The sequence below is a fragment of the Euleptes europaea genome, chromosome 20, assembly GCF_029931775.1.
Source record: "Euleptes europaea isolate rEulEur1 chromosome 20, rEulEur1.hap1, whole genome shotgun sequence".
Lineage (NCBI taxonomy): Eukaryota > Metazoa > Chordata > Lepidosauria > Squamata > Sphaerodactylidae > Euleptes > Euleptes europaea.
The window spans coordinates 11,894,416-11,966,504 of record NC_079331.1 but is presented as its reverse complement, the minus strand read 5'-3'; the positions used below and the strand labels follow the sequence as shown (position 1 = coordinate 11,966,504).

Here is a 72,089-nt window from a genome sequence, read left to right as displayed (position 1 = left end):
GGACTGTGATGCCCTGGGCCTCAGACTGGTTTCAACTGAGAGTTGCCTGATAAGCTGTTTGTAAGAGGGGAAGGGCCGTGGCACAGTTGGTAGAGCATCTGCTCGGCACGAAGAAGGGTCCGAGGTTCAATCCCCGGCATGGCAAGTTAGAATTAGATTAGAAAGTTGGTGGCGTGAAATATGGTGACACCCTAGAGAGTCGCTGCCATGCAGAGGAGACAATATTGACCTTGATGGATGAAGTGTCTGCCTCAGTGTAGGGGAAGCGTCAGAATAGCGGAAGATGAAGAAGAAGAAGAAGAGTTGGTTTTTATACCCCGTTTTTTTTCTATCTTTAAGGAGTCTCAAGCTGGTTTAAAATTGCCTTCCCTTCCTCTCCCCACAACAGACACCTTGTGAGGTAGGTGGGGCTGAGAGAGTTCTGAGAGAACTGTGACCCGGCCCAAGGTCACCCAGCAGGTTTCATGTGGAGGAGTGGGGAATCACACCCGGTTCAGCAGATTAGAGTCCACCACTCTTAACCACTACACCATGCTGGCTCTCAGACAGATGTGGTGGTAGAATGTCCCATCAAGTCATGGCTGGTTTATGGCAACCCCTTAGGGTTTTCAAGGCAAGAGACGTTCAGAGGTGGTTTGCCGTTGCCTGCCTTTGTCACGACTCAGATAGCCCAAGTCAAAAACATAGTCTTAGGGCCCTCTTCCTGCACTTTCCCTATCTCATTTTATTGCGATCTGCTTTAGTGCACCTCGCAGATATTGCATTTTCAACCAAGTCTATCGGCGCCATGTTTCCAGCAGCATGTGCTCACTTCGTGTCTCTGTGTCACATTTTGGTAATTCTCTCAATATTTCAAACTTTTTCATTATTATTACAGTGCATTTTCTGTAGACATAATGCTATTGCACACTTAATATACTACAGTTTAGTGTTAACATACTTTTATATGCACTGGGAAACTAACAAAATTCGTATGACTGTTTTTATTGAGGTGGTCTGGAACCAAACCCGCAATATCTCTAAGGTATGCTTGAAGTATGTAGCATTTAATGATGAGAAATTCATCAAGACCTTAGGCAGATCATGAAAGGGTGGGCACAGTGGCCATCTTCTGGGCATGGGGGTGTGGGGAGGGTAGTTGTAAATTTCCTGTATTGTGCAGGGGGTTGGACTAGATGACCCTGGTGGTCCCTTCCAATTCTATGATTCTAATACCTATGAGCATCCATTCACATAGGGTTGCCTGGTCCCCTCTTCGCCACCGGCAGGAGGTTTTTTGGGGCAGAGCCTGAGGAGGGCAGAGATTGGGGAGGGACTTCAATGCCATAGAGTCCTATTGCCAAAGCAATCCTACATTCACAAGACAAGTGATTATTTGAGACCATTAGCCACTTTTTGATGTATATGCTGGGAGATCTGATCGCAGGTCCCCCGTACAATGAGTAACTTTGCTCTCATTCTGCCTGTGTTTTGAGAATACACATACAAATATGTTTATATGATGTATTTATTTATTTATTTATTTATTAGTAGTACATTTATTGCGGCATTGCGCCAGTAAAGATTAAGAACATAACAGCAATGTTACCATATTTATTTATTAGACTTATAACCCACCCTCCCCAGCAAGCTGGCTCAGGGCGGGTAACATCATTTTAAAAATACAACAATATACAATATAAATATACAGTAAAATCCATAATAAAACCATCAATAAAATTCTAGAAACCTAACATGATGGTGCACAAGTCTAAAAGCTGTAGGGACCGTACAGGTGGCAACCCTTTGTTTTTTGTTGTTCCCACTAAGGGGAAAAAAAGGGGGGGAGGCCAGTAGATGGTATAGATAATATGAGCAAATATATGTCTATGAGGATCCAGTGTACCTTGATGCAAAATTTAGGTTATCTTTGCACAATATTTTGATTTAAATGGTGCCTAGACAAACGGCTACATGTATAATCTAGTTGCATGCCTTTACTGCTATATTGGAGCTATCCTTAGGAGAAGTTGGATTTGACACCCGGAGGACGTCATAAGGCACAGGGTAAGGGAGGAGACAGTTAACTACCGTGCTGTTCAGTATCCATGCTTATCACTTGCTTTGCAGGGGGAAGCTGGCTGGCCGGCACCCACCCGTGCTCCTTCAGCCCAGCCTCACCACCTGCAAAGGGAACTCTCTCCGTTCCTGCTTTGCGGCTGACATAATTTATAGTGGAGGCAGGCTGAGTCAGGGCATGTTTGCGATTGTAGCTGGCATTTCTGCCAGGCCTCTCACGCTGACTGCACCGCCTGAGCTTCTCCCTCCATCCCAGGTGTCTGAACGCATTAGAGATGTTGCTGGAAGGAGGGGCCGCCGCAGAAGTTGGCACGACGGGAGTGGGGGGGGGGGAAGCCAGGGGGCAGACAACTGCCTGAACAGCAGGGCATGGCTCAGTAGTAAAGGGAGCTCGTCTGGGCTGAGGAAAGGAAAGGGGCAGCTGACTGGGGGTGGGGGTGGGGGTGGAGAGCTTGCTGTAAACCAGAGGGAAGAAACACAGGGCAAACATCCAGCTTGAATTAGATCAGAGGCAATCTAACGCGCTGCGGTGACTAACAGGGATTCACTGCCCACAAAACTGTGAGATGTGAATCCATTCAGGCGTTTCATAGCAATTGGCAGATCCCCCTATTTTAAAAAAAGCAGAAATGGAAATTCATGCAGCAGTTTGGATGTGGTGCTGTGTGTGTGTGTGTGTAAAGTGCTGTCAAGCTGCAGCCTGTATGGCAACCCAGTAGGGTTTTCAAGGCAAGACACTAACAGAGGTGGTTTGCCATTGCCTGCCTCTGCATAAGGTAAAGGTAGTCCCCTGTGCAAGCACCACGTCACTCCTGACTCATGGGGTGACGTCACATCCCGACGTTTACTAGGCAGACTGTTTTTACGGGGTGGTTTGCCAGTGCCTTCCCCAGTCATCTACGCTTTACCCCCCAGCAAGCTGGGTACTCGTTTTACCGACCTCGGAAGGACGGAAGGTGGAGTCACTGGGAGGTTGGCAACCCTAACTCAGCTGGAAATTCACGCCATTACAAACCTTTATTAGATTTATGCCAATTTAACAATTATGGGTTTTCCCACAAATGTTCCTGTGAATTGCAGTCTGGTGAGGCTGCTGAAAATTCCCTGTTAGATCCCCCCACCCCCCGGAACTACAGTTCCAGTGGTTCCCTGAGGAGAGTGAATACTTACTAAATCAATTAGGTCCATGCTGCAGATATGCTTTAAGTTTACTTCTTCTGTGTTAACCTTTGTGGCAGAATCGTTTTGCAGAACACTTTGCTTTCCAGCTCTCTTTCTTGCATCGCCTCTGGTACAGCAGGGGCAAATTCCTTCATACCATTGTTTTCAAAAGTTGCTCCCCTCCCAGATTTCCAAAGGCCTCCAAAAACCTGGCCTCAAAGGGCCTGGGATTTGATCACAAACGATCCATGTAAGGGGTACATTAATTCCAGTGCACGGTAGGGCATATTAAATATATATTTATTTTGAACATGATTTTTTTAACAGTTCTGTATGCATCATTTAAATTAACCTCCCTCTCCTCTTTTGAGTCTCTCGAACAAAAAGCCCTCTTGCTAAAATCAACCGTGGTGTCTGCTCTTGTGTGACAGATTCCAGAACATCTGTATCTAGAGGCAAGCTGGGTCATCGTTTTTTGCCTCTGTGACCCTTCCTAACCTGTACCAGCCAGCGGGCTAGCACTAATGTCAGTCTTGTTTACTTGGACAAGACTGATAGCATCCAGGTGGAATTTCCAGACCTTTCTCTTGCCTCCTTTTTGCCTGTAGAGTTGTGGAATTCATGGACCTAACCCAAAAGCCGGAACACAAACCTCCTGAAGTAAAATATATGGCATTTTATACTGTTGTTCTTCGAGGTTTCCAACCCCTGTGCCTAGGCCTCTTCGGGATGGTACCTATGCATCCTGACTCTAGGACATGCACATGTAAATGCATACACAGGAACACTAAGGTGCACAAAGTCTGCTGTTTTCACCAATTGCAGTAGATGAGGTTTGTTTTGAGCAACAGATAACTTATTCTGGGAAAGGTTGCCAACCTCCAGCTGAGGGCTGGTGATGTTTTCTATGAGATAGAATCAAGGAATAGAATCATAGAGTTGGAAGGGACTACCAGGGTCATCCAATCCAACCCCCTGCACAATGCAGGAAATTCACAACTATCCCCCCGACACACACACACTCCCAATGTCCCATACTCCATGCCCAGAAGATGGCCAAGGCGCCCCCTCTCTCATGACCTGCCTAAGGTCATAGAATCAGCATTGCTGACCTAGCCTCTGCTTAAAAACCTCCAGGGAAGGAGACCTTATCACCTCCCGAGGAAGCCTGTTGCACCGAGGAACCGCTCTTACTGTTAGAAAATAGATATTGTAGGGTTGGTTTGGAACAAAACCCTTCCCTCCCCTCATTTCATTTGATAGGAGGATTCCGACATACACACTATGTGACATTCCGAGCACATAAAATCATAGTTGGAAGGGACCTCCAGGGTCATCTAGTCCAACCCCCTGCAAAGTGCAGGAAATTCACAACTCCCCCCCCCCCGACCCCTGGTAACCCCTACTCCATGCCCAGAAGATGGCAAAAAAAAAAAAATCCCTCCCTAGCCACTCTGGCGTGGAGGGAAATTGCTTCCTGACCCCAAAGTGGCGATCAGCATTACCCTGGGCGTGTAAGAAAGGGCCCTGTGAATATGCCATGTGAATAGATGGGGCTATTTGGGGAGGGGCTGTGGCTCAGTGGTAGAGCCTCTGCTTGGCATGCAGAAGGTCCCAGGTTCAATCCCCGGCATCTCCAGTTAAAGGGACTAGGCAAGTAGGTGATGTGAAAGACCTCTGCCTGAGACCCTGGAGAGCTGCTGCCGGTCTGAGTAGACAATACCGACTTTGATGGACCGAGGGTCTGTTTCAGTATAAGGCAGCTTCATGTGTAGATTTCCTCTTAGAACACAAATATGGCTCTGCCTTCAGTGGGGGCTGATCTCCATACTTCTATAGTTTATTACACACGCAGTAGGACAAAGCACTTGTCTGAACATAAGTGGCTGGTACAGATCGTTCACAGCCATAGCAGCAAGGTACAAACAGTACACCCAAGGAGAGAAAGCACAGCTTCACCAAGTTTGATTTTACAAACCTGGCAGCCACATCTGGAGACTGGTGCCTGTCCTGGCCTCCTAGTTTCACCACTTTATGTGTGAACTAAGCACAACTTTTTTAGCAGTGCTGTTTAGCTTGCAAAGATCAGGACTATTATTAATGGCAAGGACTACGCAATAATAAATAATAATGATAAGTAATGAGCGTCTGCATAGCACTTTGCAGCCAAATCCTATGCACAGTGATTCAGAAGCCAGTTCCACTGTGTTCAGTGCAGCCTATATCTGAGTAAATCAACGTAAGCTTTAATGTACACATGAAGCTGCCTTATACTGAATCAGACCCTTGGTCCATCAGTCAGTATTGTCTACTCAGATCGGCAGCGGCTCTCCAGGGTCTCAGGCAGGGGTCTTTCACATCACCTACTTGCCTAGTCCCTTTAACTAGACATGCCAGGAATTGAACCTGGGACCTTTTGCATGCCAAGCAGATGCTCTACCTCTGAGCCACGGCTTTACAGTAGCTATCTTCAGTGCAATCCTATGCAGGTTTACTTTGTTCAGTGGTACTCAGTCCCAGGTAAATTTGCAAAGGATTATAGTTGAAGAAAGTTCAAAGTGCTCCATATACACTACGTGATTAATCCTTATAAATACCTGTCAGCTTGATATTGTTCCTTGTAATTTGCATACTTGGGGGGGGGGGATGCTGAGAAATAAAGCCCACCCGGTGAGCTTTTTGTTTTTGGCAGAATTGAGATCTGCGCCAGAGGTTTCCTGTTCGGAATGAATTTACCTTTTCAGAATTATTCAGCATTGCTTTCCGTCTCTGGTAATGGTTCTGAATAAGTTTGCTGAGGGATGCCTTTCTAAGGGATGTTCTGCGCTCCCTGGCTTGAACGGTTTTGCATTGCTAACTCAGCACCTCCTGTTCTCTCTGTACCTGCTGATGGCCATGAAAGGTGGACCCTGCTTTGTTCCTCAGGCTCCCTCTCGCATGCCCAGACAAGACTAGCCACAGTCTGGGACTAAATTATTGAGTGCAATGCATTGGCGGAGTCCTGCCAGTCATTAAAAGTACCCGGCACTAGTAGCAAAGTATCTCTTAGCAATTTAAGAGAAAATCTGGGTGTTTTGCAATATATTGGTTAAACCCACCGTCTCTTAACTTTATGTTATTTTTGATGGCAAAGAGGGATGAAATTTGCCACACGAATTCCAGCGAGCCTCAAGTTCTTCGGTATTTTTAATCGTTATTATAGTATATCAACTTAATTAAAGCATAGGTTTCTTTAAATCAGGGAATTTATTGCTGGAATTCAACAATTTCAAGGATGGAGAAAGCATTCTAATGTGCAAATTGTAGAGAGAGAGTGATATAAAAATAATGTGGATTTTAGTTAAATTGACAAATAGAGTATTATTTGATTAAAGCTACGGGTATTTTAGTTATATTAGCGCTGTTTTTGTTTGTTTTTTCAAAAATTATATATATCACCAGTATTTGATTTTTTATGTAATGTTATATCTAGGGGTTCCCCCCTTTTTTTCTTTTATTGCAAGATTAAATGTTTCTAATAGATTTAAATTAAAAAAAAAGAAATTTGCCACATGAAACTGCCTTGTACTGAATCAGACCACTGGACCGATTCTCCCTCTCCCAAAACACTAGAGTTCAAGGGTATGCAATGTATTTATTGTTATTATTTAATTATATTTCTACCCCGCTCTCCCCAACCCAAAGGTCAGGCTCAGAACGGCTTACACAATCTAAAACACAATAAAAACAATTAACACATTTAAAAACGTAATTTAAAATACAATTTAAAATAGCCCAATAATGCTCCTCAATGGCGCTAAAACCCCAAAAACAGCAATCTGAGGGGGCAGGTGAATCTAACTACCCTCCAAGGTGGTATAGAAGGATGGTGTTCAGCAGCAGGGAAGGGGAAGACAGGGGAGGCCAGTAATTATAACAAGAACCATCACTGGCCTCAACCATAAGCCCGGCGGTATAGCTCCATCCTGGCCCTGGTCGAGGCCAGCCGGATACTTCGAGTCAGTCTCAGGGGCAGCCCTACACAGAGCGAGTTGCAGTAGTCTAGCCTGAATGTAGTTGATGAGCAGCAGAATTCAGGATGAACAAAAGGAAATGCTTCTTTACAGAATGGGCTATTATAACGTGGAATTTGCTGCCAGAGGATATAGTGGCTACTAGCCATAGCTAAGAGCAGCGGGTTCAATTTCCCACTCGTCCCCATGAAGCCTGCTGGGTGACCTTGGGCCAGTCACAGTTCTCTCAAAGCTCTCTCAGCCCATGCAGAGGCAGGCAGTGGCAAACCACCTCTGAACATCTTTTACCTTGAAAACCTTACATCAGCTGTGACTTCAGGGTGCGCGCGCACACACACAAACATGGTATCTAAAAGGAAACTCTGCATTCAGAGGAAGTAAACCACTGGATATGTTATGCTAGAATATTTTCTAGCATATCAGAAGGAGATTGAGACTGGGAAGGGCAGCCATGAAGGAGCTAGAAAATATTTTGAAGTGTAAGGATGTGTCACTGGCCACCAAGACTAGATTAATTCATGCCATCGTATTCCCTATTACTATGTATGGGTGTGAAAGCTGGACAGTGAAGAAGCTGATAGGAAGAAAATAGATTCCTTTGAAATGTGGTGTTGGAGGAGAGGGTTACGGATACCGTGGACCACCAAAAAAAAAAAAAATCAGTGGGTTATAGATCAAATCAAGCCTGAACTGACCCTAGAAGCTAAAATGACTAAACTGAGGCTATCGTATTTTGGTCACGTCATGAGACGACAAGAGTCCCTGGAAAAGACAGTCATGCTAGAAAAAGTTGAGGGCAGCAGGAAAAGAGGAAGACCCAACAAGAGATGGATGGACTCAATAAAGGAAGCCACAGCCTTCAATTTGCAAGATCTGAGCAAGGCTGTCAAAGATAGGACATTCTGGAGGACTTTCATTCATAGGGTCGCCATGAGTCGGAAGCAACTTGACAGCATTCAACACACACAGAATATTTTAGAGACTTGATGTGGATTGGGTATTTTTACCTTTTTTCTTTCTTTTTTTTATTCCAAAATCTTCACATCTACAACATTACAAGTCAAACATATACAAAAAAAAGAATGTATATCCCAACCAGCAAATTCAAATGAACACTTTCTGGTACAGGAATATAAACATGTCACTACGCTGCACATATAGGAGCCCCGTGGTGCAGAGTGTTAAGCTGCAGTACTGCAGTCAAAAGCTCTGCTCACGACCTGAGTTCAATCCCGATGGATGTCGGTTTCAGGTAGCCGGCTCAAGGTTGACTCGTCCTTCCATCCTTCCGAGGTCGGTGAAATGAGTACCCAGTTTGCTGGGGGGTAAAGGGAAGATGACTGGGGAAGGCACTGGCAAACCACGCCGCAAACAAAGTCTGCCTTGGAAACGTTGGGATGTGACGTCACCCCATGGGTCAGGAATGACCCGGTGCTTGAACAGGGGACCTTTACCTTTACGCTGCACATATCAAGTATAGGTCAACAGCAGTTGTTGTGGTTATTTTTAATACTTCATAATAATTAGGAGATATAGGTTAATCCTGAGGGATTGATATATGGTATGAATTTGGTGGCTGGACTTCTTCCTTCCAGAAAAGAGTTCCTTGCAGAAGAGAGCCAGCGCGGTGTAGTGGTTAAGAGCGGTGGTTTGGAGTGGTGGAGTCTGATCTGGAGAAATGGGTTTGATTCCCCACTGCTCCATATGAGCGGCGGAGACTCATCTGGTGAACTGGATTTGTTTCCCCACTCCTACACACAAAGCCAGCTGGGTGACCTTGGGCTAGTCACACTCTCTCAGTCCCACCTACCTCACAGGGTGTCTGTTGTTGGGAAGGGAAGGAGATTGTGAGCGGGTTTGATTCTGCCTTAAGTGATAGAGAAAGTCGGTATATAAAAACCAACTCTTCTTCGTCTTCTTCTTAGTGCTTGCCCAATCACTCAGTTGGCTTCACAGTGGGAGAGGAGATTTTAAACCCAGGTTACCTTGGATAACAGTTACAGCGCCATATTGGTTTACAGTATGGCCTAGAGTACACCATATGATTTCACCAAAATTGGCAACTCTCTGTTGAATTCTCCTTATTTCTCTCCATGGAATGTAGGGTTTGTGATTGAAGCATAGGATTGTCAACCTCCAGGTACTAGCTGGAGATCTCCTGCTATTACAACTGATCTCCAGCCGATAGAGATGAGTTCCCCTGGGTAAAATGGCCGTTTGGGCAATTGGACTCTATGGCATTGAGGCCTCTTCAAACCCTACCCTCATCAGGCACCGCGCCAAACACCTCCCGCCGGTGGCGAAGAGGGACCTGGCAACCCTATTACAGCACCATCCCTTGTGCGTTTCCCATCAAATCCTATTGAGAAGCTATGTTTTCCAGCCCTTCTGGGATAAGTAGGGTGTTAACATGAGCGTCTGGAAGCCCAGAAGGACTTTCTAGCTGATCTTAATGATTGCTGGCGGCTTCTGGAGAGTGGCTTTCTCTAGGCAAGAAGGCCCAGGACTGCCAAGAGCACTAAAAGCATGTTGCCGAATTCTCTTCAAGCGAGCAAAAGTTACATTGCACATAGGTACGAGAGTGCAGGTGTTTACCTGCTTGCGGTATCTGACAGCTCTAAGGAAGGCAGCTGCTTTGCAGCACCTGGCCTTTTCCTTCTAGGGGCTGAACAGGGAGTCTAAATATGTCTTGTGCAGATGAGCGTGGCTCAGAAGACTGCCTTTCTCAAGGTCTGCACGACAAAGCTATCTTGCCTTGTGTGAAGATAATGTGGTTATCCTGCTGTTTACTCCCACTCCCGGCCTTTGTTTCCTCTGCTGCGCTGCTCCCCGTGCCTGGGACAGACTATCACTCTCGTTCAAGCGAATTCCCTGCCCCCCATTTTGGAATACCTGCTTTTTTTGCATCCTCGCTCTCATTCAGATTGCTGCTACTAAATCTACATTGTAAGGTGCGAAGAGATTGGTGGTGGTGGTAGTGGTGAGGATTTAGCAATGATAGGCTGAGTATTCTTAATGCGGCAGAAAGATGCTGCAGATGTCACTGGCTGAACCGTAGGGGTCTAAGAGATAGGCTTGCCAGGTCCCTCTTCACCACTGGCAGGAGAGTTTTTTGGGGAGGAGCCTGAGGAGGGCTGGGTTTGGGGAGGGGAGGGACTTCAATGCCATAAAGTCCAATTGCCAAAGCAGCCATTTCTCCAGGTGAACCGATGTCTATCGACTGGAGGTCAGTTGTAATAGCGGGAGATCTCCAGCCGCCACCTGGACTCTGCCCCAAAAACCTCCCACCGGTGGCGAAGAGGGAACTGGCAACCCTAGAGACCCAGGTTCAAGTCTCCTCTCTGCCATGGAAGCTTGCTGGGAGACCTTGGGCCAGCTGTACGCTCTCAGCCTAACCTACCTCACAAGGTTGTCGTGAGGATGCAATGGAAGAGAGGAGAACAATATTAAGGTGCTTTTTGTCCCCACCGGGGAGAAAGGCAGGGTATTTAAAAAATAAATAATAAATAAGTTGAATTTTGCACAGCAATTCAACCTGGTCAAAAATAAGCAGCCAAAAAAACTACCTGCAACAATGCAATAATTAATATCCAGATGTTCAGCAACATCCTCTTGCAAATGATACACAGCCCTCTTAAAGGCGGGGAGGGATTCAGCCTGCCTCAGCGCTTCTTGCAGCAATGGGAGGAGGGGGATGATGGTAGAAAAGGCTCTTGAATGCTCAAGGCAAGCCAGCTGTAATTACGGTGCTGCCAAAAGGCACCGTTGATCCGAATGGAGTTGGTGCGGCAATTCATGTAGGTCTTGGTCATAAGGTCGTTAAGTCTTTGTAGCCGCTGGTAATAATGATATGTAATTGCAACTAAAATGCTTCTGAGAGTCACATGGAAGTGTTCTCAGGGCTGAAAGTTTGCCAACTTCTTCCTCATCTGACCCTGCCCTACACCCGTTCCTACAGTGTCCTCATATCCCCTCTTGAAGAAGGAAGTAAAATACGTTGAAAAATTATGACAATGAAAATGCAAAGAGCTATCTAAAGGTAAAGGTCCCCTATGCAAGCACCGGGTCATTCCTGACCCATGGGGGTGGCGTCACATCCCGACGTTTCCTAGGCAGACTTTTGTTTACAGGGTGGTTGGCCAGTGCCTTCCCCAGTCGTCTTCCCTTTACCCCCAGCAAGCCGGGTCCTCATTTTACCGACCTCGGAAGGATCGAAGGCTGAGTCGACCTTGAGCCGGTACCTGAAACCAACTTCCGTCGGGATCGAACTCAGGTCGTGAGCAGAGCTATCTCCACACCATATTATAATGCAAAGAACATTAAGAGGCCGTTTTCCCTCCACTGCCTTCCCACAATGTCTTGAGTTCACTGGAATGCCCTTGTCTTGCTCTGTTGTTTCAGCGTTGGCTGTCTAGTTCACACCTCTCCCCTTCTGCCTCCAACCAGTATATAGGGTTGCCAAGCTCTAGGTAGGGCCTAGAGATCTCCCAGAATTCCAGCTGATCTCCAGATGGCAGAGACCGGTACCCATGGAGTAAATGGCTGCTTCGGAGGGTGGACTCTAGGGCCTTATAGTCCACTGAGCTCCCTCCTTTCCCCAAACCCCACTCTCCCCAGGCTTCACACCCAAATCTCCAGGCATTTCCCAACCCAAAGTTGGCAACACTTAGGGTTGCCAACCTCCAGTTGATTCAACAAAATTAAGGACTAGTACTAAAGAGTTAGGTAGTGTCAAAGATAAGTACAAGGCTAACAAAATATGTTCAAAACGTGAATCCGTTTATCAAGCCAAACAAGTGCTTAAACACATATGAGTGGATGGAAGAACAAGAAAACAAAACTATGTACAAACTCTACTTTCCTTGTTCTGTTTGTATGCTTAGAGTTTGTACATAGTTTTGTTTTCTTGTTCTTCCATCCACTCATATGTGTTTAAGCACTTGTTTGGCTTGATAAACGAATTCACGTTTTGAACATATTTTATTAGCCTTGTACTTATCTTATTCCAGTTGATGGCTGGAAATCTCCCACTATTACAACTGAATTCCAGGTGGCAGAGATCAGTTCACCTGGAGCAACGGGTCTCTAGCTGATGGAGATCAGTTCACCTGGAGAAAACGGCTGCTATGGCAGTTGGACTCAATGGCATTGAAGTCCCTCCCCTCTCCAAACCCCGTCCTCCTCGGGCTCCACCCCCAAAATCTCCAGGTATTTCCCAACCCTGAGCTGGCGACCCTAGCAACACAAATGCAGGAGGACCTGTGGGGCATTAGACAGGAAGAGGAAGTGCCACATTTGCTATTGCGATGTTGAAAATGGCCACTTTTTTCTTGCAGCATCAACACTGCAAACTTAAATTATTTTTATGTCACTTTAATTCTGGCAGCTTCTCCCACAGAATCCTGAGAATTGTTGCTGGGTGTGTGTGTGTTGAGGACAGAGTTGCCAGGTCCCTCTTTGCCACTGGGGGAAGATTTTTGGGGCGGACCCTGGGGAGGGGAGGGACTTCAATGCCATAGAGTCCAATTGCCAAAGCGGCCATTTTCTCCAGGTGAACTGATCTCTATCAGCTAGAGATCCGTTGTAATAGTAGATCTCCAGCCACCATCTGGAGGCTGGCAACACTATCAGTTGGGTCATTTCAGTGAGGCATTTTATTTACTTATGCCTCACCTATGTAACCATTTGCAACCGTTTGCAACTGGTTGCCAATAAAAAGTTAAAGACAAATTAAACAATGTATTGCTAAAAAGCAGGAAAATCAGCCCTTCCAAAGCCGGCATCACTCTCAGTTTTTGTAAAGTCTTCAAACTAAACCTGGCTTAGATGTTATCTGCAGCTGCTGGAATTTGGAATTAGCTACTCTAATTCAGAAGACCCAGCAGCGAAATGTTCTTGAAGCTGTCAAGTTTAACTGCCTTAGATTTACACCTCTGGTTTATCTACCCAAAGAAACTCTGTTCCGGGTACATCGGTGCCCTGCAAAATTATACCATCTCAGACTTAGTGATGACGCCCGTTGGCGTTGCCATGAAGCTCCTGCCGGTTTGGTTCACGTGTTTTGGGAGTGCCCTGAAGCTCTACAGTTCTGGCAAGATGTGGGAAGTGGGATTAATCTTGCTTTGACTTCTTTTCTGAACCTTACTTTTAATACTTTAATTCTGAGATGTCTACCTGTTCTTTTGGGCGCTCCCTAAACATCAGGTGCTTTGAAATCATGTAGCTGCTTTGGTGGGCCAAAAGGATCATCTTGCAATACTGGAAGTCCCATGATTTCCCCTTTGGTGCACCTTTAAGCACAAAGTTGCCTGAGCCAGCTCACTGGTCCATTAAGGTCAGTACTGTCTACTCTGACTGGCAGCAGCTCTCCAGGGTCTTAGGCAGAGGTCTTTCACATCACCTACTTGCCTAGTCCCTTTAACTGGAGATGCCGGGGATTGAACCTGGGAGCCTCTGCATGCCAAGCAGAAGCTCTACCACTGAGCCACAGCCCTCCCCAAAGTATATCTCACACATGAACACATGAAGCTGCCTTCTACTGAATCAGACCCTTGGTCCATCAAAGTCAGTCTGACTGGCAGCAGCAACCCAGGGTCTCAGGCAGGGGTCTTTCACGTCATCCATTGCCTAAGACTGTGTAATCAGAGGTGCCAGGGGTTGAAACTGGGACCTTCCATGTGCAAAGCTGGTGTTCTGCCACGGAGCCCCATCCCTGCTCCTTTGACCTTGCATTAAGCAGGATTATGCAATGGGAGGGGATCACAATTAAGTGGCAGAATGTTCCAGGTACCTTATAATACGGCAACATTTTCCCTTATCTTTCCAAGCAATGACATGTGTTGCCTCAAGGATTCAGCTATTGCCGAACCCTCTCTTCCTTTCTCCTCCTCCTCATTTTCCAATCTTCTTCCATATTCAGCATTTTTATTTTGCCTTCCATTTTGCTATAACTGGCAGGTGACTTTTTTTTAATGCTGCTGCTTTGTTTTGTTTTTCTTTCCCTTTACTTGGTGGGTGAGTGGCGGCAGAGGGGTTATGGATTACCTCTATTGTTATTTGCTTTTACTAAAACGAATGAATAAAAATCTTAATTTTAAAAAAAGTCCATAATAACTTGGGGCCAAACTAGACATGATTGGAGAGGAAATGAATATTTCTTCCATTCCTATCTAAAGTAGGGGGGCTCTATTTAAAAAACAAAAATGGAGCATGGTGGAAAATGGAGCTGAAGCTCAATCCCTTCCACATAGGGTTGCCAACCTCCAGGTACTAGCTGGAGATCTGCTCTTACAACTGATCTCCAGCCTATAGAGATCAGTTCACCTGGAGAAAATGGCCGCTTTGGCAATTGGACTCTATGGCCTTGAAGTCCCTCCCTTCCCCAAACCCCGCCCTCCTTAGGCTCCATCCCAAAAACTTCCCGCCGGTGGCGAAAAGGGACCTGGCAACCCAACTTCCACACCTTCCCTCACTTCATTCTGTTGTTTTCTTTTCTCCATGATTGGAAGAGAAGCAGGCTGAAATGATAGCACCAGAAGCAACCAAATGCTTTAGAAGTGAATGCACAGACACTCGCGTAAATTCATATGGATTGGGTCCCCCCTCAGTGCACATCAGCAACCCTCAGTTAAAACAAAGATCCCATCGGTGCTTTCAAATGTCAGAAAGGTCATAGGAAGTGGTCTTGACTCCGACGCAGAGCACCGATCCACCTAGCTTAGTGCTGCCCACTCTCTGAAGTCTCAGGCAGAGAGCCAACTGCAATGGGATCCTTCTAACTGGTGGGGTTACCAACCTCCAGATGGGGCCTGGAGTTCTCATGGAATTACAGCTGATCTCCAGACTACAGTTGGCCTGGAGAAAACGGCAGCTCCAGAGGGCAGATTGCATAGTATCACAACCCTGCTGAGCTCTTTCCCCCTCCCCAGGCACCACCTCCAAACCTCCAGGAATTTCCCAAGTCAGAGTTGGCAACTCTACTAACACAAGACTGCCAAGCAGTGAATCTTCTGGGATCTTCTGCATAAACAGTATGTGTTCCATTGCTGAGTCACACAGCCCTTGTCTCAAAGTCAGCCATAAAAGCCAGCAAGCCAATAGGCATGCAACCTGCCTAAGACCTCAACTCGCCCAAGAACCTTTCGAAATTTATGGAGGGCGAACGCAGATCAGTTTTCTAAAGGCTATCAATGAACACACTGTGGTATGCAATTTCAGGGGGTAGCCGTGTTGGTCTGCAATAGAATAGCTAGATTCGAGTCCAGTAGCACTTTAGAGACCAACAAGATTTTTCGGGTACAAGTTTTTGAGAGTCAAAGCTTTTGACAGTCAAAAAATCTTGTGGGTTTCTAAGGTGCTACTCCCCCTTTTGGACGCACACCTTAACATGGTGAGGGGGTTTGTGTGTGTCAGGGAAGCAGAGAGCAATACCATAAGGGGTCTAAGACTCTATCAAGAGACTAAGCTCCTAGCGGAGTCACTCAAGATGGAATAGTCACAGCTGAGACACCAGACGAAGACGCATCCACCACTTTAAGGGATCAATGGCCACATCCACAGAAGAGAACAGGCAGTTCCAATGGGGATGGGGGCAGAGGAATCCTTGAAGGCTAGCTACTGGGCAGCAGCAGTAGTGGAAGGTGACACTGGCGGAGGATCTTTCATAGACAACGGCAGGGCAGCTACAGCTAACCCTGGTTAGTACTACGTTGAAGAAGGCACTGGCAATCCACTTCTGACCAACCTTTACCTTGAAAACCCTATGATGAGACAATCCAAAATAGACAAAGATATAGTGCTGGAAGATGGGACCCCCAGGTCGGATGGCACTCGATCAGCTACTGGGGAAGAGCAGAGGACAAGTACGAGTAGCGCTGTTCTTAATGATGCAATTGGACTAAAGCCAAAAGGACGTTCATTGGTTGACGTGAATGGAAAGTCCAAAGCTGTTTGACGAAGCCACAGCCCTCAGTTTGCAAGATCTGAGCAAGGCTGTCAGACAGGACATTTTGGAGGACTTTGATTCATAGGGTCGCCATGAGTCGGAAACGACTTGACGGCACTTAACACACACACACACACACACACACACACACACACACGGTGCTACTGGACTCAAATCTAACTGTGTTACCTAGTGTCTGCATTTTAGCAATCTACAAATACCTCTGTAAAGATACAGTGATTTCACAAGTTGTTGGCAATCGGGTAGATAATTATTTTTTTTCTTTTTTCTTTTCTTTTTTTGCCCTTTTATTACTGATGTTTGCCTGTGCCTGAGATTACAGTTATTTTAGTGCCTCGTTGAGTTTTCGAGCCCATTTCAAAGCAAGCGGAACATTTGTAGCCTGTAATAGATTGTCCAAGTGCCACTCGGTAATTTGAAAGTCCAGAATGCGATTGCCAGTAAGGGAGAGGGATGCAGATCCCCCATGCTAAACACCTGTTGCCTCCTAACAGTGAATCATAGAATCATAGAGTTGTAAGGGACCACGAGGGTCATCTAGTTCAACCCCCTGCACAATGCAGAACATTCACAACTACCGTCCCCCCACACCCCCAGTGACCCCTACTACATGCCCAGAAGATGACCAAGATGCGTTCCCTCTCATCATCTGCTTAAGGTAACAGAATCAGTATTGCTGACAGATGGCCATCTAGCTTCTGCTTAAAAACCTCCAGGGAAGGAGAGCTTACCACCTCCCAAGGAAGCCTGTTCCACTGAGGAACCGCTCTAACTGTTAGAAAATTCTTCCTAATGTCTAGACGGAAATTCTTTTGATTTAATTTCAACCCGTTGTTTCTGGTCCGACCTTCTGGGGCAACAGAAAACAACTTGGCACCCTCCTCTATGTGACAGCCCTTCAAGTACTTGAAGATGGTTATCATATTCCCTCTCAATGCTTAGTTGCTACTGATGTCATTCAAGACTCGTGTTGGCTACGCCGTTTTTTTTTCCTAATTGTGACTGGCTAGTCATGATGTAACGAGCTTAATTGGTATGTAAAGCGAGCTGCGTGTCCCACTGCAAATGGCTCCGCTGTGCCCTGTAGTTGCTAATTAGATCAAAGCCAGGCCAAATAATAACACTTTCCTCGGCAGGGCTGCACAGTTGCTTATTTACATCACAACAAAATTGAGTTGTGCAAAAAGCCTCTTTTACCGATCCTATCAGACACCGAAGGAGCAATAAACACCTGTGAACAAAATAAGCTAGTTTGCAAAAGAGAGGGGGGGGGAGAGAGGGAGAGAATTTTTATTTTTTTTACAAAATGCAATCATATGTAGACTACACAGTTTTGAAAGAGAGGGAATTTGTCAGGTTTTTTTTCCCCCAAATGTATTTCAAGAGAACCACTTGCTATCTAACAATGGAACTGTGTACAAATAAGGGTTTTTCTCCCCTTGGGGGAACGCTGTTGCAACTTAATTCCACAAAGAAGAAACGTGAATTTGCATAAAGATCTTCTGTGCAATCCAGCTTTTTTAACCAATAACTGTTGTTGAGCCCCAATACTACTTAAGTTAGGTCTGTAGAGTTTGTGAACATATGAAACTGCCTTATCATGAGTTAGGCCATTGGCCAAGTTCTGCTTGGAACTGTTACGTGCAGGGTAGAGGGGTTCCTGCCTTCCCCCCCAATGCCATTGTGAGAAGCTGAAATGGCCCTGGCAAGGAGCTATTTACATAACTTTGGAGCAACGCATGCTCAGAATACTCCCTATGTGTACAGTACTCCATGTCTAGTTTGGTCCTTACACATTGCGCAAAGAGGACAAGAAGAAGAAGAAGAAGAAGATGAAGATGATGCTGGCTTCATGTGTAGGAGTGGGGAAACAAATCCAGTTCGCCAGATTAGTGTCCACCGCTCAGTGGAGGAGCAGGGAATCAAACCCAGTTCGCCAGATCATAGTCCACCACTCCAAACCAATGCTCTTAACCACTATGCCACGCTGGAAGCAACATTTGTGTTTACAGTACATAGGAATCTTTACCATATCCATAAATTGAGATCTGGTCTATATGTGCCACAGAATAATGCTGTAGATTACCGGGCTGGTAGAATGGACTGGGTTTCGTTTTGTTTTGCCATCAAATCACAGCTGACTTATGGCCATCCCATAGGTTTTCAAGACAAGAGACCTTCGGAGGCGGTTGGCCATTGCTTGCCTCTGCGTCACGTCCCTGGTATTCCTTGGAGATCTCCCATCCAAATACTAGCCATAGTCAGGGCTGAGTGTGACCGGCCCAAGGTCACCCAGCAAGCTTCCATGCCGCAAGTGGGGATTTGAACCTGGGTTTCCCAGGTCCTAGTCCGACACCTTAAGCACAACCCCACGCTGTACCACGGACTGTACCATGAACTGTGCTATGAAAGAATGTGGTGGAGGGAAGGGGTGTTGTGTTTTTCAAAGCTCCCCTACATTAACTGTTTCTGGCAAATGGAAAATCAGCACAGCATGTAAAAACCAAAGTTGGAACCCGCTGGTTCTCTGTTTTGTTTTGATTATTTGGACAGAGTTTTTACATGGGGTCGTATTAAGAGAGCCAGCTTGGTGTAGTGGTTAAGAGCAGTGGAGTCTGATCTGGATAACTAGGTTTGAGTCCCCCCTCCTCCACATGAGCGGCGGAGGCTAATCTGGTGAACGTAATTTGTTTCCCCACTCCTACCCACAAAGCCAGCTGGGTGACCTTGGGCAAGTCACTCTCTCTCAGCCTCACCTACCTCACAGGGTGTCTGTTGTGGGGAGGGGAAGGTGATTGTAAGCCGGTTTGATTCTCCCTTAAGTGGCAGAGAAAGTCAGCATATAAAAACTAACTCTTCTTCTAATAGGAATCTGGTACATCTGCTGCATTTCTAGACTTGAAAAGAATGGCAAAGGAATCTAGCTGTGTGTGGCTTGACTGGGATGCAAGCCTGAAAATCGCACATCCCATCATACTTGGGCTTTTTTACCCTCCACACTGGCTCAGAGGGAGCCTCTGCTACTGATAGGGATTTTTAAAGAACACTCTTCTTCATAAATTGGAGATGGGGAATGCGAAGAATGCAGAATGACTAAAGCTGCCAGGTCAAAACTTTTTTTGAAAAAAAACCTGTGCTTTATCTCTTAATTTTAACTGTGTTTGGGACCAGCTGGACGCTGTCCAGAAACCAGGTTGGGACCAAGGGATCAGCAATAGTGTAGATAGTCTTCTTATAATATCGGAGCAAAAGAGAGTGGGTATAAACACAAAGTTTATATACTGCTGGATTGATTTTTTAAAAAATGTTCTCTGGTAGTATCTTGCATCTTGTGCATTGGGAGTATGAAAAAAAAGTTGGTTTCAGAATAAGGACCTATGTTGAGTAAGATTCTTTAGCCTTTAGTAGTCATAGCAGGAAATCAACCCAGTGCTTGTCTTCGTTGTGTTAAATAGGAAATGCATTTCTGGGTGTAACTTCCTCGCCCACTGGTATGAAATTCTCTGGGATTGTAACCCAATAATGAATATGGTAGGAATTTCCTGTAAGTAGACAAGGCCTTATTGTATTTTATTTATTTTTATTCATTTATATCTGGAGATATGAGCCAGCATGATGCAGTGGTTAAAAGCGGTGGTTTGGAGCAGTGGACTCTAATCTGGAGAACTGGGTTTGATTTGAACCTGGGGCTCCCAGATCCTGCTAGTTAGACACAGATTCGTGTCTCCGAATGGGTTACCTGGAAACATGAATTGGGCCAAGGTCACCCAGCAGGCTTCCATAGCAGAGAGGGGGATTTGAACCTGGGGCTCCCAGATCCTCCCAGTTAGTTACGGATTCGTGTCTCCGAACAGGTTACCTGGAAACATGGTACTCCATTCTCGATAGGAAGCCTGCTGCACCTCTGCATTGGAATTAATGGTACCAAGCAAACGTGCTTACGGTGGGGGGAGGGACAAGTTTCCCACATTTAACTATTCCAGCTCACGCCACGTATGTCATGCAGAAAGCAATTTTCGTGAGTGCATCCTCGAAGGAAAACACTTAACAGGGGTTTTATAATATGGAAAAGCTTTCAGGCAAGCAGAGTACTCCGGTTTTATATGTATCAGCTTGCCAGCCACACACATTTAGTCACCGGTGTAATGGTCTTAAACACTCCCTCGGAAACAAAGGGAAAAAGGGTCACCTCCTCACAGGGATGGGGTATTACTCATTCAGTTATTATGCCACCAGGATGAAATAAGTTCCAAACCATGGACTGGCAATAAAAGGACATGACAGTCCCGGAGAGATGCCGTGGGATACGAAAATGAATATGAAACTTTTGTTACTACTGGCAAAGCATCTGCTGTCTTAATAATACAGTTGGACTTCTGCCATTTGGCTATATGGCATTGAAACGCTGTGTTATATGAGCTTTGGGAGGGGCTGTCGCTCATTGGTAGAGTATTTGCTTGGCATGCAGAAGGTCCCAGGTTCAATTCCTGGCATGTCTAGTTAAGTATCAGGTAGTAGGCAATGTGAAGGACCTCCACCTGAAACCCTGCCAGTCTGAGCAGACAATACAGACTTTGATGGACCAATGATAATGTGATCGCAAATTGGCTAGTATCGTGATGCCAGTGGGTAGGGGGAAATGGCATGGGGAGCAACAAGCCAGCACAGAGATGTGTAGGATTTTGAAGGAGACTGGGAAGTATTAGAGCTGTGGACTCTGATCGGGAGAACCGGGTTTGATTCCCCACTCCTCCACATGAGCAGCGGAGGCTAATCTGGTGAACTGGATTTGTTTCCCCACTCCTATGCACGAAGCAAGCTGGGTGACCTTGGGCTAGTCACAGCTCTCTCAGCCCCACCTGCCTCACAGGGTGTCTGTTGTGGGGAGGGGAAGGGAAGGTGATTGTAAGCCGGTTTGAGTCTCCCTTAAGTGGTAGAGAAAGTCGGCATATAAAGACCAACTCTTCTTCTTCTATTTGGGGTAACCTAAAAATGTTCACATACCAAACGTTAAGTGAAGCCCTAATTCCCTTGTTGTTAATCTAAAACCACTTTTAAGGAAGCAGTTGGAAAATGACCAGAGATTGTATACTGAATATTCACAAGAAAGTCAGAGGTGTGTGATTGGCAGAGCTCCACTCTGAAGAGAAAATGAACCAGGGAACAATTTGCTTTCCCTAAAATACAAGGAGCGTTCACCTAATTAAATTCTAATGTGGCATACTTAAACAAGAGGGGGATCATTTTCCAGATTCTCTCTGTTAATCTGTGTCTCTTTGTCACCGGTTAAACAGCCTTGGATGAATCTGTTGATAAATACTAGCCAAACTGTTATGAGAAATTACCCTAATTTTCAGTGAGTAACTTAGTTCCAATTGGCAGGGTTTGGGAACAAATTATAAGTATGTATAGAAAGAATGACACCGGGCATGAACCAAAGTGTTGAGCTTTGGGAGAGGCTGTCGCTCATTGGTAGAGCATTTGCTTGGCATGCAGAAGGTCCCAGGTTCAATTCCTGGCATGTCCAGTTAAGTATCAGGTAGTAGGCAAAATGGAGGACCCCCACCTGAAACCCTGCCAGTCTGAGCAGACAATACAGACTTTGATGGGACCAATGGTTTGATTCAGTATAAGGCAGGTTCATGTGTTCATATAAAGCAGTTGTTCCCAAACATTTCAGGCCACCGCCCCCTTGGTCCCACAAACTCAACCCCAGGGCCTCTACCCTATCCAACAACACAGTTGAAGGGCCCCACCTCTAGTGCTGCCCTGCTGCCCTCTTGCCTCTTAGTGCCCCTTTAGGTAATCCCACCACCCCCTAGGGGATGGTACTACCCACGTTGGGAACCACTGATATAAAGTGTTGACTGGGCAAACCAGTTTTCGGGAACACTTTGTAAGAAAGATGCATGTAAAGCAGCTATTTTTAAAAAAAATTAAAAGATTCAAAAAATAAAGAGAAGGAGAGGGGCTGTGGCACAGTGGCAGAGCATCTGCTTGGCATGCAGAAGGTCCCAGGTTCAATCCCCGGCATCTCCAGTTGAAGGGACAAGGCAAGGAGGTGATGTGAAAGACCTCAGCCCGAGACCCTGGAGAGCCGCTGCCGGTCTGAGTAGACAATACTGACTTTGATGGACCGAGGGTCTGATTCAGTATAAGGCAGCTTCATGCGTTCACGTGTGCTCAAGCGTTCTTTTGTTTTATAGCCCTGTCTCCTGTGTACGTTTATTAAGTCTGCAGTAGCAAACGTCGGACAGAGGCAAGCCCTGTTGTTCTGTTAGAGAAATGCGCCAGGTCTTCAGAGACCCTTTCTCTTGAAGACACCCATCAAGACATCTTGGATTTTTGAAAATCACAAACTAAGGCCACCGCCAACCGGTCAAGGAAGTGAACTTGAAAGGACCTTGTAATCTACCATGAGGTGAGCTAGTTGCTTGGCCGTGAAACTGAGCAAATCCAAATTACTGCAATGAATGCACAGCTCAATATCCAGCAGGCAGGGGGGCTTCATCAACTCCCAGGCACAAGAAAAGGAAATTCCAGCGCTGGGTTGCCAGATTACCCATTTGGAATCTCCAGATTCTCCTCTCGCACCTTCCTGTCTTTCTGAGGAAGCAGCCGACCCAGTTATACTAGCTGCCCCAGTATCTACCAGAAAGGATTAATTTAATTTTTTCCTCACCATCTTACTTTTTTGCACACACACCTTTTCCCACTCCATTCCACCCAGTGGTCTGGCTCATTAACCATGTAGAGAAACTGAGAAGGAAAAAGGCTGCTCCTTTCCCTGTAACCTGGATGGTGGTGAAAAGATACTTTATCCTTGTCGTTGGGGCAAAAGCAGCGACAAAAGCAGAAACATCCTCTGGCACATTCTCCCAATTACCACGCTTGTTTTAGCTTTGTTTGTTGTAAAATGTTTATATCCTGCCTTATCTTTTAAAACTCACAGCAACTAACAAAGCAGCAAACAGCAAACTCTTTAGAAAGATATAACAATCCATCAACAATAGGGTTGCCCGGTCCCTCTTCGCCACCGGTGGGAGGTTTTTTGGGGTGGAGCCTGAGGAGGGCGGGGTTTGGGGAGGGGAGGGACTTCAATGCCATAGAGTCCGATTGCCAAAGCGGCGATTTTCTCCAGGGGGACTGATCTCTACTGGCTGGAGATCAGTTGTAATAGCAGGAGATCTCCAGCTAGTACGTGGAGGTTGGCAACCCTAATCAGCAAAAACAAGAACACACCAGATAAAAAACACAGCCAGATCAGCCAAAAGAATTTACCCTCCACCTAGAGTTGCCAGCACAAGGCTGGCACCCAGTAGAGACTCATTTTGGGGGGGGGGCACTTGCTGACAATGTAATGATGCTGTCAGCGACACTCTAGCATTCGGCCACAACTCTATGCTAAAGCATCATCGGTGAAGTCAGAAGCCGCAGCAACCCTGCACCACTCGAACTATCTTGTTCTGGCCTTAGAAATTCATTGTTTCCATGGATGTTGCTTTAAAGTGCAAGGTACATTGAGGGAGCTATATACATAATATACAGGGGAGGGGCTGTGGCTCAGTGGTAAAGTCTCAGAAGGTGCCAGGTTCAATCCCCAGCATCTCCAGTTAAAGGGACTAGGCAAGTAGGTGATGTGAAAGACCCCTGCCTGAGACCCTGGGGAGCAGCTCCCGGTCTGAGTAGACAATACTGACTTTTATGGACCAAAGGTCTGATTCAGTAGAAGGCAGCTGCATGGGGATAGGCCATGGCTCAGTGGTAGAGCATCTGCTTGGCATGCAGAAGGTCCCAGGTTCAATCCCCGGCATCTCCAGTTAAAGGGACTAGGCAAGGAGGTGATGTGAAAGACCCCTGCCTGAGACTCCGGAGAGCCACTGCTAGTCTGAGTAGACAATACTGACTTTGATGGACCAAGGGTCTGATTTAGTAGAAGGCAGCTTCTTGTGTTCATGTTATTCTGTAGTGGAATCTACCTATTTATAATAAATCACAATGAGCAACAATGGATTATTATGCATATAACAAGGAAAAGAGAAAGTAGCAGTCTGTAATTGAAGTTTTTTTGGTGTCGTCCTCTTCTCCAACCTTCTTTCTCTTTTTTTTGTGTGTGTGACTCCTTTTGAATCACAACTGTCTTTATTGCCCAGTCTTGCCCTTAGATGCTGATTTAAAATTCTCCGTCTGTACTTTCAGCAATATCTGGCCCCAAGATAAAATGATGATTTATAGAAGGGGGAGAGGCTGAAAATCACTGACCATCTCTTTCCCCCCTTGTTTTCTCGACATATATAAGGTTGACTTTTATTACAATTTTCTTCGCAAATATTTAGGATCAGGGTGCACAAATCTGTCTTAATACATGTTTGCAATCAGTGTAGTGCACAGTTTAGAGTACTGGTTAAACCACAGACTTTCCAGCAATTCCTAGAGCAGACTGACATCACTTCCGAGTTTCTCCCAGAAGTCACAGCATGCCGTCAACAACAGCATTCCTCCCCCCACCCCATTATTTTTCTCCCTCGGGGAAACTGGCAGCCCTGGATGTAATAGTGTTGGTTTTAAGCCATCTTTGGAGACACAGAGCCCTCCAGGTGGTTTAAATTTATTTATCAGATTATTTATGGCCTGCTTTTCAATGCAAAAAGTTCTCCTCGTGAGTTTAACACAAAGCGGTTTTTTTTTAAAAAACCTAAAAGAACCCTGCACATTGAAACTGTATCAATAAGACCGTAAGGGATGTGCAAACTACAACTCTTGAGGAGCAGCAGATGATTAAGTGCAGGCCTGTGCAAAGTTATATCAATGGGTTTAGAAGGGCGTAACTCTGTTTAGGATTGTACTGTAAAGCTTGAGGCCTATTTTATGGAAAAACTGACCCATCAGAGATTAGGTTTAGTAAGACACAAACCAGAGACATGAATGTTTGTAGATGTTGCGGATAGACCAGATCCACACTTATCACAAAGCCTTCTAGTTATCACTTCTTTTGTATTTATTGATCCCTGCCGATTTTCTAATACCCTTGTTGCTATTAGGATGTTATGATTTCTGTGTATAAAATAGGGTTGCTAACCTCCAGGTACTAGCTGGAGATCTGCTCTTACAACTGATCTCCAGCCGATAGAGATCAGTTCACCTGGAGAAAATGGCCGCTTTGGCAATTGGACTCTATGGCATTGAAGTCCCTCCCCTCCCCAGACCCCGCCCTTCCCAGGCTCCGCCCCCAAAAACCTCCCACCGGTGGCAAAGAGGGACCTGGCGACCCTAGTATAGAAACTTGTTTGTTATTGGATTTGTCTGTTTAGAAACCTGACCCAGGAGATCGTTGTTATTCTCCCCCCTAGGGTTGCCATGTCCCTCTTCGCCACCAGCGGGAAGTTTTGGGGTGGAGCCTGAGGAGGGCGGGGTTTGGGGAGGGGAGGGACTTCAATGCCATAGAGTCCAATTGCCAAGGCGGCTGTTTTCTCCAGGGGAACTGATCTCTATCGGCTGGAGATCAGTTGTAATAGTGGGAGATCTCCAGCTATTACCTGGAGGTTGGCAGCCCTACTCCCCCCCCACACACACACCTTCTTTCTACTAATTACTGTTGCTCCTTCTTTTGTTGGGCATAGTTTTTTCTTGTGTTCTGCGTTGAACTGCTGTCTTAAAAGAATGATTAAGAAATTCTGTGTAAGGGGAACAATCCCCCGTATCAATAAATAAAACAGACCCAGCTAGGGCTAGCAAGATGAAAAGATCACAGCAGGAAAAGGCAATTCATGTTGTCAGAAAGTATAATGCTGTCTGGACTCCTAGAACATGGGGCCCGGTCCAGCAATGCATAAAAGCCAGTGGGTTTGGGGAAAGTGGGAATGCTTTTGGTTTAGCTTGCCTCATGCTATTTGGCCAAATGTCTTGTTATTGTAGATGCGGAAGAGATGGTGGGAACGAGGCATTTGTAATGCGAATGAACATTTTGGCCAATGTAGGGTGTACATTTGTGTTACAAATGCACCTGTTGAGCTTTACTCCGGTTTTCAGCAGCGTGCCTTATGCCCGACTGCTTCTTGCCAGTACTACTGCCTTCAAGCAACTTTATGGCAATTTGAAGCACAGAGATGCCAGCAATATACACATTCCTTTCAGGCGGGTTGCTCGTTTTTGTTGTTCAGAGGATCCAGGAGTATACTAGGCCCAAAGCCAAACCTGGAGAAAGCTGTCGTTATGTGACTGTAAAGATTAAAAATTTGCCCCGGATCTTCCAGATAGACTTTGTCAATAAACAACACTCTTGTTAAGCACGGAGCTGGTTCACGTTTTGTTTCGGGTTCTCACTGTATAATAGCATCTCCCAGGTGCAGTCTCATTTGGCCTTCCGTGCAGTTAATAGGGGCAGATTCTCCATCCTGATGACTGGTTCCAACTTGTTTGATTTGTCCTATAGAACAACTAAGCCGGCCCGATCTGCATAGCCCTACCCCTTCATCTGCATGGGCCTGCCAGGATTTCATTTCAAGGCTGCAGCAGATTGCAGCAAAGAAAACTGACTATATTTCCTCGGGGAGATGCTTGCGGTTACAATGAGGTGTATTTACTTCCAATCCTCAACTGTCCAGAGTCAAGGAAATGTCTCTGATGGGCATGAAGAAACTCTATAACAACACTCTATTTAAACGTACGTCCTCACGATTCTTTATTATTATTATTGTTGTTCCATCTTTCTTCCAAGGAGCTCAGGACACGATATGTAGTTTTCCTTGCCTCCATTTTTATCCTCACAACAACCCTGTGAGGTAGGCTAGGCTGACAATGGCTGGCCCAAGATCACCCAGTGAGTTTCATGACAAAAAGGGATTTGAGCCTGAGTCTCCTGAGTCTCTTCGCCACCGGCGGGAGGTTTTTGGGGCGGAGCCTGCAGAGGGCGGGGCTTGGGGAGGGGAGGGACTTCAATGCCATAGAGTCCAATTGCCAAAGCATCCATTGTCTCCAGGTGAACTGATCTCTATCGGCTGGAGATCAGTTGTAATAGCAGATCTCCAGCTAGTACCTGGAGGTTGGCAACCCTACGACCAGCATACTAGGAAATACTTTTATGTCCTTATATTCATGGCCTATATCATTTCACATATTTGATCAAAATCTCCGATTTCGCCTTTTCTCTCAATTTTCTCAAAGAAGCAGGAAATGACTTTATATTGGTGCTTACCAAAAAAAATCCTTTGCCGCTGCATTTAACATCTGAAAATCTTATTACAAGTTGGGCGGGCGGCCCTCGGTTATACATATATGGTCTGAGAAGGGTCTTCTTCCCTTTTTCCTCCACTGACGATAAAACCTTTATTCGCAGATAGTGGTGTACATTCTTGGGAAGGGCAGGGGGGGGGGAATTGGTAATACAGGCCTTGGGTTAGCTGCATTGATTTAATGCCATAGTTCAGGCGGCTGGAGCGGAGGTAGAAATCTCCCTGTGCTGCATGCGAAGAGCCTCAGGTCGCCTTGGCTCCTTTTGATCAAGCCTCTGTGAAAGATGAGTGTCATGCCCTCTCCGAGTCAGCCGTGAGGGGGTCTGCCCTGTGACTGCAGGGGCATGCCGAAACACTCCCCTCTGGAAGGGCAGAGGTGGGAGCATCCCAAAGAGGTGAGCGGGGAGAGGCGGCTTCAACTTGGGACTGTAGGTTTCTGGAGGACAGCGACCCAAAGGGGAGGGATCTGGTTTCACTCCCCTGTGCTCAGTGTGAGCGCACATCAGACCCAGAGGTGCTGTGGCTTCAGACGAGGCTGAAAAAGACCGAGGCGTCTGATGAGTCTGCCTTCCTTACTTGTACGGACAGGAATGTTTCCTGCTTTCTTCTTTGTACAACTCACAGCGGAGGGGATGGGAAACTGTTTTATAGCTCTTGAAACACATGCACCATAAGAATGTCAGAGGTAAGGAAACTTCTTTGTAGTTGTGCGTCAATTTGGATTTGGTTCTTTGCCTCTGCCGGCTCTTTGCTCTGTAGAATGGTATTTTATTTTCAGTTTGTTTTTTAAAAAAACAAAACAAAAAAACTGTGATTGTTTGATGTGTCGTGTATTAGGGAACAATAACATTTCACAGGGATCTTGGTGCTGGTGTGCTTAATTTCTTATTTAAGTGGAATTATTGTATCTGGCTTAACAGCCCTCTCCTAACCATGTTTACTCAGAAAAAGAATCCAACTTGATTTCAAACTAAATTTACATTCAGATAAGCATGGTTCCTTGAAAAAGGCTGGCCTTTGAGCCGAATTGCACGCTAAAACTACATATTCCCTGCCTTTTGCCCCTAAGTTGTGGATAATAAATACGATCAGGCAGGATCATGCTTCCAGTAATTCTCTTCCCTGTCAAAGCAGCAGCAACATCTGTAAATCATAACAACTTGACAATGTTTAATTGTACGGGTCTGGGATGTACATTAATAGCTATAAAATCCATGATTTGTGACTTCGGTATGTTCGAGCGCTCTAAGCAAATACATTCTCATTATCGTGTCGTATAAAATGCACAGGAGACCAGACAATGTGATTTTTCTTTTTGCTAAGGAAGTTCTTTGGAAATTAGCTTTGGAATGGTGAATGCCCCCTGCACACGCCATTCACCGCTGGCTACTCCGGAAAAGAGGCAGAAACTCTTGGGAGATTCCTGGTAGCGTGTCGTCTAAGAGTTTTGTTGTGCGTGTTTCAAAATGATGGCTAAGCAGCACCTCAGGACTGTGAGACTTCTGTTCCTTCTGGGTTTTCTTTGCTTTGTAATTTCATCCCATGAAAGCATGATTTCAAACTGTCAGTCAACCTTTATGCAACCTTGTTGGCTTGGTTAAAAACAACAACACAACTCATTTTACTTTCGTGCTCAATTAACAGATCAAGTGCTTTCTCCCCTCGCATTCCCCCTTCCCTTCTCCCGGTTTTTAAAAAGCTACCATTGTGTTGTTTTCAAACAAAAAAATTGAGAGATGACAGAAGTCTTCTAGAAGACACGCAGGATGGCTTTTCTTGTTTAGAAATGCTACAGAGGGTGGAGAAACCCCCATGCTTTCACAAAAATATGTCTCAGACCAATTAACTTGTGATGATAGTTTTTTTTCCCCCTTTGGTGTGTGTTGATGTTATTGTTGTTAGGTGGAAAGAGAAAACTAAAAGTGTTCCTGTTTAGCTGCAGCTAAACTAAAATGTGTCCCACTCGTATACGAAATGAAACAATTATTTCAACAGGCTTTTAAAACCGCATCCACTCTTTTTCGGAAAGCGTGCATTTTCGAGGGAGCTGGTTTGGGCTCAGCCTGCTGCCGAAGTGTTTTATAAAAACCCTTTCTTTTTAAACATCTCCTTTTTTTGATCATGCTGTCTTCCTCGGCTCCTCGAACCTTGAGAGGTGATTGTTTGTCTTATCTTCTGGCGAGCAAACTCTCCCGCTCTGCGTTGCAAAACCTGGAGGCACGATGCGCTCCTTTCAGTGCGCCGGGAAGCCAGCAACTGAAGTCAGCTTCATTAGTTTCACTGATGGCACAACAGTGCTCGGCTGGTGTTGCCGCTTGCTTCCAGCCAGTCCCCGAGCATGACTGGGGCTGCCTGGGTTTGGATAAGCTTGTAAGGATATGTCAGCCAGATGTGACAAGATTGTCAAGAGGCAGGGAAAAGGAGGAGATCTGATATTAATCAGTGCATAGCTCGGAGCCAAACTTTCTCAAATACGGTGTAGTAACATGTTCTTCTCATTTACTGGCTCCTCTTTTGTGGCTAGAGATCTGCCACCGTGCGCCTTTGACGGTTCAAGGGAATGCCAGTTAATCGCCTTTAATTGTAAAGACGAGAATGGTGGGTGGGGTTGGAGAAAATGAGTGTGCACTGCTGTCCATTAACTTTTAACTTTTAACACACACACCAAAAAAAATTACAGCGCAGAATTAATGCCGTTGACACAAACCCTCAGCCAAGAGCGAAAGTTCTGAAATCTTAGTTGTGTCGAAAGAAAGGGGCTGGCGGTGCAATCCTAAACAGAGCTACACATTTCCAAGTCCATTGAAGTCAAAGGGCGTAGAAAGGTGCAACTCTGTTTAGGATTACCCTGTAGGAGTCCCTTTTCTTTTCTGTAACTTTCGAGTTACAACACAGATTGCGGGAGATGCATTAAATGTTCATTCATTACGTTACTTTCCCCCCTCAGGTGTGTGTGTGTGTGTTAAATGCCATCAAGTCGCTTTCGACTCATGGCAACCCTATGAATAAATGTCCTATTGCTAACAGCCTTGCCCAGGTCTTGCAAACTGACGGCCGTGGCTTCCTTTGTAGAGTTGATCCATCTCATGTTGGGTCTTCCCTTTTTCCTGCTGCCTTCGACTTTTCCTGGCATTTTTGTCTTTTCCAGAGATTCTTGTCTTCTCATAATTTGACCGAAGTATGACAGCCTCAGTTTAGTAATATTAGCTTCTAGGGACAGTTCAGGCTTCATTTGATCTAGAACCCACTGATTTGTCTTTTGGGCGGTCCACGGTATCTGTAAAACTCCTCCAACACCACATTTCAGAGGAATCTATTTTCTCAGAAGCATAGGTGGTCCATTTGCAGAGCAATCCTGAGTACAAGTTTCATCTAAGTCCGTTGACTTCAATGGACTTAGAAGGGAATGCACTGTTCAAAAACTGATGAAGGATGCTCTCTATAAGAATGTTGTCATTTCTAGTATGGTCTCATAGTTAGAATGCTGGGCTAGGATCTAGAAGATCCAGGTTCAATTCCCCACGGTTGCATGAAGCTTCCTAGATAACCTTGGGCCAGTTGCTGCCTTTCAGCCCAATTCACCTCACAGGATTGTGAAAAGAAAATGGGAGAGGGGCGAACAATGTATGCCATCCTGAGCTTTTTGGAGGAAGGGAGGAATATGTCCAGAATAAACGATCAGTTCTTCTTCTGTGACAAGCCTGAGCCCCGTGTTTAAGGAAGCTTCATTCCTCGAAATGGGAATTCCTCTTAAGATTTTCCTAGAGAATTTGCTGCTGCGATATTTGTCGTCACTGACATTGTACTTCACGATGAATTGGGCTAATAGATAAAACACCTGTAACTGTGGCATTTTTACTATGACATTCTCCCCCACACACACACACTGCACAGTATTAATACTCTGGGGAATCCTAAGAACCAGCTACACACAGGTGATATGGTACTTAGTTCCGTAGGACTGAAATCAGAAGAGAGGTCTACCTGTAATAGGAGGAAATGTCTATCAACGGAGGATAGGACTATGCATGTTAGCTGCTTTGAGTCCCCAGAGAAAGGCAAACTATAAATATTGTAATGTGTGTCAAGGGCCGTCAAGTCACAAATGTCTTATAGTACCCAGTAGGGTTTTCAAGGCTAACAGAGGTGGTTTGAGACTAACAGAGATTAACAGAGGTAGTTTGCAAGTGCTTTCCTCTGCCTAGCGACCCTGGCATTCCTTGGTGGTCTCCCATCCAAGTACTAGCCAGGACCGACCCTGCTTATCTTCTGAGATCTGACGAGATCAGACTAGCCTGGGCCATCCAGGCCAGGGCAGATTTTGTAAATACATGGATATCATAAATGAGAGCTCATTTGGAACCTCCAGCTTCAGGGGTAGTACACATTTCTAGATGCAGGTGATATACAATGGGAGATGACTCAACTTGTGATCTTCCAGAGGCTAGTCAATGTTGGTGTGTGTGTGTGTTAAGTGCTGTCAAGTCGCTTCGGACTCATGGCGACCCTATGAATCAGTCCTCCAAAATGTCCTATCTTTGACAGCCTTGCTCAGGTCTTGCAAATTGAGGGCTGTGGCTTCCTTTATTGAGCCAATCCATCTCTTGTTGGGTCTTCCTCTTTTCCTGCTGCCCTCAACTTTTCTTAGCATGATTGTCTTTTCCAGTCAATGTTAGAGACAATACTAATCTACAGACATTTTTGTTTGATCCTATGAGGCTACCACCATAGAGTAGGTAAGGTCAAGGTCCCCTGTGCAAGCACCGGGTCATTCCTGACCCATGGGGTGACGTCACATCCCGACGTTTACTAGGCAGACTTTGTTCACGGGGTGGTTTGCCAGTGCCTTCCCCAGTCATCTTCCCTTTACCCCCAGCAAGCTAGGTCCTCATTTTACCGACCTCCGAAGGATGGAAGGCTGAGTCAACCTTGAGCCGGCTACCTGAAACCAACTTCCATCGGGATTGTACTCAGGTCGAGAGCAGAGCTTGGACTGCAGTACTGCAGCTTACCACTCTGCGCCACGGGGCTCCTAACCACCACAGAGTACAGAGCAACAAACGACCACCACATCTCTCAGTTTTGATACGATGAAGCTTTTAAACACTACAGATGTTCATTCTGGGGTTTGAGGCAGATCCTTCGTCCACAGCAACGAAAACTTCATCCAATGTCTGCAGGATTAGGCCAGGCACGTCCAGAAAAAGTGGGCTAACTGAACTGCCTGCTTTCATTGTCAACCAGTCAGCGGATACATTATCTGACTGTTTCCTTCTGAGCAAACCCATTGACTTCGGCAGGGCTTGTGCAGAGTAAAAGGTTTTAGAACATCAGGCTGTAGGTCTCCAGCAATACAACATCAAGAATGACTTGCCCGCCATTAGTATTTCTCGTCCCATCTCGTACATTACAATGAATTCTGAAATTCGGAAGATGTTGGCATTATCCAGCAAATGTCGGAAAAGTCCTAAAACACATCTGAGGTATGCTAATGGAATTGATCTTGGTCACAAGAGTGTGATTCTCAACATTCACTTGGGGGGAAATTAATATAGTGCATCCACAAGAATAATCTGGGGTTGTCAGCATTTTCAGATGTGTCAACAGGCACCAAATCTGGGACCATTTGTTTTTAGCCAGCGTGGTATAGTGGTTAAGAGCGGTGGAGTCTGAACTGAAGAACCGGGTTTGATTCCCCCACTCCTCCACATGAGCGGTGGAGTCTAATCTGGTGAACTGGATTTGTTTCCCCACTCCTACACACAAAGCCAACTGGGTGACCTTGGGCAAGTTACACCTCTCTCAGCCCCACCCACCTCTCAGGGTGTCTGTTGTGGGGAGGGGGCAGGAAGATGATTGTAAGCCGGTTTGAGTCTCCCTTAAGTGGTAGAGAAAGTTGGCATATAAAAACCAACTCTTCTTCTTCCTCCTCTTAATGTATGTTATGTTCTGATATATAGCTGTAAAATACCACCTTGCTACTGCTCTCAGACAAGAGCCCAATATTCGGTGGTACTTCAGTCCTCACGTCTGCCAGTGTTCTCATATGTGAGGCTTAAATTAGTTTCTAGGCCTCAGTCCCTCTGTTTATGTTGACAGCTGATCATTTATAATGCAGAAAAAGGTAGAAGAAAGGGCATTTGTTATGCAAATGACCATTTCTAGCCAGTTTTACAGATTTGCATTCAGCCTAAAAACAGCTTTAATCCTTTCTACCTATGAAAACACCCTCAATGGTTTCAGTTATGTGTGTGTGCTATTGTTCAAAATCAAATTCAGAACCTTTAATGGCATATAGTGTGTTATTGTTGTTGTTTCTGAATAAGTGTGTTTCAGATTGCAGCCTGGCGCTCAAAGTTATAGTTTTCCATAAGTGTATCATTCTGCTGGCCAAAGTGAAGTCTGGATTCCTTGTCTGGCCAGGTCAGACGTTTGCCTTTCAAGGCCTGGGGAAGGGCCCACTGGTTTGTGATGCCTAGGGTTGCCAGGTCCCTCTTCGCCACCAGTGGGAGGTTTTTGGGGTGGACCCTGAGGAGGGCAGGGTTTGGGGAGGGGAGGGACTTCGATGCCATAGAGTCCAATTGCCAAAGTGGCCATTTTCTCCAGGTAAACTGATCTCTATCAGCTGGAGATCAGTTGTAATAGCAGGAGATCTCTGGCTAGACCTGGAGGTTGGCAACCGTAGTGATGCATGTTAGGATTGCCAACTCCGGGTTGTGAAACTCTTACAGATTTTGGGGGCAGAGCCTAGGGAGGGCAGGGTTTGGGGAGGGGAGGGACCTCAACAGGGTATAATGCCATAGAGTCCACCTTCCAAAGCAGCCATTTCCTCCAGGGAAAACTGATCTTTGTAGTCTGGAAATCAGCTGTAATTCTAGGAGAGCTTTAGGCTCCACCAGGAGGTTGGCATCCCTATGCCAAGCAGGGCAGGGGCAACCTAAGACATTCAGTTTGTACCTCTATATAACCTTCCAGGGTTAGATTCCTTGGGCAAAAGTCCCCACAATTCTGAAGATAGCTTTCATCTTTGTCTCCTCTGATGTAGCTCCCTATAATCGCACACTTTTATACTTTTGCAATGACTTTTAGGACTGAAACATTACTGAGAACATAGATTAATGACTGAACTGTAGCTGCATGTTTCCACCAAGTTCTCAGGGGCAGGATTGTGTGTTGTGTGTTAAGTGCTGTCAAGTCGCTTCCGACTCATGGCGACCCTATGAATGAAAGTCCTCCGAAATGTCCTATCTGACAGCCTTGCTCAGATCCTGCAAATTGAAGGCTGTGGCCTCCTTTATTGAGTCAGTCCATCTCTTGTTGGGTCTTCTTCTTTTCCTGCTGCTCTCAACGTTTCCTATCATGACTGTCTTTTCCAGTGACTCTTGTCATCTCATGACGTGACCAAAATACGATAGCCTCAGTTTAGTCATTTTAGCTTCTAGGGTCAGTTCAGGCTTGATTTGATCTATAACCCACTGATTTTTTTTTTTTTTTTTTTGGCGGTCCAGGGTATCCGTAACACTCTCCTCCAACACCACATTTCAAAGGAATCTATTTTCTTCCTATCAGCTTTCTTCACTGTCCAGATTTCACACCCATACATAGTAATAGGGAATACGATGGCATGAATTAATCTAGTCTTGGGCAGGATTAAGGCTGAATTTAATGGTGCTGAGATAGAACATAGAAACATAGAGCTGGAAGGGACGTCAAGGGTCATCTAGTCCAACCCCCTGCACAACCCAGGAAATCCACAACTACCCTCACTCCCCCAGTGACCCCTAGTCTATGTCCAGGGGGAGGCAAAAAACCTCTAGGATCCCTGGCTAGTCTGGCCTGGAGTAAAATTCCTTCCTGACCCCAAAGGCACAGCACTGACTCATCCCTTCCTGCCCCCCCTCTCATGATCTGCCTAAATTCACAGAATCAGTCTTGCTGGCTGATGGTCATCTCTGTGTGTGTGAAGTGCCTTCAAGTCGCAGCCGACTTAAGGTGACCCTGTTTGGGGTTTTCATGGCAAGAGACTAACAGAGGTAGTTTGCCATTGGATGGCCATCTAGCCTCTGTTTAAAAAAACTGGGGGAGGCGGAGAGTCAGGGGTAGTTTTGGTCCAAGCAATCCCCCCTCCCTCTGATTTTGACTGCTCCTAACTAGCTCACAGTTAGCTTGTCCAAGCCTAGAACTTTATGTATGTTTACCGTCCCCGCACTTTTAACGAGCACAAAAATAATGTTCAAGCTATTCCGCACTTTAATCTGTGTCAGGTAGGGCGGTATTCGCTTAGCACAAACGGTTCACTGCCTTGAGGGCCATAATTGGGTTGAAAGGTTATAAGCAAAATAAAATGTTTTAAATAAATAAATAAATAACATTAAAAAGCAAATAGAGAATTCATTCCAATGGGATACAAACTCTTTGTTGTTCATAGGAAGGTTAATCTTCTCTTTAAAAAATTGAAATGCATGTTTTTAAAAGCCGAATTTTAAAGGCGTTTCCTCTTCCCAAGGTAGTTAGTGCTCATTAAGGAATCCTAACTGTCCACTTGAAAAGCATGGTGACATTTCAGCATGAAAGATATATATATATATATATATTTAAAGAAAATCCTCCAGAAAATATTGTAGTCCTTTTTAAAGTTGTGTAATTGCCCTAGGTGGTATGAAATTACGAAAAAACATTGTGCAAGCTCTAACCCTGCAGATAATATCTGGTGTATATATCCCACGTGGCCGCGTTTAAAATTTACAGAGGTGTACAACAAACTGGAGATACAAACGATCTCAGGTTTCTCAGACGAGGATTTTCTGTTTTCTGTTTTTTTTAGAGGAAAATGTAGTTTAAAGCAATAATACTGATTCACTGGTTTAGCTGAAAAATATGCAAGCGAATAAAGCACTTGGCGCTTAACAGAAATACGGAGAGCTCCTGAGCTCAGAAAGGCTTCCCTGTTCACTTCAATGATGGCGCCTCCTTTCCTTCATCAGTGCAAAGCTGCCCTTCAATTGAAATGAATGGGAAAGCTCTCTGCATACAGACAAGGGCACATGAAAATTTGGATCAGAACGTCCCTTTTTTGTATTTTGTGTACGTATACCAATAATTTTGTAATCTAGTCCTTGTAAAAGCTTTGTTGTTAAAAAGAAAGAAAGAAAGAAAGTATATGGCATGAGGACATTACCATTCTGTCACATTATTTCATTTCTTACCTTTAGTTACTTAAATATAGTAATGAACCATTAAAACCCCAAGTTACTAGTCAGTTAGGTACTTTTAGTCGTTCTAATCTGTAGCCCTACATATCTGCACGATTTTGCATTTTTTGCACATTTGCATTTTAGAGCGGCTGACTTTACCTTCACTATATACCATACATGATATCAAACAACATTACAGTTCTTTATCTTTCACAAATTCAATCCAGCACCTATAGTATTAAACTTCAAAGAAACCCCACATTCTGTTGTACAACACCCTGTTGGAATTTGGTATGGAAAAACAGTTCCCATTGTCATCCCAAGGAATGTACCAGAATAGCATCTTCTATTGGTCCAACACATATTGGTAAAAGGAATATATAGGTATAATACAAGCTACAATTTAAGGAACAGTGGTGTATAGTATTTTGTTTCCCCAGTAATTATCATTGTATCTTATTTTGTAGAATTCCTTTTTCTGGATTTAAGTTCCATCGCACATTAAGTTCCATCCTAGACATTTGCAAAGGTTAGAGAAGCAAGTCTCCTAATAAAATGTCATTTTAAATTTCACACCACAGTTTTTGAAATTTTGCTGCCCAGGTTTCAGGTTATCCCCTGAAGGAGCGATCTTTGGGCTCACATGTTGAGAGGTTTTGTTTTTGTGTGTTTGTTTTTGGGGATGTCCAACTGGCAATTAACCACACCAAACCTGTTACTAGCCCAATTCGGTATGAATCTCCTGGGATGGGGTGGGGGAGAGAGGCTGGAAATCGCATTGTAACTGGGAGTGATCTTGTGAAATGAGCAGACGGTGGGAGAAGAAAAGGAATTTCAAAACCTGAACAGAACCAATGCTTTGGAATAATCTAATGAAAGATTCGAAATGACTGAAGGCACCCATAAAAACCAGATTCCCAGAGTTAAAAAAAAAATATCTTGTTCACGTCCCAGCCAGCACCGAGCTCAGCAGTGTGTTAGCACAAGCTGTAAATCACTCTCTTTCCATCATGTACACAGAGCTGAGAATTTAACATTTCGATATTCTAATGACCTAAGCTGCTCTCAGTGAAGGGTTTCTACATTCCTCCAAAAGCTGATGGTTCCTGACAGCTGTCTTGTTTTCCACTGCAGCCCCACGAATCTGGCAGCTCTCCTCCTGGTCTGCTTGATTCAGGAGCCAATCTACCTGTACTTTTTGCAAACTCTGTGGGAAAACGTAAAATTAAATGACTTAGGGAGGTCCCCTCCACCCCGCCCCAGGTTCTATTACAGAAAGAAAACGCTACGTGGTAAGCAGTTGTACTTTGGGGACGTACTTTATTACTGTGCAGGTGACAATATCCTAAAGGGACAAAGTTGAGCTACCGTTCTGTGCATGCTGCCAAAAAAAAGTGCGAGCAGGGTAGAATTTTTCCCCACTGGCAAAAATCTATAGGATTCCAAGGTATCTTTTATGCCCCGGGTTCTTTTCTGTTTACGGAAAGAAAAGTGGTAAGTGGCTGTATTCTGGGCACGCTGGTTACTTCTGTGGAGATTAGAACATAGTAAAAGGTTGAAGTTACAGAATGGTTTTATATGCACTCTGTCAAACAGGTGGAAACCCCCCCCCCCCACGGATTATTTCCAATAGGTACCGGTATGTTAAATTCCAAGCTGTCTTTGTTTAAATTGATTTCAACAAAACTTCACCTGACGTTGGCCTATGTGAAAGAAGGATCTACTATCAATAGGGTTGCCAGGTCCCTCTTCGCCACCGGTGGGAGGTTTTTGGGGCACAGCCTGAGGGGTTTGGGAAGGGGAGGGGCTTCAATGCCATAGAGTCCAATTGCCAAAGCGGCCATTTTCTCCAGGGGAACTAATCTCTATCGGCTGGATATCAGTTGTAATAGCAGGAGATCTCCAGCTAGTACCTGAAGGTTGGCAACCCTAGCTATCAAGTCATTAGATTTGTAATAGAGCTACGCCAGGAATCTCTGGTTCAAATCTCAGCTTTGCCAGAAACGTACTGGATAGCGTTATAGACAAGCTGTAGACTTTCAGCCTCCTGCCTGTAATAACAGGATAATAGTGCAGGCCTACCTTACAAGACTGTTGTAAGAGTTACTGAGCTGAAGTGACTTGAACATGCAGGTGGCGAATGAAACACATAATAAATATTAACATACACTAGCAAAATGGCTGTAGTTGTGTAGGGCATGTAAGCAAGAGAGACACTTAGGGTTGCCCACCTCTAGGTACTGCCTGGAGATCTTCTAGAATTAAAACTGATCTCCAGAATACAGAGGTCAGTTCCCCTGGAGAAAATGGGGGCTTTGGAGAGTGGACTCTATGACCTTGTACCCCACCGAATTACCTCCCCTTGTACCCCACCCTCTCCTCCCCAGGCTCTACCCCTAAATCTCCAGGAATTTCCCAGCCCGGAGTTGGCAACCCTAAATAGTTCAAGGACTTCCAGCAGGGTGTGTTTGCAATCAATCAATCAATCTATATTGGCATATTCTCAGAAATATAGCATAGACAGTACACAAGAATCGTCAATCCATACATTTCCCATATAAAAATAATTTAAATTTTGATCCTAGTCTTGACAACTTCCGTCAAAAATTCTGCTACCTTTAATGTGACTTGGGTGTGTTTGTAATGCATCCCTCTCTAGATACAGAAGCATTATCTACCTATACTTTTTATGCCACACATTTTTTAGGGTGGAACATGAGACGCTTCCTCCCCAACTTCATCCCCACAACAATCCTGTGAGGCAACAAGCCATATTGCTTACCTCTGCAGAATATTTGTTGATAAGGTCTGCCCACCCTGTATCATACATCCCCTATTTATTAGGGACAAGCCCTATCTTCTGGCACCTGATCTGCTGTCCCTGATAAAACACTGTCTTTTTTGGGGGGGGGGAGGGGGCAGATGTTAGGGATGCCTTTTGTAAAATTTGGTGATTACAACATTGCACCAGAGTTCAAGTTCCAGTTCAGTTCCAGTTTTTGTCGCTTTGCTTAGCTTCTGAGATCTGACAAGTTCAAGCTAGCCTGGGCCATCCAGGTCAGGTATTGAGGAGCTACCAAAGTTTTTTTAAAAAAAAAAAAACCCTGCACAAAATGACTGCGCTGATTATCCCACAATAGAAGACTGTACACACACACACACACACAAACAGGTCTCTAGCAGGAAACCTTGATGAAAGCTGGTGTAGGAAATTTCACTTCTCCAGGGCAGCCTCAGGCCAAGTAAAAAGCCAGACGCCTTTCAAGGTGCCCCTTTATCCTCAGTTGTCAGAGAAGAGGCCTTAAAAGTATGCAATACATTCTTGCAACGAACTAAAGATGCTCCTAGTCCAGGTGAGGTTATCTAATTTATTCATATGCTGCTTTCCTGTTGTATACAGAAAGGTTGTGACCCAGTTCGTGGCCTAGCATAATCCTCCCCGCCCCCCAGAAATGTATTTGAACAATATTCATACTGGGGTAACGTATCAGCTGGGGATAAGGCAAGAGCCTGTTGGGGGGTGAGACCTGTTCCCACATAGTGATTTTTGCCTGCGTGGAAAGCAGGAAACCCCCAAGGTAAACGGGAGCATCCGGATGACGCTGTGCCCGATCTGTGCACAACTCATCTGACTTGCATCCCCCCTCCTTTACTCCAGAGAAAATCTTAAATTATCTGCGTTAAAGAGGAAATTGTGGGGTAGCTAAGAAGAAGAGTTGGTTTTTTTATATGCCAACATTCTCTACCACTTAAGGGGGACTCTAACCAGCTTACATTCACCTTCTCTACCCCTCCCCACAACAGACACCCTGTGAGGTAGGTGGGGCTGAGAGAGTGTGACTGGCCCAAGGTCACCCAGCTGGCTTCATGTGTAGGAGAGGAGAAACAAATCCAGTTCACCAGATTAGCCTCCGCCACTCATGTGGAGGAGCAGGGAATCAAATCCGGTTCTCCAGATCAGACTCCACTGCTCCAAACCACTGCTCTTAACCACTACACCATGCTGGCTCCACGCTGGATGAAGTATCCATCAGGATGCTGCCCCTGCACATCTGTCCCCTCTGTATTTTCACAGTTGTGGAGTCAATTTATTTTTCTTCTGCACATGCCTTCAATAATGAGGATGCAGCCTAGTCCTACTTCTGTAGTATTATATGCCAGAGAGGCATCGGATGTAAAAACTGAGAAATGAATTGTTGTGCTTTCTCAGACGACATACCAAAAGAAGGGGTGGAAAAATTTCATTGGAGAAAATCAACGAGGAAAGAAAGGCAAATTCCATGAAATAAGGTCATTTATCGTAATGTCATATAGTATCTCAATGTATCTTATTTTTACCAATCATTTCCAACTTCTCTTTCCCCTCTTTGCTGAGACTCTTCAAGAGTCCCTTCCATGGACTCTTTATTTGTGGAATTATGATCTAACTCTGATCTTAAGGGCTTCAACGCAGTTCAGTCAGTTATATTTATATGCGTGCTGAAGTAATATAATTGAACTGCCTTTATATCTGACATCTCATGAAGTCAGTGAGGCCTCGGCTCAAAGCAACATACTTAAAACATACTTAAATGTATTACTTTCTTGAGTCCTATGCAAGTATGCCAACTGCTGAGCGAATGTGCTATCTACATTAAAGCAAAGTGATTCTCAGTCTTAGGGCACTTTCACACATGCAAAATAATCCACTTTCAATCCACTTTCAATGCACTTTAACGATGTTTGCAAGTGGATTTTGCCAGTTCACACAGTAAAATCCAGCTTCACATTGAAAATGGATTGAAAGTGCATTATTCAGTATGTGTGAAAGTGCCCATATACTCAGTATATTGCTGTATACTTGAAATTCACAGAGAGCTCACAGCTTTTCTCAAGAACGTAGCTTTCATTCTTGCAGGGTTTTTTTAAAATCCATAGTCTTCCTCCTTTTAAGGTCCAAGGCCCACAATTAACCCACACCTTGGTTTTTACAAAATATGCCCCCTTTTTCTGTCTGTGGGGTGCACCTGCACCAAGTGAAATTCCCTCTTCTACAGAACTATCAAAAGGTGTCTGTGTTTTCTGTCCAGCTTACCTACTCAGGAGGTGCAGTAGGGTTAGGGTTGCCAACCTCCAGGTGGTGGCTGGAGATCTGCTATTACAACTGATCTCCAGCCTCACCATTTTTCCTAGTACCTGATAAATCTACATACTTAGTCTCACCTGCGGCTTATTTTTTATCATCTTGAGTCTATTAATTATAGGAAGGCCTTTACCCTTGCCAGATGCCAAGCCCTACCATCGGCAGTTTTAGAAGGGAAATATAAGAAGATCCCTAGATCAGAGAGGTTATGTCCGTGTGGGACAGGGGACATTGAAACCATCGAACATGCACTGATATGTTGCCCATTCTACCACAAAGTTAGATCAAAGCTTATTTCCCCCCTACTTGGTAAATTCCCTGAAGAGTCAGTTGAGCTTTAAGGCAAAGAAGCTCCTATTAGGAGAAGACCCTCAGCCTATGCTCCAAACTGCCAAGTTCTGCGCTGCTGCTATTAAAATACACAGAGCTTTATTAGATAATGATTGCTAGAATATTTTACAATTTTATCAGTTTTAATGTTGCTTTTATTGACCTTACACCTTTATATGTACGGGCAGTCTGTGATTCTTCAGTGCAAAACTATTGTGTCTGGATATTTTGATGTGTTGGCACGTGATTGGTCATTGGTCAGTCGACCGTATTAATAAACTTGACTTGACTTGATCTCCAGCCAACAGAGATTAGTTCACCTAGAGAAAATGGCCACGTTGGCAATTGGACTCTATGGCATTGAAGTCCCTCCCCAAACCCCGCCCTCCTCAGGCTCCACCCTCAAAATCTCCAGGTATTTCCCAACCTGGAGCTGGCAACGCTAAGCAGTGTTCCTTACCCTCAGTAGTGATAAGGGCTTATGAAAAACTTCTGTTTCCCATTGTTGCCAGCTAGTTGTATTCAAGAGCGAACTGGGAAGGCAAAATGGCCCAGGTAACAAGCCGAGCTTAGTGGTCCCTGTCACTCAGTGTCCCTAAGAGCGTGTGGCTGTCCTCGACAAGAGCCAGGGCTTTCTTGGCCGTGGCTTCGGCCTGGTGGAATGCTCTGCCTGGTGACATCAGTTTTGCAGTTCTATTAAGTCAGATAATTTTATGTATTAACTTTTGACTGGTCAAACAGACCGTATCAATAAATACCAAATGTCGTTGCACACAATTTCTGTTCAAAAAATCCTTGTTTCTGGCATGTAGAGGAAATAAATTTTTTTTAAGATCATTCACTTCCATGAGAAGTAAGTTTCATTTTGGCTGGATTGGGGGTGTTCTACATTGCTCATATGCCTCATAAGTCTTAATTTAAAAAATTTTTCGCACATGTCTACCATGTTGCATGTACAAAACCTCCACAGAGACAGCCTCCCAACTGGGCAGGACCTCCTGGTCAATAGCAAAGGGCTCTAAGACAACAGCTCGGGGTGAGTTATAGAGAATGGAGAAATGATTATACCATTATTCTAGAGCAATGCTTGCAATTGTATAGGTATATAATCTAGTGCCACTAGAGATTAGCTCCCAGAATTTTTTTTATCATTTTTGGTGGCAATAGCCCTGGATAACTCCTCTCATTGTACTCTGTTAAATTGTATTTTTTTTTCTTTTTCAAGAAATTTTTATAAAGGCAGCGGTAACTTATGAGGTTTTGGATGTGAAACGGTGATTTCGCCAATCTGGCTCTTCTTTGCAAATATCGGAGTAGTCTCCTCTTGGCCCTACACTTTTGATTGAACCAGGTACAACCCGTGTAACCTACCAAGGGTGGCCTCTGTACAATTAACCACAGTGTTAACTGATAGACGATAGCGCCCATAGCCTCAATCGGATTTACTTCTCCTGCAATCATCTTTGCCCTTAACTGCACAAGCTCATCTTCTCCAAGACACATTTTGATATTGTTTCATGTATGTATGGTGGCGTTATTACGATCCTCTTATCACTAAATACGTTTGGTCTTTCAGGCTATCCGGTGCACTCTGGTAAACTGCAGCTGCCAGCATTTTAAACCCGGGAAAATAAACCAGCGACAATGTGACCAGTGTCGGCATGGATGGGTAGCGCACGGTAATAAAGCTCAAGCCACAAAGACGCACACTGCCACTTATTTGACCACAAACTAGACGCGCAAACCAAACAACGGTTAGATCAACATCTATGTACAGTCTGCAGTGTATTAGCAGAGCTAAATGCAACATCGCTGATGCTGTCCATAGACCCACACAAGAACAGCTTCAAAGACACCAAACACATTTCGATCCCCATCTTCTTCAACAGTATTACAAGTAGTGATTTGATTCATAATATATTTTCACATTGTAAAATACTGGCTGCCCTGACCTGGATGGCCCAGGCTAGCCTGATCTTGTCAGATCTCGGAAGCTAAGCAGGGTTGGCCCTGGTTAGTACTTGGATGGGAGACCACCAAGGAATACTAAAGTCGCTATGCAGAGGCAGGCAATGGCAAATCACCTCTGTTAGTCTCTTGCCTTGAAAACCCTACTAGGTTGCCATAAATTGGCTGTGACTTGACAGCACTTTACACACACAACACTGGCTTGGATCCAGTGGATTTCTCCAGAAAAAAGAGGGAATATTGGCTACTTTCACTTCCTGCTGCAGATCTCGGACTCCCCCTCATGCTTTTCCTGGCTCCCCCTTTCATGCTCCTGTCCCCCAGAAGCGGTATTTAGGGGTGATGCATTTGGGGCTGCAGAGGGAGGGGAAGGAAACCAATATTGCTGGTCAACTACATCACTGCAGGTAACCAAAAAGGTTGACCAAAAAAAACCAAATAACGGACTGCATAACAATAGGTTACATACAAAATATATATCCTTTTAAAACCAAACCTTTAAATGATATTTTAATGATTTAAGATGTATTAAAGCAGGGGAGTCCAATCTTTTGGATTCCCTGGGTCACATTGGAAGAAGAATTGTCTTGGGCTGCACATATAATACACTAACACTAACTTGGGCCGCACATAAAATACACTAACACTAACTCTAGCTGATTCATAATGTTTTAAGTAAGTTTACGATTTTGTGTCAGGCCGCATTCATAGCAGTCCTGGGCCGCATGCGGTCCGGGGGCCGCAGTTTGGACAAGTCTGTATTAAAGCTTTGTATATTTTTTGTATGTAACCTATTGTTATCCTGTCCATTATTAGGTTTCTTGTCAACCTTTTTGGTAACCTGTTGTTTCTGGGTTGAAGTTTTTTCTTCCCCTTTCTATTTGTGTTCAACTACAGTACTGCTACAGCCTAAACAATCTGTGTTGCACAGTTAGAACATATCTGACGTTTTCTAATACCTCAAGGATATTATCTAAAAAAAAGTTTCTCACCCAATGTAATGTAACTTGGCTCTCACGGTGGTTTATTTTTTAATCTTCTTTTCAGCTTTAAGCAAACTAAGGATCCCCAATCTATACCCAACAACCCAAGTAGAAATAGTCCAGTCCAATGTGGTTTTCGATATAAGCAGCCTCATGCTGTATGGAACCCAAGCCGTCCCTGTCCGTCTCAAAATACTCTTAGATCGGCTTTTCAGCGTCCTGAAGCAAGAAGAAGTGGTACAGATTCTCCATGCGCTTGACTGGACCTTGCAAGACTACATACGTGGATATGTCTTACAGGTAAGTCCTAAGTAATACTTTTTCAAAAGTGGGTGATCAAAGTAGTACCACCAAAAATCACAATGGCCATTTATGCATGGGAGCTTTACCTGAGGTTCGTTGCTTGCTGGACCCACACTTTCTTCTTGTGAAGCTATTCACCAGCAGCAGTCTCCAAGCTCAAAACAAGAAGCTTGTAAGCCCCTGCCTCTTGAAATGCCGCTTGGTAATTGGCTGTAGTGCCTAGAAGTCATCCCCCCAAACCCAATTGCCGCATGTGTGTGTTAAGTGCCGTGAAGTTGCTTCCAATTCATGGAGACCCTATGAATCAATGTCTTCCAAAACGTCCTATCTTTAACAGTCTTGCTCAGGTCTTGCAAACTGAGTGCTGTGACTTCCTTTATAGAGTCAATCCATCTCTTGTTGGGTCTTCCTCTTTTCCTGCTGCCTTCAACTTTTCCTAGCATGATTGTCTTTTCCAGAGACTCTTGTCTTCTTGCCGCATAAAAAAGCATTTTAAGAACAAAAACAAAAAACGGAGCTATTTGTAAGAAACGGGGGGGGGGGGGAAGAGAGAGAAACCCAAGCCTCGTTTTTAAAAGCCTTTCTTTTGCTCAGAAAGAACTCCAAGGAAGCAGGAAGCATTCAAATCCCTACCCCTTGGCACGCTGCTTTGTAATTGGATGTACTGCTTGCTGTGACAGAAACCAAGCTTCTGTGTCCCACGCTTTGCCTTGTGCATGGGGATTTCACCCAGGCGAGGAGATGGAAGAATCGGGTTAATGGAGGGATGGGAAGTCCTGGGATTTGTGAGGGCTGGCAGTGAGGTTGTCTCTAATGGACGGAAATCTCACACATAACTTCAAGGAACAACTGAGACAGACGGGGGGCAAATGTGAGTGAAAGTACCCATGCATAAATGACCAATGTTTGCATAACAGGAATATATCGCATTGATCTTTAGTGATGGAAAAGATGGGGGATATATTGAATTAGAAACCTGCAGCCCAGCAATTGGCTAGTTAATCCAAATAAGTATGGGAAAATAAATAACCTTCTCACATATTTGCAGTCTCTTGCTGCCGTATGCCTTGATTCTCCTTCACCTACTTTTCCCTTGGGTTTCTGTTTGCCAGTATAATGACTACTGTGCACCCTTTCATCAGCCATCTTCTCTCTGGGCTCCTTGCCCTCCAAAATTATTCCTATCTGTATGGCTTATGTGATGTTTTAATGCCATCCAAACTGACAACTTCCCCTTCCCTCATGCACCACAAACATTCTGACACTTCTGTTTCCCAGGGTATTGAAATGTCTGTGAATATTCTATCTCAGCACCTCAGCCAGTATCAGAGGCTTTGCTGTCTCAAGTACAATGAAATATAGATATTCATAACGTTTTTAATGGTTCGGATGATGTCATTTTGAATTCTGAGGGAATCAATGCTGTTACGCAAGGGCTCTGAAGTTACTTCTGTACGTTTGTTCAAATGCCCATCCTTGCTCTTCAGTCGGCATTCTCATTTTAATGTAAAGTAATGCTATGATTTACGTTATGACACAAATGAATATTTAATGGTGCTTGATAATTTTGCTTTTTAGTGTTAGGATTAAAAAATATGGACTCAATTACCTTGAACCTTTTTTACATGAAATATTTATGACGATACGTTCTTCATCGTCTTAGGAAACTCTTGCATGCACTGTGAAAACTCTCTGTAGGCCATCAAATACATGTTCTGTGATAAAATATTTATTGTAGTTATTGGGAAAAGTTAGGTATGGCTGGAGTTTGAAAGAACTCCAACACTCTAGTGTAATTACAGCTGTGCTCTGTGAAGACTGGCAAAGAATCGATACAGGTTCATTTGTTCTCTGATCTCAGTTGCTTGGAAGATTATAAAACTTGCAGTGAAAGAATACTTGACTTAAATGCGGAACTAAATCTCCTTCTGATTGCTCCATCTCTTTGCTTCATACTTGCATTTTGTTTCACTGGTGCACATCTTAATTTTTACGGGGCAGTTGCGAAACACAGATTCTTAGAACATGCTCATGATGTATTCGGAAGAACGACTATATTTGTGTGCTGCACAGGGTGCCCGTTCAATCTGGGCAGCCCAAAGCGGTAACTGCAAATTATGGTTGTGACTTTGCAAGCTTGTACGTCAGACATAGTCCTTTACGATTCCCACTAAGGCTGTTCACACACATTGGTTAATGTACTTGCAACACACTTTCAATGCACTTTAGCAATCGTTTGCAATTAGATTTTCCTGTGAGAATTGCAAACAATTGCTGAGGTGCATTGAAAGTGCATTATCCAACATGTGTGAAAGTGGCTAGTAAAGCAGGAGATGGGGTAACTATATCTCCATCAGCCTTTGTCCTTTCTGCTTCCCTTATCTGCTGTAACCAGGAGGGTGCTATACATAGGGTTGCCAGATCTCTCTTCGCTACCGGCGGGAGGTTTTTGGGGTGGAGCCTGAGGAGGGCGGGGTTTGGGGAGGGGAGGGACTTCAATGCCAGAGAGTCCAATTGCCAAAGCAACCATTTTCTCCAGGGCAACTGATCTCTGTCGGCTGGAGATCAGTTGTAATAGCAGCTAGTAACTGGAGGTTGCCAATAGAATTGTATATTAACCACCAAAATTATAACAAGTAGTGTACAATGTGATACATATAATCATTAAGTGCAAATTAACACATATTATACATTCTTAACTCTATATGCTATGCTATACATAAGTGATCCTATACTAATTAAATTAAATACACAAATACTTTGTTCGGGCGCAAAGTCCTCTGTGAGGAATGTTTTTATCCTCTATGTATAGCCCTCAATCATTTGCCTCAGGATTCCTCAGTAGGTATGTATATCGAGGTGCGTCTGAAGAAGTTCCAGCCGCTGTAAATGTGTGGAGCCGGAGAAACGGAATCAGCTTTCCTTTGAAGGGTGGCAAAGTGTCGAACCACTTAGCTGGTTATTTTTTACAAATATACTGTGCAGCGAGCTAACGTATTTTTCTGTAGTACCTGGAGGTTGGCAACCCTAGCTATACATATCACACGGCAGGTGAGGGCAAAGGAAACAAACGATGGAATTGCAGAGAGAATTCTGCCACTTCCTCATTTCCCCCACTTTGTGGGAAATTTAAAGATTGCAAGGTCCAAATTGCAGATATAGAATTCAGGTTGAAATGTAGACAGTATTTTGTTAGGTGTTCGCGTTAATTAGACTTCAGTGCATCTTTTTTTTCATGTGATCTGTACGTGTTTGTTTTCTCCCCTCATCCTTTTTTAAAGGATGCTTCAGGAAAGGTGCTGGACCACTGGGGTATCATGACCAGTGAAGAAGAGCTGGCTACGTTGCAGCAGTTCCTTCGTTTCGGTGAAACCAAGTCCATTGTGGAGCTGATGGCCGTTCAAGAGAAAGAAGGGCAATCCATTGTAATCCCCACAGCAGCACCCAATATGGATATTAGGGCGTTTATAGAAAGTTACAATCAGAGGAGTCCGAATCTTCCTTCTTCTGTGGACAAGATGAACCCCGTTAACATTCATCACTTTGAAAGCGTCGTAAACAATATGGCCTTTATGCTGCCTTTTCAGTTTTTCAGTCCCATACCTCCACCCCTGATAGGTTCCCTGCCAGAAAGGCTTTTGATGGAGCAAGCTCAGGACCAGAGCAGCGAACTTCAACAAGATGTCCAGGTGCCATTCTCCGAAAGCAGCTTCTTAAATTCCAGCTCTTCGTTTCAAGCTGAAAAGGAAGAGGCCCCAAACGGTCCCGACATCACTTCAAATCCTGAGGACAGTATTCCGTCAAGTGAGGCTAGTTCCCGAAATATGGTCACAAAGCTTGAAATGAGCCGGGGATCTCCGGAGAGCAAGTTGAAATCCGCTGACAAAAATGGAACCAGCACAAGGAAAGGGCGGGTATACTGTACAGCATGCGAGAAGACATTTTATGATAAGGGGACTCTTAAGATCCACTATAATGCTGTCCATCTGAAAATCAAACATAAGTGCACAATCGAAGGCTGCAACATGGTGTTTAGCTCTCTGCGGAGTCGTAACCGTCATAGTGCCAATCCCAACCCAAGACTTCACATGCCGATGAATAGAAACAACCGTGATAAAGACCTGAGAAATGGACTGACAATTACTGGACTGGAAGACAACAAACGGACAGACTTTAACATTTTACCTCCAGATAACAGATCGATTTCAAGTTATGCTCACTCTTGTACGGATTCGAAAGCACAGCCGAATTTTCACAGCACGGGACAAAACGGCATACTGTTTCCAAACTTGAAGACCGTCCAACCAGTTCTTCCATTCTATCGCAGCCCAGTCACACCAGCTGAGCTTGCAAACACACCAGGTACGCTTCCTTCTCTACCTCTGGTTTCCTCATCAGTACCCGAACCATTGAATTCTAATGAGTCAGCCTTCGATTTGCTACCCAAGAAGAAATCTCGGAAATCTAGTATGCCCATCAAGATAGAGAAAGAAGCTGTTGAAACGACTAGCGCAACCAACGAGGTTGCCAGCTCGGAAGATGACATGCCTCCACATGCGGTAAGTGCAGGGCATGTTGAGATGCGCGTGTCTAGGATAGAAACAGATAAGAATCACCCAGTGGAAAAGCAATCCCATTCAGGTAACCCATGGAAATCCATTTCTGAGGTTGGAGAGCCAAAATATTTCAAATCTGTTAAGCCAAATGACACATGCAACGACATGGACAGATCACACCACCCCGAAAAAGAGGAGAAGCCAGAACAAAGTCAAGTGTTAAAAATGGTTTCTCATCAAAAAGTATATGAAGAACCCAGCCAGCACAGGGACATGATCAAAGCAGTGACTGAATCACAAGTCTATTTTAAAGAGCAGTTGAATTACAGGATTCCTATCAATGACTGCACTGGATTGCAACACCAATTGCTGATTGGGGCAGGTTTCAACACATTGACCAAACAGGGTGTTGCCATTTCTGATTTTGAAGACTTTAAAGCTATGGATCATGTCAGTCAACATGCGTTAGGGATTCAGAAGGAAGACAGTCGCTTCCATTGTGACATCTGCCAGAAGACCTTTAAAAACCCATACAGTGTAAAAATGCATTTTAAAAACGTTCATCTGAAAGAAATGCATATTTGCACAGTTGAGGGTTGTAATGCTGCTTTTCCGTCTCGTAGAAGTCGAGACAGGTAAGAAAACGGTGGATGAAATTGTTTATTATTATTTTTTACAATTGTCCAATGGAGCCTAGTTTGAAATGCAAATATGTTTTGAAGAATGATGCTGTGGGTTTTTACTCTGGCATGCTCCATACCTTATCAGAACACTGCTATAATGAAAATGCATTGAATGAAGCCTAGCTTTCGCTCAGACACTAGAGCAGAAAATTTCATTGCTGACTGGCTACGTTTGTTGAAAGAAATTTTTTGAAAAGGAGGCATGGTCTTATATTTAATATGTATTTTCATTTATATTATATATACATATATATACATACAGAGTCTGCCTTGGTTCCTAGCCTGAGCAACTTATTGCCCAAGTGAAGATCAAGCAGCTACTCTCTGACTGTCTTGTACCCCATCCACTTGTCTGCTCAAGTTTGTTTTGCCTTCAGACTCCCAGCTTTGAGACCACTGGTGGTGGAAAATGATGTCAAGTTGCAGCTAACTTATGGCAGCACATAGGTTTTTCAAGGCAAGAGAAAAACAGTGGTGGATTAAGATAAAATCAGTAAGACCATAGATGAGGACATGCCTAACTGCCTTTTATTGAGTGGGTCCATTGGTCTATCTTGGTTTCTGTTGGTCCCTCTGTGTGACACTGATTCTCCATGGTCTCAGACAGAGAAAGGTCTTTCCCAACACCCACTACCTTAAATTCTTTAATGGGAGATTGAACCTGTAACTTTCTGTATGGAAAACACGTGCTCTACCTCTTGAGTCATAGCTGTTCTCCGAGCAAACTGTTGGGATGAAGAAAGGAACCAACTAGATAGTTGAGGTCCCATCAGATGAAACCTGTTATATCAGTAATGATGTACAATATAGCTCCGCCTACCCCATCCACACAATTTTATAGACTTTGATGTATTTAATACATTACTCAAGAAAGAAATCTGCAGATACTCAAAAACAGATGACACACATTTGGCCTCCCTTCTTTCTACTTGCTCTGGCGCCTTAATTAGCCATGTTTAGGCATGGAACTGTTTAGTACACCCCAGCCTAGAAACTGGCCAGTAGTGACTAGAATGGTAAAGATCTGAAATTCCCTGTTCTGATTGCCCAGATATACTGCTTCTACTTAGAAACTGCTGCACAAAAAGCCTACTGTCCAATATCTCATGGTTCAAATTTTCTCTTCCCCCACCAACTGCATCACAATGTTATTGTGTTAGGCTACAGACACAGAGCTAACAAAAAGCTACAACAGTGCCATTCTGCCTGGCTTGCTGCCTTCCCTAAGCCTCTAAAATCACCAAAGAATCTGATTAATTGCTAAACGCTCCAGCCCTATTTGATATCTTGCCTAAGAACTGTTTGTCATTAGTGGGATCTCCAGTAGGAACAGCTGGATTAATCAATTAAAGCATTTTGATGAACTAGAGAGGTACCCCCCCTATTAGAACATTAAAAATATAATGCATGTAATTATAAAAACTGCACATGATATATCACCTTAAGAGACTTTTCCACCAATGGGAGAGAGAATGAAGAATTCCTCGTCTAAGATAGTTCTTATTGTAGATGATCTAAAAACCAGGTATATTTATCCATCTTTATTATGGGCCACAAGCAGTACAGAATCAGAACAAACCAAGTTAATTAATTACCTAATATTATCTCTTTACATATCATGCCACCTACCATATCAGACCATGAAAAGTGTTAGAAGTTATCAGAGTAGATTATACACAAGGCATTCTCTCAGCCCATATTTTCATAGCAGAGGGCAGAAACATAGCTACTTACTCAGTATATGTTTTTCTACAGAACATATTTTCTCATATGCAGATTTAATCAGTTGCTTATGTAATGAACTATAATCATGAATATCAGTCATGTAATTCAGAGTGCTGTAACCTGATAAGAGAAATCTTAGTTGATTAATAATGTCAACTAAAAAGCTGGGGCAGCCTTGCTTTTCTCATCGCCGGCATACCCGGGGCGAATGGGGACAGGAGGCTGCCTAAAGGCAGCTCCTCCACCCAGGATGCCCCGGGAATGCCTCCTGGGATTCCTGGATGCCCCCTGGATTGCTGGCATGGGCCTTTACGCCGGTGGGATGCCGGCGGAAGGCCCTACCGGCATTCTGGGGGTCACTGCTGTGGGCCTCCATGCCTGCGCTGGGGCCACTAACAACAATTTAAGTAGCCTGGGTTCTGGCGCGGGGGGCCCGAACACCGGCCCAGCTCCTTCCTGGCCTCCTAAGGGCTTTCGCCCTCAAGGCTCAAGAATGCGCCGTTAAGAGTGCTTAAACTGGGTGATAACATTCTTAATGCTAAGAGTGAACACACTGTTGTTTAAAATCCAGTTGTTTGCTGATAAAAGTTGATTCCCACCTGATCTTCCTTCTCATTTCTTTAGACATAGCTCAAACCTAAACCTTCACCATAAGCTTTTGACCAAAGATCCTCTGGAAGTCAAGAACAACCATTTCAATGCAGCGTACCTCTTGAAGGACATGGCTAAAGATGTTTGCCCAGACAACTCTTTGAAAGGTCACACAGGACAACAGACCTCTGTCATATTTAAAGGCATGAACAGGACTGGTAGCCTGGTTTTCCCAATGAGCAAGACTGTAGAGTCCTACCCCGAGAGCCACAGGTATCATCCAGAGAATGACGGAGCTGTCCTGGATTTAAGCACTACATCTAGCGTCAAGTCGGAGAGCAGCACACATTCCTCTTGGGATTCTGACGGTGGCAACGACGAAGGCCTCGGGCCTTTGGAAGACAGCGACGAAAGTAGCGAAAGCACCGGGTTTGCACCAAATGAAGAGCTCTATCAGGATTGTATTCTTACGGATAAGACTAACCCAAGTTTCTCGAATATCCCTTCCGGTTTGTCGATCACCTGTCACCTATGCCAAAAAAGTTACAGTAATAAAGGAACCTTCAGGGCCCATTACAAAACCGTGCATCTCCGGCAGCTACACAAATGCAAAGTCCCCGGATGCAACACCATGTTTTCATCCGTTCGCAGCCGAAACAGGCACAGCCAGAACCCTAATCTACACAAGAGCATGGTCAGATCGACAGATAGCCCCAAGTAACGTCTCACCCGTCTGTAGTGGTTTATGTTCTATCTTAATCATTTCAGCTTTTAAAAAATGTGCTAGAATAAGATACATCTTTGCTTTGCGTTAAAATGGAACTCACTGAAAACATAGGGGCAGATTCTGATTCTGCTTACGTAGGCTGTTCTTCACTGAACACAGAAAGCACCCAATGTCCCCCCCCAAAAAAATACTCAAACACAGATGTTTGCTTAGAAAGAACAAAGGAATACTGAAATGCGGATGATGACATTTACACACTAAATGGTATTCTTCATGTTTTGCAACACATTGACACAGTGAAGATGCTGTTCTGGCATTTCGTTTACATGCCAAACGGGAGGGGGATCAGTCCAGTAAAAAACTTCTGGATGTTATCTGCTAGTTGAGCTGAGTTTTTGAGTACTGTCATTTCACTCACGATCACGGCACAGAGGCAGAACCACATGTTGCAAGAAATACAAATCTGCCATTGAAAACAGAATCCCCGTACCATAAAGTGTAGTACAACTTACTTTGTGCCCTGCCATCATCATGTTGTGTGTTTCCTATCCCTGCCACTGGCAGCCAGCCAATTATGTGAAGGAAGAGATGGCTGGAGAACTTGACACAAGGATGCCGTTTTCAGCAGCAGCCACAAGTTCCTCATAACATATAATCCTGCCCTTAAGGCTGACTTAACAGTATTAAATAAATGTGGTGTTTTCAGATTAATTTATTGTTTAATGCCAAAAGCCAAAAATACAGACTTAGGAAAAAAAATGTAGCATTTGATCTTGGAGCCCCTTACTCCTTGATGGCAGTAGAAATTTTTACTTGAAGAAACATTATAGGGATTTGTTCCACTGTGGGGTTGGTCATTGTTTGTGCATTTGAAAAATGCAGAGCCCAACTTCTAACAAGTCATATAAACGTCTTGTCTAAAAGAATAATGTTGCTGGCTTCAAGACGGATCTGTGAACTGCAGGATGCCAGAAGCCACTCGGCAGTTCACGGATCTGTCTCGGAACTTGCTTCTGAGCCACCTTATATCTTTAAAATGTAATAATAGGAGCAGCCCCCAGGAGCAGTCTGAAAAGAATAGAAAGCATTCCTTTTTTTAAAAAAAAGTGTCTCCATTTTCTTTGGAAACCTCTGAAAGGTATCAGTAAGTTTAGACTAACAAATCGCACCATGCTTCCAAAGATTTTTGAACCACAGTAAACGTATGTGGGAGATGTTCAAAATACAGTGTATATTTTTATTGCACTTTTTGATTGCGACATTAAAAAATACAACATGCTAAAGATATTATGCAGCGTTTTTCAGTACTTTACAGGAGGAAATTTTAGACCTGGCAGATATGAATAAATTGATGTGTATTATTTTTGTTATTGAAATTGTTGTTCCTAATACAGAGGAGATGCTGGTCTTTGCAACATTAAGAAGGGTCATCCATTTAATGAACACACTCTTTTACATTACAACATGGCTTGGTATAAATATGATAATACTGTTCAATATTGTTGTCATTGTATGTACCAGTATTCTACATTATGTTCTATGCACTTAAAGAGATTGGTCTTACGTTATATTTAATAACACTTTTATAATATTTAATTTGTAGCCACGTCATTACCATGGCTGTGTTTATGTAAGTGGTATGCCGGTGTCTCTGATGAAAAAGTATGTTTTTTGAAATAGTTGCAACAAAACCACTCTTTATTTTCAGTTGTCTAAATTTTTTTGATTTCTTCTCATCAAATTTTGATCATTTGTGGAACCCATGCATGATGCTTATTGCACATTTTGTACATAACGATGCCCAAACGGTTAGAGTGATTTGTGCTTTGTATGACTGTTTCGGAATTTTTTTTGGTGTTGCTCAATTTTCACCTTGATAGCCCTTGTTTTGTTTTGTAACTGTAACATTAGATAGAAATTTCGGACTTGGCAGGTAGCGTGAGTATGAAAAGCTAGTTGTATGGTTCATTCTTTCATTTATTCTAGATCACCACTGCAATGTTTGTAAAAAAAATTCGTATCATGAGGCAGACTGAAATAATTTGAATGTGCAATGCTGTTATGTGAAGCGGTTGATGATCACAGCCTTTGATGTGCTGGAATTTGGGTTGAGATCAACCTGAATTGGTTTTTACACATGTTAAACCGGTTATCTGAGTTACAACAGATTTTGATTTACAGCTGATTCACAACAGAAGATTCTACCATATGTTGAAATCAGCAGGCAGCCCATAATTCTGAACTACCCCGTCCCATTTCATGGACTGGCTAGTCATTCGGACTTTCTGGGGATCCATTTGGACACCCAGTGACCACGTGGTAAAGGAGATGTGTTGTTTTAAATCTGGATTCCACCATGTCAACGTGGACATGCTCTGACTTTCTGAATCGGGGTGAGAAAGAAGGATCCACCCTGTGAGATGCCAGAACCCAATGAATCCTTATATCTCCTTGGGTGAGCAGGTTGCCAACACCTACAAGACTAGGTGTCTGGAGCCCCTCTAGCAGTGTCTAATATATATGCAAGATATTAATGTTGAGAGGGGAAAGGTCAAGCCATGGTGAGACACAAAGGGACGCAAGGAGAGTTGCGACTGTCACTTGTTATGGCTTGTGGCTTCCCTTTCTTTAAGCCCTATAGATGTAGTTGTTTCAACAAAAAGATGACCCAGCACTATGTGTCTGTAAACCCCATATCCTTTTGTACAAGGCTAGAAAGAGGAGAAACTTATAATATCCAAGAAAGACACGCTGATCAAAACCCTGGAGCATGGCATAAACATAGGATGGTTTGGCGAGATCAGGTGATTACTGAAGCAAAACCACATCGGTTTCTAAATGCTCCAGGCCATACCCTGTTTATTGACCAGCCTACAGCTATCTTTCTACAACGATCTACAACTAAAAAAAAAAAAATTCCCTGCCCCTTGTTATCCTGGCTTCGATTTCCCAATGCACCATTGGATCTAAGAAGAAGTCCCGGCACAAGCTAGCGCAATCGGCTTGGAGATTGTGTAGGGGAAGAGTTCCTAATGCTAAGATTAAAGTGTAACTTGTAATACACCAGGTAGAACACAGCCCATCTTCCAAGTATGACAACCCACTGGAGGCTCAATAAATGTGTTTGCCAGCTGCCCAGCACCACAAAAACTGGGGAAGGTACAATGTATAGCTCATAGGTGGAAGCCAGCCTGATGGGTCACACCAGCTGTGTGGGTGGACAACTGTTTTAGCAGTGATTCGGTGCTTGCTACATCCCTGGGGATCCATGACTCTGAACAGCCATGGGGTCTTGTGCCTTGGTCCTGAAAACGATTGGAGGAGTGCATGAAAAATGGTATTTTGAAGAACTGAAAATACTTGGGCCATAGGTATATGGGTTTGATAAATTCAGTGTAAAGTGATGGTGAGAGGATTGCTTGAGGGGGAAATTGTGTTTGGAACTATTTTGTCAGAGAAACTATAAATACTTTGCATTTGCGGTTGAATTATGCCATTTACTTTTCATGTCGGAACTCTAATCTGGCCGTAGTTTTGGAATTAAGGATTGCTGGGTTGATCAAATGCTTAGTCAATGGCTGGTTAAAGGAAATGGGTTCAAACTGAGCTTTTGCTCCACTAGGTGTCTCATCCCATTTAATTCAGTGTAATCGGGCCCATTAACAACATCTTTTCCATTTATTTCAAGCGTTTGTTTTATTTTGTATAAATGTGCTTGCTTGATGTTTAAAGATGTTTTTTAATGCAAAGAAATGTGTGCTGTAGACACAAGCTGTATTCCCCAGTTGTTTTGTTTTTCACTAATTCCCCAAAAGTAATACCGTTTTGTATTTCTTCTGAATTTTCTATGTGTTAATAAAAATATGCAACAATGCCCTTGAGTTGATCCAAAGCCAAACTGCATTCAGAAACTGGATTGCCGGTGAGATGCTACTGGTTGGAAGCTTAGAGGTGAAACTACTTTATACGGGATCAGATCAAAGTTCCATCTTATTCAGCATTCTGGTGCAAGTGTTAGCCAGCCAGATGTTTTTGGAAGCTCGCAAGCTGGGCACAAAGCGTTCCATTGCTGTTTGCCTGCTACACAAACAATATACAGCCATCCTTTGTTTTATTGAGCTTTGCCTTATTGCGCTTCGCAGATATTGAGTTTTCGAGCAAGTCTATCAGCGCCATTTTTCCAATACCTTGTGCTCACTTCGTGTCTCTGTGTCACATTTTGGTAACTCTCACAATATTTCAAACTTTTCCATTATTATTGCAGTATATATTTTTTAGATGTAATGCTATTGCACACTCAATAGACTACAGTATAATGTAAACATAACTTTTATATGTACTGGGAAACAAAAAAAAATTGAGTGACTTGCTTCATTGCGATATTTGCAATAAACCCGCAAGATCTCCGAGGTATGCTTGAACTACCTCCTACCAATTGAAGTCAATTTATCTACCATGGCCAAAAGTTGTGGATAGAGCAAGCTGCCTATTCTGCTTTTTCCAAAGTTGTTAAAGTTTAGGGGTGTCCCGGCCCCTCTTGGTGTGCAAGAATATGAGGAGACCCCATGTTCAGACTCCAATACTTAACTTGGTATGGGCATGGATGAGAAAGCCATTAAAAACCATGACCTGGATGACCCAGGCTAGCCTGATCTCATCATATCTTGGAAGCTAAGCAGGGTCAGCCCTGGTTAGTACTTGGATGGGAGACCACCAAGGAAGTCCAGGGTTGCTACGCAGAGGCAGGCAAAGGCAAACCACCTCTGAATATCTCTTGCTTCAAAAACCCCATGAGGGGTCCCCATAAGTTGGCCCCTCCTGAATTGAACCCCAGAGCCAGCATCCTAGCCTCCCTTTTGTGCTCCAACATTCGTAGCCAAATGCAAAGAGTAATGTGTGAATTGCCCCATCAAATGAAGCAAGATGACCATCCAATTCATGGCATTAACAATAAAAGCACAAATAATAAACTGGGGGTTACCTTTAATAACTTTAAGACTCTTTTTGCTGCAACAGACTTTCTAGAATTTGACAACCTGGGTTCTTTTTATACTTTTGTCTTCCAAGCAATAATCAATTTTCTGTGTTTTATGCGAGTCTGTTCTCTCTAGTAATTAGACTAGTTAACCCACAGGTATTTCTCAAGTGGACATGGGAAACTAGATGGATTCATAAAGAGAATGGGTACCCAGCTTTATGCCTTCTTCACATCAAAGGAGAATCCCAAGGCATAGAGATAAAAGTGTTTAGTTCGATATATGAAAAGCCTGTTTATGTGAAGGCATGCCAGAAAGAGAAAACTCCCCGATGCTTTTTTTGGCCCAACATTCACTCTAGCGGTGGAAGGCTAAGCCCAAAGGGCATGTAGAGAATTCGTTATTTTCTTGGCCAATCTTACGATATACCACTGAAAAGGGAGGATTACTTTGTTAAGACACACAAGAAATTATGGGCAGTTTGTAGAACTGAAAGCTTTAACTGGATAGGTTAATCAACTAAAGCTCGAGTTGATTAATTGGTGGGAGGTCAATTTTAAGTTGGGAAAGAAGAGGGGGGAAATGAGAACTGGGAAGGATCAAGTGACAGAAGCATGTGCAGGGTCACAGTGTCTGCTGTGGGATGGAGCACCAATTTCTTATTTACATAGTCCTCAAGAGTTTAAATTATGTCTTATTCCCACTTTGTAATGTTATTTAACGGAGAGCTCCAAATTTGATTGGCGCAATAGAGCTGGGAGGGTGGGGTATTATCTGTACCATTTTCCTGATCTAACTAGTGAACCCCACAAGCAATGAAATACAAGTAGATACCAGCTTTAAAGTAAAAATAAAAATGTTGAGAGATTCCCACCACTACTCACCTGCATAACAATATAGTTTGACCCAGAACATCACATCTACTGTATGCATCTCTCCCCGCCCCTTTGATTTAACATCTCTTCTGCCAGGATTTTATTGCTGGGAGCAACCTTGTATTGTTAACATGCTTCTTAGGCTACACTGCTTATTGTAAGTTTAGTGGTATGTCAAATATATTACAACAGGGGTCCCCAATGTGGTACCTATGGAGCCTGGTGACACCATTTCTGGTGCCCACCAAATGCTTTTAGAAGAAGAAGAGTTGGGTTTTATATGCCGACTTTCTCTGCCACTTAAGGAAGAATCAAACCGGCTTACAATCCCCTTCCCTTCCCCTCCCCTCCTCACAACAGACACCCTGTGAGGTAGGTGGGGCTGAGAGAGCTGTGACTAGCCCAAGGTCACCCAGCTGGCTTCATTTGTAGGAGTGGGGACACATACCCAGTTCACCGGATTAGCCTCCGAACCCTCATGTGGAAGAGTGGGGGAATCAAACCCGGTTCTCCAGATCAGGCTCCACCGCTCCAAACCACCGCTCTTAACCACTACACCATGCTGGCTCTCTTTAGGAAGTGGGTGGGACCAGGTAGGGTCTTCACCCAGCAAGGCTTCTGATGGACTATTGGCAATTTGATTGGCTGTGCAGATTTCTAAAAATGTTTTTGGCAGCAGCTGCCACCACAGCACAACCATGCACACTGTGTCACTGAGGTTAAACCATCGCAACAATTTTGCAGCTGGCTCTGCCTGCTGCAGCAGTCACTTTGTAGGAACCCGTCTTGATGCTGCGCCCACAGTGCCATGTCAGAAATCCAAATGCGCCCGCAGGATTAGAAACGTTGGGGACCCCTGCATTACAGCATAAACTTTCATGAAAATCTATGCCACGATAAAAGTACTTCTTAAGGTACTGCAAGACTTTTTGTTGGTTTACAAACCATTTGTTTAGCACTTTAATAGAAAATACATCAAAAACCAGGCTTTAAAACTTTGCTGTGACTCTTTCCCCATATGACACCCCCCCCCACTCCCCCATACACAAAGCCCTTGAAATGGCATTCCTGTTCAGATGGTGGCCGGACTCTGCAAAAATTTAAATGGGAAGAATTTATAATCTGTCGGCTTCCTATAACCCTTCAGTCAAGTTATGGTCTGTTAAACTATTCCTGCTGTCATGCACATGCCTGAAATTAACATGCAACCAAATTCTAGAGGAGGGGACATTATTTCTTTCTCCTCTTCCCTTTGTCCATTATGCCTTAATAGTTTTAATGGAATATCATCTGCTTCGAATGTGGGGTGAAGTAAAGGTTATACAGCAGATTTAAAGTATTTTAATTCCCAAGCATGGTCCACATATGAAGGACAGATAGCAATATCTCACTAGCTTGGATCTTGTTTCTGTTTAACACAGCTGTAGAAAAGAGCAAGAGTCCCAGTAGCACCTTAAAGACTAACAAAATTTCTGGCAGGGTAACGAGCTTTCGGGAACCACAGCTCACTTCTTCAGATACAGCTAGAATGTGAGTCCCATCTATCCTTAAGTAGAGATGAGTGAATTAGACACACAATGGCAATGTAAATGTCAAAAGCAAGTAAGTGACATTAGCAGGTGTGATTGGATTCACACCTGTTCATATTCTCTGCCGCACAATGGTTTTAATCAAGTAGACTGCTTGAGTATTTACTCAAATGCAAGACAAGTGGGGTTTTTCCCCCCAGATATGCCATAAAAAAGATGGAATTGTCCTCCCAAGTTGATTCCTCCCAAGTCCCGGTCCTCACCAGGGCAGGTTGAGGAGGCTCAGATACCCACCACCTGCGGCACGTGGGAAGAACCTCAGCCTGCCAACAGGCTCACCTTCTCACCATCCAAAGGCTTCATAGGTGCCTTCAGTTTTCAAATCTTCTTCAGTATATCCTCCATTTTTATGCCATGCGTGGTGTAGTTCAGAGCGGTGGTTTGGAGCAGTGGACGCTTAATCTGAAGAACAGGGTTTGATTTCCCCACTCCTCCACATGTACAGCGGATGCTCATCTGGTGAACCAAGTTGGTTTCCCCACTCCTACACATGAAACCAATTGGATGACTTTGGGCTAGTTACATCTCTCTTAGACCTCTCTCAGCCCCACCTACCTCATAAGGTATCTGTTGTGGGGAGGGGAAGGGAAGGCGACTGTAAGCTGGTTTGATTCTCCCTTAAGCGGTAGAGAAAGTCAGCATACAAAAACCAACTCTTCTTTTATTGTCACTGCTTTTTGAAGAATAATAGCTGAACACAGAAAAACTTCCTTTACAAGGACAGGCAGTTTACCTACAGTGATATGTTTAAATGAAACTTTAAGAAATTAAAACAGTGATTGAGCTGGTGCCAAGTTTAGGACAGGGTATGCTCCAGATGCGTTTTGTTTCTAACTTGTTTCTAACACAAACAGTGAATTAGCGCTTCCATCCGTGCTATTTTAGCCGTGAACAAAACTGACAGTAGTATGAAACCATCAAAATGTGTTGAGAAGCATGAATGATGCACCTGCGATCTCCTGAATTAGTCATACACATGGTTTGCAAAACAGCTTTGTGACAGAAAGGTTAGAGGTCCCAGCCAGACTACGACAGGTGGGGTGCACATGGACCCTTACAAGCGCTGACATCGTGGAAATGTTCTTAAAGTGCGTGACTCCAGGAATTGAACATTCCCCCCCCCCTTTATGGCCTGCTCCTTTCTCAACATATTTAAACGAAACTTCCTGTGGGAAAATGCCCCCTCTCCTTTTCTGGCTATAATAGACAACGTAATGATCAGAAAAGTTCAAGCTCCAAACACAAGAATCAAGAGCTCTCTCCTGGACTGACAAATTCCCATGTCTTTCTCAATCAGGTTCTGTTTTTCTTTGTCCATAAGGGGAAAGGGGTTGAGAGCCAGCATGGTGCAGTGGTTAAGAGCAGTGGTTTGGAGCGGTGGACTCTACTCTGGAGAACTGGGTTTGATTCCCCACTCCTCCAAATGAGTGGCGGAGGCTAATCTGGTGAACCAAGTTGGTTTCCCCACTCCTGCTCATAAAGCCAGCTGGGCGACCTTAGGCTAGTCACAGCTCTCTTAGAGCTCTCTCAGCCCCACCTACCTCACAGGGTGTCTGTTGTGGGGAGAGGAAGGGAAGGTGATTGTAAGGCGGTTTGAGTCTCCCTTAGGTGGTAGAGAAAGCTGGCATATAAAAACCAACTCTTCTTCTTCAAATAAGTAAGAGGTGCAATCATCAGAAAATCTGAAATAACTGCAGCTCTCTGTCTAAGTAAGCAATGGTTTGCGGCCTAAATAATGTGTGATGTTGGCCACTCTGAACAAATGGAAAACGGAGCATTCTTAGTAATCTAGAGTTATGTTCCTTTGAGTGGACAGATTTCAGCATGCCTGAGTCAAATCCAGTTCCAGGTGTTGTACTTAGAAGAAACAATAGCTTGGATGCACACTAGAGGGATTTGTTTAGGTGTTATTTTCCCATCTTTTTTTTTCTTTTTGAGCCACCAGAAAAAATTGAAACTAAAAAAAAGAAAGAAAAAAACCTCTTTGAAAGGGGTAAAACAAACAGTTCTGGGGGTGTTTTTTGCCAGGAAGAAAAAAGAAAAAGAAAACCCTGATTCTTTGTGTACATACTTTGAAGCAAAACCCCTACATGGGAGGAAAGGGAGGTGTTGTAAAACTGGTAGGTTTAAAGGTTTGTAGAAGCCCTGTGGCGCAGAGTGGTAAGCTGCAGTACTGCAGTCCAAGCTCTGCTCACGACCTGAGTTCAATCCCAACGGAAGTTGCTTTTCAGGTAGCCGGCTCAAGGTTGACTCAACCTTCCATCCTTCTGAGGTTGGTAAAATGAGCACCCAGCTTGCTGGGGGTAAAGGGAAGATGACTGGGGAAGGCACTGGCAAACCACCCCGTAAACAAAGTCTGCCTAGTAAACGTCGGGATGTGATGTCACCCCATGGGTCAGGAATGACCGGTGCTTGCACAGGGGACCTTTACCTTTTTAAAGGGTTGTAGTGAACTGTGTCCAGGTAAGATGAGAGCTTCAGAAATATCAAACAGATAAATGCTCACCAAGGGTAGGCTTTAAGAAAAGAAAGTTAACCAAAGGAATAGTATGAATAAGCATTCACACTACTGGCAGATGGATGTTGCATTTTCATGATTAAAAGAATACATCTGTAATAGCTCTGTGTGTGCAAAGTGCAAACAAGTCACAGCCAATTTATGGCAAACCAGTAGGGTTTTCAAGGCAAGAAACTAACAGAGGTGGTTTGCAATTGACTCCCTCTACATAACGACGCTGGAATTCCTTGGTGGTCTCCCATCCAAATACTAACCAGGGCTGACCCTGCTTAACTTGAGATTGGGCTACCCCACATTTACACCAATCAAGCTGTTCTGCAACGAACATGTGTCCAAAAACTCACCAGGCTTTGCCCCTCACTTGTAAGAGAGCCAGCGTGGTGTAGTGGTTAAGAGCCGTGGTTTGGAGCAGTGAAGTCGGAGAACTGGGTTTGATTCCCCCACTCCTCCACAGGAGCGGCGGAGGCTAATCTGGTGAACTGGATTGGTTTCCCCACTCCTACACACAAAGCCAGCTGGGTGACCTTGGGCAAGTCACGCTCTCTCAGCCTCACCCACCTCACAGGGCGTCTGTTGTGGGGAGGGGAAGGGAAGGTGATTGTAAGCCAGTGTGAGTCTCCCTTAAGTGGCAGAGAAAAGTCGGCATATAAAAACCAACTCTTCTTCTTCTTCTTCTAAAAACTTGCTGCCTCTGACTCTACACATTGACTTGCCCTGATTCCCCGATCCACCTATTGACCATGCATGCACCTTTAAAATCACATGCTGAAAAGTGTAATCTTGCTCTAAACTTAGCCTGCCCAACCAACCCAAATGGTTCACTTAATGGCTCATGGGTTCAAGCAGAAGAACAAAGCAAAAAGCCTCCCGTTTTCCCTCCCTGCAGAGCTGCTTCTGATGCTACAAGACCAAGGCATTGGAGCACTTTCCCTGTTAAGTGTTAAGAGCTATAGGAGAACTCCATATCCCACCTGGAGGATGGCACGCCTATACAAGCGGCCAGGCACAGGATTACAGTTGCCAACCTGTGGTCTGTGGCACCCAGGCTGGGTCAGTTGGAACTTGGGAGCTGGTTTTACCATATCAGAGGCATACTCTAATTAGTTTTTAGAAGGTCAGTGGGTGACACCTAGCCATATTTTCCAGGTAAAGGGTGCAGCCTTGAACACATTAATACATGAAGCTGCCTTATACTGAATCAGACCCTTGGTCCATCAAAGTCAGTATTGACTACTCAGACCGGCAGCGGCTCTCCAGGGTCTCAGACAGAGAAAGGTCTTTCGCATCACCTACTTGCCTAGTCCCTTTAACGGGAGATGCTGGGGATTGAACCTGGGACCTTCTGAGTGCCAAACAGAGGCTATACCACTGAGCCACAGCCCTTCCCTGCAGCCTTGTGAAACATATCCTTGCAAGTCACACTGTGGGGATTTTAAAGAAATCACACACTTCATATCCTTGCAAGTCACACTATGGGGATTAAAAAAAAAACACCACCCACTTCAAAATACCTGATCTGTGCAAGGCAAGACTGGACAGCAAGCACAAGGCAAAAATACTGAATAGGCAGCTAAAAATACCTGAGGGCAGACCGAGATGGAGGACCCAGAAGCCCACATGTTTCCTAATTTGTTGATTATACTGAGTCAGACCCCCCTTGGCCCACCAAAGTCAGTATTGTTTACTCAGACCGGCAGTGGCTCTCCAGGGTCTTTCGCAGGAGTCTTTCCCATCACCTACCTGCCTAGTCCCTTTAACCGGAGATGCCGGGGATTGAACCTGGGACTTTCTGCATGCCAAGCAGATGCTCTACCACTGAGCCACAGCCCCTCCCCAGCCTCATGCATAAGATTTCCCCTGCCCAAGCGCACTCTCTCTCATTGTTCTGTTCCCGGAAAATGGCTTAAAATTTTTGGCAGGTCGGGGAAACCCGAACAGTATGAAGGACAACTCACCTTCTAGGGCTTCTTTAAGCCATAACAATTTAAGTGTTAGCACAGAGAGGCCTCTGCTGGCGCCTTATGGTCACTGCACCAAAAAAATCCTGTAACTTGCTAACAAAGTAAAGGTAAAGGTAAAGGTCCCCTGTGCAGGCACCGGGTCATTCCTGACTCATGGGGTGATGTCACATCCCGACATTTCCTAGGCAGACTTTGTTTACGGGGTGATTTGCTGGTGGTTTGCCAGTGCCTTCCCCAGTCATCTTCCCTTTACCCCCAGCAAGCTGGCTCCTCATTTTACCCACCTTGGAAGGATGGAAAGCCGAGTCAACCTTGAGCCGGCTACCTGAAATCGACTTCCGTCGGGATCGAACTCAGGTCGTGAGCAGAGCTTTTGACTGCAGTACTGCAGCTTACCACTCTGTGCCACGGGGCTCCTGCTAATAAAGTAGCTCTTGAATAATCCTCTTGAGAAGGTTACCTGAAAAAGCAGGTTACCTGAAAAAGCAGCATGGCACCGTCTGTGCTTTCCTTTCTCCAGTCATCTAGACTTAACAGTGAATGTCTTAATGTGGACTGTACCACTCTGCGCAGGGGTGCTACTCCTGAATGTTCCCACATGAGAACGATTCCATGATATTAAACATAAAATTTTATTTATTTATTCAGGGGAGTCATTACGTTTTGTGAAGTTATCCTACAATTTGAAAATCAGCATCAAATGCAAAAGGCTAGGCTAGAGTCTCCCTACCTGACAAGTTATTTTTATTTATTTGTAGACATATTTTTTTTGTACGGGGGAAGCGTTAAAATGTTGCTGTCCTCACCTGCAGTCTGGAAACAGAACATCTCATTCTACTATCGCATGATTCTGTCCACTAATTCTGCTACATGTCTAGACTTTACTTACAACCTGACTTCCATGTGCCTCTCACTTAAGAATGTGGGGCTCTGTCCCCCACTTCTGGGATTATGTTAGTCTCATTAAACTCCTATCCCTCCTATTGAATTTCCTTGCATATTTATCCTGGGCAGTAACCTCCAAATTCACCTGATAATTTGCCTCTCCCACATACATGCATACAACTTGAATGCTGGATCAATTTAGCTCCTCTACTCATGCTTCAAGAAGGCTCTCTGCCTTATTTTTTTTTAATCTTATCTTATCAAAAGCCCCACACAGAACTCATAAACACTGTAGAGACAGGGGTTGGGGGTGGTTGGTGATGCCATAAGTGCAAAAAACAGGGCAAGTGTCTTGGCGATGTTATAAGTGCTAGCCAATACATACCCACCACTAGTGTTGCCAACCTCCAAGAGTTTTGACTAATCACCAGACTACAAAAATCAGTTCTGCTGGAGAAAAGGGCAGCTCCAGAGGATGGGAATCATATCACCCCTAAGTCCCCTCCCCAAACTCCACCCTCCCTAGCCTTCATCTCCAAATCTGCGCGAATTTCCTAACCCAGAGTTGGCATCCCTCCCCACCATAGTCAGCTTTTCCCTAATAGGCTGGAAATTTGTACAGTCAGTTTTCTCTGAATTCATTTCAGAACACTAAAAAGTATGTCAAAAATTTTTTTAAACCATCACCTCTGCTTCAAATATTCGGTCTGTCTATCTGGAGTCTGCAGATCGTGGTTTTGAAATTTGTTTGAGCAAGGAAGGGCAGATCTGGACACAAGGAAAGGCCTCTGCTTTGTATATCCCATTGCCAATTCAGTTTGGTTGCTCCATCTCACAATATTCTTTTTTAGAATTCGAATACCAGCCAGCTTAAATTTTTTATATATATGCCTTGCAGCAATGGTGCCATGTGTTGAGAAGATGGATATTTTTTGTTGCAATAGTCCTGTGAATTACGTTCTGCAAAGGTTGGTTCTATTCATTTTTGATAGGCTGGGATTTATCTGTTTAATTAAATTATAAGCAAAGAAATAAACAAGTGACTCACAGACAACAGCAAACTCAGAAAATACCAAACAGCGATGTTGCCATTTAAAACAGCAATGGAGAGTATAAAATATTCAGCTGATTTAAGAATTTGTAACTTGTGCCTTTTCATCAATTAACTGATTACTAATGGTAGCATAGGCACAACCACCTTCATGGAAGAAAAACTACTGTACAACTACCATTCCTTCTTCCATGGGAGCCTACACAGTAGAGATCCACATGTGGAAATTAGCTACGGTAATCTAAATCTGAACATAATCAAATATATGTCTAGGAAGCAAGACTCACAGAGTTCAGTGGTAGAAAAGAGCAAGAGTCCAGTAGCACCTTAAAGACTAATAAAATTTCTGGCAGAGTATGAGCTTTCGTCAGCCACAGCTCACTTCTTCAGATACAGCTTGAATGTGAGTCCATCTATCCTTAAGTAGAATCCAGTGGAACTTCCTTCCAGTAAGTATATAAGGGATTACAGCCTTAAATGGTTCATCTACCTATTAAAAACATACTACAGCTACCACTATTTTTTCACACAACGCATAGCTAAATTGTGGAACTCCCTGCCCCAGGATGTGGTGATGGCTGCCAGCTTGGAGGGCTTTAAGAGGGGAGTGGACATGTTCATGGAGGAAAGGGGTATTCATGGCTATTAGTTGGAATGGATGCTGGTCATGCTGCATACCTGTTCTCTCTAGTATCAGAGGAGCATGCCTATTATTTTGGGTGCGGTGGAACATGGACAGGATGGTGCTGCTGCAGTAGTCTTGTTTGTGGCTTCCTAGAGGCACCTGGTTGGCCACTGTGTGAGCAGACTGCTGGACTTGATAGGTCTTGGTCTGATCCAACAGGGCCTTTCTTATGTTCTTATTGACTTGTGATGGCAAAGTCTAAGAGTAATTTTGGTGTAAATATGGATAGGATCATGCTCCACAGTTTGCAATACTATAAAATATTGCCAAAAAAGGAGAAGATAAATGCACTTTTCATTATTCCTTTCTAGCCCCAGATACTTTACAGGATCATACAAGAAAACAGTCACCAAGTTTCCTATTGCATCCCATTTCTACTGTCTGGGACCTAATTAAGTGCTATTTCAAAAACTCATTTTGATGGATGCATCACTGGGCATGCGACAAAATGCAAGAGTTTTTGAAATAAAACAGAGATGGGGAAGAAGTCATCAATCTAGCCCAGGTTTTACTGTTCCTCCCTGTCATTCCTCTCTGCATTTCTCACAGAGTGGCTTCTGGTGGCACATTACGAATATTTCACCAGTGGGGAAACCAGATACAGCCGAAGCAATCTGCTTTCTTTCTGAGGTAATATAGACAGGAGAAGATGCTATGGCATAAAATAGCTGTATAGAAGTCTTGTGGGGATCCCTTCAAAAACCAAATGCAGCCATGCTATGCACACACACCAATCTGGATGAATCAGTGCCATTTGCTGTGCATGTGTTGGATTCACATGATCAGCTGAGCATGGAACGCAGTCAATAAAAATAGTTACTCGGCTGTTACAGTGCAGATACTCAAAATATAAACAGCTCATGGTGGTATAGTGTATACAGTATACGCTGCAATATACAATGAGATACTCTTACAATTAGGAGTATGGGTATTTATTTGATTTAGTGGGATGGCTTAGTTCACGTTGGAAACGCCTGAACAAAGAAAAGGAGATAACAGGGTTTCATTGAGGATACCATTGTAAGAAAAAGGATCCCATTAAGGTATGATAGAACAAGGTTTTAATTCAAAAATAATTAAAATAATTGAAACAATGGTATTACTAATTGTTGCTAAGAAAGATATTGGCTACATTGTATAATTTTGTATTGTTATAGAAAAACCGGCGGCATATATAACAAACGTCACAGCCAATTGGCTTCACTACTACTTAGCTCATTATTTCTAATTGTGATCACCGAGTCTAGGATAGCGGCTGAAGAAAACTGTGAAACAGGAATTCTTTACTGGGAGCCTATCCCGCTCCATTCACTGGATGATCACTTCTATGAAAATTTCATTCTAATATTGTTATGTTATGAGCTGTACAAAACTAATATGCTGTTTTATAATTTATGTGAAAGAAACATGAATTTATTTGCTTAGGCTGAATTGCATAAGCTAAAATATACTTTTTGAACTCTGCATAATGAGAATATGACTGCAGAAGTCTGAGAGCCAGTGTGGCATACTGGTTACACTGCCGGACTAGGATCTAAGAGAACCAAGTGTCAATTCCCGCTCAGCCTTGGAAGCTCACTAGATGACCTTGGGTCAGCCTTTCTCTCAGCCTTACTGACCTCACATGGTTGTTGAGAGGATAAAATAGAGGAGAAGAGATCAATGTAAGGTGCTTTGGAGCTGCATTGGGGCGAAAGACTGGGTGTAAGTGAAGTCACATGAAAAAACAAAAAGGCGTTACTCTGCAAACAAACATAAAATGCACAAATCTCACATCAGATTAACACCAAACAAATTAAACATTCGTTTATGAGATTTATACCCGGGTTTGATTCCCCTCTCCTCCACTTGAGTGGCGGTCACTAATCTGGTAAACCGGGTTGGTTTCCCCACTCCTACACATGAAGCCAGCTGGGTGACCTTGGGCTCATCACAGTTCTCTCTGAACTCTCTCAGCCCCACCTACCACACAGGGTGTTTGTTGTGGGGAGAGGAAGGGAAGAAGATTGTAAGCCAGTTTGATTCTCCTTAAAAAGAGCAAAAATCGGCATATAAATACCAACTGTTCTTCTTTTCTACTAACAAATAGCACTCAGGTAGCTTGTGAAAACTTTCAACAAAAACAATAATACAAAAAGCTAAAATCCCACCATGCAGACAGCAGCAGCATAATACAGTCACACAAACAAAAACTAGCAATAAGGAATATACTAACAAAAGCAATGAAATCTTCAATCAAAATCATGTGAGGCAAAACTCTGAGTGTTACAGGGGGGAAAAGATACACATCTTATAATAGATGTACTCTAATTATCAGAGCACCATATGGTGCTTTGGAAGATAGATCATGGGCAGCAACCTTTATATGAAAAAAAGGTGGCTAAGCAGGTAAGGCTTTATCACATGAGCAGACTTATAAGTGTACCACCAATCTGAATACAGTACACAGTTGTTTGAACCGCTTAGAAGACACTTAAACATATTGACAGGCAGAACGTTTGCTTATATGCAAACTGGGTAGACGCTAATTAGATGCTGGGTAATTAGGCGCTAATTAGACAGTAGCTGGAAAGCCCAGATTCCACTTTTTGCCTTTGCATGTCAAAAAAGAACATAATTTGGAGGCAAATGATTTGCAAGATCAAACTGTGAACTGGACAAAGTTCAGGAGAAAGATGCTTATTTTTTCCAAGAGGAAGAGTGTAACAGAAGGATGGTACCTTACAGAAGAATTATTCTCTCTCTTGGTCTGGAATTTCACTGATCTTCCCTCTGTCTCTTCTTTTCCTGAACCAAAAAAAGGGTTTTCAGTAACTCATGTTGAAATGCATATTTTGGTTATGCCCATAAAATGGGGCTGATAAACATCATGATCAGAAAACATTCAAAGCACAAAGCCATTTCATGTCAAAGGCAAAATAATTTTGTTCAGTTGATATATCACTGCAACGCTTATCCTGACAATTTTGACAGAAGTGGTTTGCAATTTAAACTATCATCAGAATATGATAAAAACTTTAAATATGATTAAAAAAAACTTTAACAACCAATAACAGCCCATTCCTGAAATAATGGTATGCGGAGTCGGCGGGGAAGAGGCGCAGTGGCGCTTCTTCCTAAGCCGATTCACGCACGCCATAAAACAAAACGGGTTTTTTATTTTGTTTTACTGGGGCTAAAAGCCCCATTGAAAGCAGCGAGGCTGTGCCTGCTCAAAAGCACCGCCGTTCCCAGCGCTGGCATAACTGGCTAAACTGGGGTAGGAAGCAGCCTAACCGGCGGCTCCTCCCTCCGCCCCATCCCCAGAACGCCCCTTGCTCTGGCGCGGCCTCTCTACACTGTGGCCTGCGCTACAGAGAGGCTGCACCGGCAGAGGGGCTAGGCGCGGGCCCACGGCGATCAGCCGCCGGCAGGACTGGCCTCGCCGCCAGCATAAGTGCGTGTAATCATGGGGCGAAAACGCATGGTCACTTTATCCTCCTTTAATCCCTGTTTCAGCCAGGATTCAACCAGGATCGAACGCATGCGTTTCGCCTAATGTGCGTTCGATCCTGGCTAAAACAGGGATTAAAGGAGGATAAAGCGACCATGTGTTTTTGCCCCATGGTTTTACACGCACTTACGCTGGCGGCGGGGTCACCCCGCCTCCTAAAGACTTTCAGCCCAAATTTTCAGGAATGGGCTGTAAATCTATTTAAAAACACCAATGTTTTTAACAAAAACATTTAACAAAATGTAGTTAAAAACACCACACAACAAAGCTGCTGAGTTAAAAACAAAACAAAACATAGAAACAAAACAAAGCTATAAACCATTATAAAGGAATCACAAAACCTAGCAGCTAACAAAATAATATCATAGCAGAAAACAAAACCAGAGATTTGTAACCCAGGCCAGCTATAGCATTAGCATGCTATCATTATACGCAGGCTGTTGTCG

At 44.1% G+C, this 72,089-nt stretch overlaps 1 protein-coding gene across 1 annotated transcript; it reads left to right on the top strand.

Moving 5' to 3' along the window:
• The first annotated feature begins 43,647 nt into the window (after positions 1–43,647).
• BNC1 (basonuclin 1) lies at positions 43,648–53,641 on the top strand. Its single transcript, XM_056865857.1, has 4 exons — positions 43,648–43,753; positions 45,090–45,325; positions 48,610–50,519; positions 52,917–53,641. Exons 2-4 carry the CDS (start codon positions 45,179–45,181, stop codon positions 53,602–53,604), a joined length of 2,745 nt encoding a protein of 914 aa, XP_056721835.1. The 5' UTR covers positions 43,648–43,753; positions 45,090–45,178; the 3' UTR covers positions 53,605–53,641.
• Positions 53,642–72,089: the final 18,448 nt, after the last annotated feature.

Bases quoted from the DNA above. Each gene is read 5' to 3' on its own strand.
- BNC1 (XM_056865857.1), top strand. From the start codon at position 45,179: ATGCTGTATGGAACCCAAGCCGTCCCTGTCCGTCTCAAAATACTCTTA. The intron at 45,326-48,609 runs GTAAGTCCTAAG...CCTTTTTTAAAG, and splicing joins TACGTGGATATGTCTTACAG to GATGCTTCAGGAAAGGTGCT. The intron at 50,520-52,916 runs GTAAGAAAACGG...TCATTTCTTTAG, and splicing joins TCTCGTAGAAGTCGAGACAG to ACATAGCTCAAACCTAAACC.